Raw genomic sequence first — 72,089 nt, 5'->3', positions numbered from 1 at the left:
AAAACAAAAGAGGGGGACTTGTTGGCAGCAGGTCCACCCTGGCCCCTGGAGCCCTACCTCCACTAGTTTGTTCTGCATGCCAGTGTGGCCAGCTCACAAGGCCATGGCGAACTTGCGGTTTTTCTGTTCCTGCTTGTCCGTCTGAGACATATGTGTCCCACGGGAATGCCTTGACCTTTTCTGGTCTGATGGACTTATTGTTAAGGGAGGTTTCGGTACCTGACAATAATAGATGTTGAAACTAAATTTCTCCCCCCTCCCTCCTGCTTTTGGGTAGTTTTCCACTTCTGCTGCTTGGGGTATAAAAAAAGGTGTGTTAGCAATAAAGATTATTGACTCCTGGATGAAGAACCTTGGTGTCCTGTGTGTCTTTTAACCTCGCCGTCACTCGCCGGATTCGGCTCCCTTGGCCGGACGCGGCAATATATATGTCATGTATATCTCTCTATTTAAAGATAAATAAATAGATATGACTTTTCAAATGTATTTTGAAGGAAGAGTAATTTGGTGATGCCATGAACTTTACTTTCCCTTAAATGATTTTGTTTCTGTTTCTTAAATCAAAGAACCATCCTTATTAAAGAATGGTCATAAAAATTAAGAAATTTAATATTGGTACATTAGTATCTAAACATCATTCTATAAAAAATGGTTACTGATTATCACGATGAGGTCATTGACAGCTTGAATCTTTTCCTGGTCTAGGGTTTAATCTATAATCATCCTTGGAATTTAGTTGTCATGTCCCTTTTTGTATTTTACTAGTTAGAGAAATTCCTTTGCTTTGTTTTTGTTCTTTGATCTTAACTTTTCTATTTAATTAAATTATTTTACCTTGACACTTCATTTGACACCCTTAGGGCCAGAAGCAGTGCAAGAAGTCACTTAAAAGTAGTTATTTCTTTTTTTTCCCAAAGATTCCAAGGATTTTTTTCAAATTAAATTATTTATTTATTCTAATTTGTTATACATGATGGCAGAATGCAATTCATTTTATATTACACAAATAGAGCACAATTTTTCAAGCCACTGATTGTACACAAAGTATTTTAAAGAGCTAGATATCATTACCATAAATATATCTATGAAGACACGAATGGTGTGAAAATAATTTTTGTACAATGACTTGATATTAACTGTTTTGAAGAGTATATTATTTTTCTTTTGAGAAGAATATTCCTTAATTTGGAGTTGTCTGTGTTTTCCTCATAGTTTGTCCTTCTCAATGCCATACATCAGGAAGCAAATATGAGTTCATCCAAATATTGTCCATACTAGCATTGGTCATTTAGGTTTGGACATGTCTCTGTAATATCAATAAGAAGCTTTAAATGGGGTGGATTCAAATTAAAAGTTTTCTTCTCAGAGAAGGAAACAATGAACAATGTGAGAAGAGAGCCTATAGATTGGGAGAAAATCTTTACCACATGCACCTTCAATAAAACATTAATCTCTAGGATATATAAAGAACTCAAAAAACTTAACACCAAAAACAAATAATCCAATCAATAAATGGGCTAAGGAACTGAGCAGACACTTCACAGAAGAATACAATCAAACTACAAATATATGAAAAAGTGCTCAACATCTCTAGCAATTAGAGAAATTCAAATCAAAACTACACTACAACCCAATCATAATAGCAATCATCAAGAACACAGGCAACAATAAATGTTGGTGAGGATGTTGGAAAAAAGGTACACTCATACATTTCTGGTGGGACAGCAAATTTGTGCAACCACTATGTAAATCAGTAAGGATATTCCTCAGAAAACTCTGAATGAATCCACCATTTGACCCAGCTCTCCTACTCCTTGGTTTATACTCAAAGGACTTAAAATCAGCATACTGTGCAGCCACATTAATGTTTATAGCAGCTCAATTTACCATAGCTAAACTATGTAACCAACCTAGGTGGTTGGATACAGAAAATGTTTATATATATATATATATATATATATATATATATATATATATATATATATATATATAATTTCCCAATGGAATATTACTCAGCTTTAAAGAAGAATGAAATTATGACATTTGCCAGTAAATGGGTGGGGTTGGAGCATATCATGCTAAGTGGAATAAGCCAATCCCCCAAAACCAAAGCCAAATGTGTTCTCTAATATGCAGATAATAATTCACAACAAGTGGGTGGGACATTAGAGAAGACTACAGTTACCTTAGATTAGGTAGAGGGAGGTGAAGGAACAAAAGGGGAGGTGATGTGGGGATAGGAAGGATAGTTGAATAAAACAGACATTAATATATATATATATATATATGAATGACTGCATGACCAAGGTTATTCTACAACATGTACACTCAGATAAATGAAATTATATCCCATCTATGAATGATATATCAAAGTGCATAAATGCATTATGCTGTTGTGTATAATTAAAACAAATAGAAAAATTTTTAAAAAAGAAGCTTTGATCATTCATTCTCACCAAATTTCTGGCCACAACTTTTAGCATCAATTAACAAATGTCAAATTCAGCTATTTTTTATAATCATTAATTATCATTCTATTATAAGGAAAAGCTTTCCCTTCCCCTCCATTAATTTTTTTATTCATTTATTTTCTTGTATGAGGAAAGACTGTTTGATTCTTACTTTATTTAATTTTTATAATCTGTTACTCTCTTTACATATTTTATTGTGTAATTATCCCAGATTTTTTCTTGCGGAAATCCTTTCAGGATGGCTTCACTGTCTTTTTTGCTATATCCTTTTGATTTTTCCCAACACTAACTCAGTATTTGGAAAAATATGATCAGAGTTCATTTTGAACTTTTCCTCCCCCAGCTTTGTAATCCAGAATTTCTTCAAAGTGCTTTGGCCCTGTTTTGTTTTCAGTGATATGTATGGAAGGAGATTTGGTTCCTAAGTTATGGTCACAACTATGGGGCTTGCTGTGGCTTCTAGACCTTTTTATATGAAAGGACTTTACTATATTACACACACATGTTACCAATAGCCTTTTTATTTTTGTTTTAACTTATGTCCATAATTGCATGCTAATATTTTCAATTTTGATCCAATAAAAATGTTACATTATTGCCAGGCACAGTGGCACACACTTGTTATCCCAGAGGCTCAGGAGGCTGAGACAAGGAGGATCGCAAGTTCAAAGCCAGCCTTAGCAAAAAAAAAAAAAAAAGAGACGCAAAACAACTCAGTGAGAATCTTGTCTCTAAATAAAATATAAAAATATAGGACTGGGGATGTAGCTCAGTGGTCGAGTGCCCCAGAGTTCAATCCCCAGTACCCACCCCCTCAAAAAAATTTACATTCTAGGTATTGTTATTTTCATATTTGTACCTCTTCAATTGTGAGTAACTGGCTTGCTTTATTCTGAATGTACTTATTCATTTGTTGATACTTAGAATATTCAAATGTCACCTGGGTGTGGTGATTCATGCTTGTAATCCTAGCAGTTAGGGAGGCTAAGGCTGGAGGACTACAAAGTCAAAGCCAGCCTCAGCAATTTAGTGAGTTCCAAGCAATTCATTGAGCCCTGTCTCAAAATAAAAAGTAAAAAGCTCCTTAGGTGTTAAGTTTTAGTTTATGTAACCCATATCATTATGAAAAACAAGCAAGAGGCAATAAATATTTGCAATTCATTTTCGTGTAGATGAATTTGACATACAGTGAAATGCACAAATCTTAAATTTATAATTCGTTTTAAAGTTAGAGTTTTAAGGTGAATTATACCCCTGTAGGCCACATTCATGTCAAAATACAACATATTTTTTATCACTGAGAAAGGTCACTTATATACGCTTTGTGATTCATTTCCTCTAAAAGTAACCACTATTTTGATTTATTTCATAAATTATTTTTGTCTATATATATTATTAAGTAAATGGAATCAAATGACATGTATTCATCTATGTCCAACTTCTGTCATTAAGTTTAGTGACTGAAATTCACTGGTGAAGTTGGATGTATCATTAGTTCATTCTCTTTATCCCAGAATAATATTTCATGCATGAACATACCACTATTTGTTTATTGTATCCCCTGTTGATAGACATTTATGTTTACTGACTACTAGTGAGTTAAATTATCATGAATATTTTATAAAATTTTTATGAAGAACTATATATTTTTAAAAATTTTCCTGTGTAAATCTCTACAAACATGATCATTGGGCTGTAATCAGATACATCTTAAAGTTTGTAAGAAACTACCTTTCCCCATAGTGGTTGTATTATTTTATACCATCAGAAGTAATCAGGGACATCCTGGTTCAATCTTTCTAGTGTACGTTTAGTGATACCTTGTGATTTTAATTTGAATTTCTCTGAAAATCAGTAATATTGAGAACTTTTTCATGTGCACATGCATATTTTTTATACATTCCTTTGTGAGGTATCTGCTCAGTTCTTTTGTCTATTTTTCATTGGATTAGTTTTTCCAAGTTGTAGGAGTACGTTATATTCAGGATGCAAGGGGTTTTTTTATGATATAAAACTATCCAATATTCACTTCAAGTCTTTGCCTTGCTTGTGATTGATGGTTTTTGATGAGAGGAACTTTTTCATTTTGAAAGATCTCTTTTATCAATTTTTTTCAGTTATTGCTTTCTGTGTTCTGTCTGGAAAACATTTGTTAGCCAAAGATTATAAAAATATTGCTCCAATGTGTTCCTTTAAAATATTTGTAGCTTTGACACTTGTATTTGAAAGTATGATCCATCTAAAATTAATTTTATGTGAGATATGAGATGGGATAAGGGCTTTATTTATCTTCTCTTTTTCATATACAGATATTTAGTTGTTCCACTGCCTTTTGAAAACAATTTATTTTCATAATTCATTGGATTTAAAACTTTTGCAAAGAATCAGATTGCCATACATGTGTGGATGTATGTCAGGATTATTATTTTGCTTAAATCACCAATCTGACACTTGTTATGCCACTATGACATTGCTTTGATTATTGTTGCTCTAAATTATGTAGAGAAATCATGAATTATGAGTATTCAATCTTTTTTAATATTCTGTTCCATTGTTTTTGTCTATTCTAACTTCTTTGAATTTCCATTTATACTTTTTAATTAATTTTTATTTATATATGACAGTAGAATTCATTATAATTCTTATTACATTTATAGAGCACAATTTTTCATATCTTTGGTTGTATACAAAGTATATTAAGACCAATTTGTGTCTTTATACATGTACTTTGCATAATAATGTCCATCATATTCCACCATCATTTCTAACCTTTTACCCCCTTCCTTCCCCTCCCACCTCTCTCTCCTATCTAGAGTTTGTCTATTCCTCCCACACTCCCACTCCTTGCCCCACTATGAATCAGCCTCCTTATATCAGAGAAAACATTTGGCATTGATTTTTTGGGGGATTGGCTAACTTCACTTAGCATTATATTCTCTAACTCCACTTATTTACCTGTAAATGCCATGATTTTATTCGATTTTATTGCTAAGTAATATTCCATTGTGTATATATGCCACATTTTTAATCCATTCATCTATTGAAGGGCATCTAAGTTGGTTCCACAATTTAGCTATTGTGAATTGTGCTGCTATAAACATTGATGTGGCTGCGTCCCTATAGTATGCTGTTTTTAAGTCCTTTGGGTATAGGCTGAGGTGAGGGATAACTGTGTCAAATGGTGGTTCCATTCCCATCCATTTACATTTTTAAATGAACTATTAATTGTTTTTGCAAAAGCCTACTATGATTATGACTGATTATATTGAATCTGTGGATTTTGGGGGGCAAACTCTTATATTAGTAATATTGAGTGTTGCAATCCAAAAAGAAATGTATATACACATATGTGTTCATATATATACATATATGTGTATATATCTTTAGTAATTTATTTAATCTTTATTTTATTTTGGCAAAATTTTTACAATGTAGAGATCTTGAACATACTTTTAATTTGTATTATATTTTAACACTATTATAAATGGAATTGCTTTTATGTTAACATTGAATTGTTTGCTGGCATATACAAGAGAAATTCTCTCTCTCTCTTCTACCTGTTTATCCAAAAGCATGGCATATATTTACAAAGAGAAAACATCCCTCCTTCCCTCTACCACGAAGAACAAAGTTGAGACCTGGAAATGGCTTTAGACCCTTATGGGTCTGGAGATGGCATCTCAGGAATCTATGTGACAAACTTCACTAACTAGAATTTGTCTACCATTTATTTGTCTTTTCATAATTTGCCACCCCTGAAGACTCAAAGTCCTTGTATTTAACTCATCACCTCTCTAAAACTGTACACCGCTGGTTATAGATACTAGGTAAATCTGCATTCGAAGTTACCTCTTTGAGGGTCTCAGTAAATTGCTGAATCTGTCCTTGAATTTTTGATCCTTCTGCCTCAGCCACCCAAGTTGCTGGGATTACAGATGTGTGCCACTGTGTCTGACTCAACTATATGTACTTTAAAGGTTCTTGTCAGTGCATATATATATAATTTCAGGGTTTGTGCGTCATCCATTTAGTCTGACCACTTTATCTTTATGAAATGTCATCCATTAATGTGAAAATGCGCCTGGCATTAATATTTATTTTTTCTAACATTTACATAAGCAAGTCACCTTTCTTATGTTTAATACTTACATAGTATATCTCTTTCTGTGTTTTTGCTTTCAACTGAAATCACATTTCTATTTAAACTTTATCTCTCATAGAAAATATAGTGTTAATTTGGTGTCAACATACCTTATATATAATCAGAGATATGATAATGATAAATTATTGTATAATGGTGTATTAAGAATTTTAATGCAAAATAAATAAATTTTAAAAATAATTAATAATTGAAAAAAAGAAAATATAGTGTTGAATCTTGGTTTGTGCAAATGATTGGTGATTGTCTCCTTTCTAATTTGGATGTTTAATCCATTTACATTTAATTAAATATAAACAAATGTAATCTGGTGTATACACCAGTATAGTTCCCTATTTTTATTTGCCTCATATGATCTTTGATGTGGTTGACTTTTGGGGGGTTTTCTTTTGCATTCATTCCTATTTTTGTGTTATTTCTTTCTTTTTTTTTAATTTTTTATTGTGGGTTGTTCAAAACATTACAAATTTCTTGACATATCATATTCCACACTTTGATTCAAGTGGGTTATGAACTCCCACCTTCACCCCATACACAGATTGCAGAATCACATCAGTTACACATCCATTGATTTACATATTTAAAACCTTTTTATTTTAATTTTAACTGATACATAAAAACATAAAATTTATATATTAATAAAGTAACATGATATTTTCAGATATGTACAGTATATTATTAATCACAGTCACCATAATGTGAAGAAATTCTTTCTGTCAAGTGTAATTTATAACCTTGTACTTGGTAACGTTGATCAAGCTTTCCCCATTGCTCCTTCACCCCTGTTTTCCTTGACTCTGGTAACCATACATCACTCAACATCTATGATATCAATATTTTTAGATTTTATATATGATTGAGATCATTGGTACTTGTCTGTGTCTGATTTATTTCACATAATATGGTTATATTCAGTTCCTCCAATGTTGTCACAAGTAACAAGATTTCATCATTTTTTTGACAAAATAGCATTTTGTTTTGTATACATACCACATTTTATTTATCCATTCATTGGTTGATAAATTGTTTGCATTTATTGGCTATGATGAATATCCTTGCAATGAATATAGGTATGCAGATGCCTCTTCAACATATTGATTTCATTTCTTTTGGCTCTATGCCAATGAATTGAGATACTGGAAAATAAGGTAATTCTGTTTTCAACTTTTTCAGGAACAATCCTATTGTTTTCCATAATGGTTGTTATGGTTTGGATCTTTACTGTCCCCTAAAGTCTCAAGTGTTTAGAGGTGGGGTTTTGGGGAAGTGATTGGAGCACAAGGGCTCAGAACTCATCAGTGAATTACTTCATTCATGGCTGAAAGAATTATTTGAAGGTAGAGTGTAGGGTGTAAGTAGACCACTAATGTATGGCTTCAAAGAATTTGTTTTCTAGCCACCCTACCCTCTCCCTTTGCTCCCTGGCTGCCATGCCTTGAACAGTTTTTCTCTGTCATTCACTTCTGCATCACTGTAGGCCAAACCAATGGTGTTAGCCAGCCATGGATTAAAACTTCTGAAACCATAAGCCAAAATCAAGTCTTTCCCTATCCAGGTCATTTGTGTCAGGAATTTTGGTGACAGAAATGGCAATCTGACTAACACAATGGCTATACTAATTCCATTCTCACCAGCAGTGTGCAAAGTCTTATTTTTTTCCACATTCTTGTCAGCAGTTGTTGTCTTTAGATTTTTTTTTTTTTGATAGTAGCAACACTGCTGGGATAAGTTTACATGTCAATGTGTTTCTAATTACTGCATGTTAATTAAAAAGAATGAAGAGTTTCATTGTGGCATATGCATTCGTGCATATAACAAATGCTGATTATTTTCATGCTCCATTACTCCCCTTTAGCCTCATCTCTCCACTCCTTCTCATCCCTGTCCTCTTCTTTAATGGTCTCCCTTCTACTTTCAGGTCATCTCATTTTTCCCCCTGGATTTAACTTATGAGAATAAAGCATGTGACATCTGCCTATTGAGTATTGTTTTTGGTTAACATGATGATTTCCAGTGCCATCCATTTTCCTGCAAAAAGACATGATTTTGTTCTTTATGGGCAAATAATAAGCATTTTCTGATTCTATTACATTGTTGTTGTGAATTGTGTCATGAAAAATATGGGCATTCAGAGATCTAAGTAGTATGATGACTACATTTCTTTTGGATAATTACCAAGGAATGGTATAGCCTGATTATATGGTACTTCTACTTTTTGTTTTCTGAGGAACCTCTGTAATGATTTCCATAAAGGCTATACTAATATGTGCTCCTACTAACAGTGTATAATAGTTTCCTTTTCCCTGTATCCTCACCAGCATTTATTGTTATTTGTATTCTTCATGATTGCCATTCTGAATGGAGTGAGATGAAACCTCATTGTAGTTTGTTTGTTTTTACTTTTTAATGTTTTACTTATTTATGTTTTATTCATTTATTTATTTATTACTGGGGATTGAACCCACAGGGTTAACCATGGAGCCAGACTCCAAGTCTTTTTTATTCTTTATTTTGAGATAGGGCCTCATCAAGTTGCCGAGACTGGCTTTGAATTTGTGGTCCTCCTGACTCAGCCTCCCAGGATACTAGCATTACAGGAGTGCATGGCCACACCTAGCAACTTTTGTTTTTATTAGTGCATTATGATTATACATAACATTGTTATTCCTTTTAACATTATTATACACACATAAGAAATAATTTGCTCTACTTCAGTCCCGAGTACTTACTTGTCTTTCCCTTTCCCTCCTTCCTCAACCTTTCTATACTCTACCAGCCTTCTTTCTACTTATAGCTTTTCTTTTTAAATTAGCATTTATATATACACACATATGTGTATATATATATATATATATATATATGAAAGATGAAATCCACTGAGGTATATTCATATATGTACATAGCACAATGTGCTCAATTTAATTCCACTGTTTCTCTCTTTTCCCATCACTCTTTCTTCCCCATCAATCCCCTTCCTCTACTCCACTCATGTCCCTTCTAATTCCATTTAATCCTCCTCACATTTGTTTTTGTAATTTTATACTAGCTTCCTCATATGAGAGAAAACATTCAACCCTTGACTTTCTGAGTCTGCCTTATTTCACTTAATATCATATTCTTCAGTTTACCCATTTACCAGAAAATTCCATAGTTTCATTCTTTTCTATGGCTGAGTAAAACTTAATTGGGTATTTATACCACTTTTTCTTCATCCATTTATCTGTTGGAAAGCAGTTGGGCTGGTTCCATGTCTTGGCTATTGTGAATTATGCTATTATAAAAAAGATGTGGCTGTATTTATGCAAGATTTTAACTCTTGCATAAAAATAGAGGGGTGGAATAGCTGGGTCATGGTGGTTCCATTTCCAGTTTTTTGAGAAATTCTCATATTGCTTTCAAAGTTGCAGTCTCACCAACAATATATGAGTGTATTCTTTTCCCCATATCCACACCTGTATCTATTATTATTTATATTTTTGTTAATTTCCATTCTCACTGGAGTGAGATGCAATCTCAATGTAGGTTTTTTGTTTGTTTGTTAGTTTGGGTACCAGGGATTTAACTCAGGGGCATTTGGCCACTGAGGCACATCCCCAGCTCTATTTTGCATTTTATTTAGAGGCAGTAGCTCACTGAGTTGTTTAATGCCTCTTTTTTTGCTGAAGCTGGCTTTGAACTTGCAAACCTCCTGTCTCAGCCTATGGAACTGCTGGGATTACAAGCATGCACCACCGTGCCTGGCTTCAATGCAGTTTTGATTTGCGTTTCCCTGATTGCTAGGGATGCTGAACACTTTTTAGTGTATTTGTTGGCCATTTGTGTTTATTATTTTGAGAAATGTATGTTTAGGTCTTTCTTCAATTATTGTTGGGTCTTTTTCTTGGGGGGATAAGTATTTTGTGTTCTTTATATATTCAGAATATTAATCCCTTTTCAGAGGAGTAAATGACAAAGAGTTTTCTTCCATTCAGTAGACTCTTTCTTCCCATCATTTGTTGTGCTAATGTTTTTTAAATGCACATCATCCCACTTATTGATTCTTGGTTTTATTTCTTGAGTTTTAGAGGTCTTGTTAAGTATCTGTGCCAGTGTGTTGGAGTATTGACCCTATGTTTTCTTCAAGCAGTTGCAAAATTTCTGTCTAAGTCTATCCTCTACTCTAATTTGACTTATCTGCAGGGTGAGAGACAGGGATCTAATTTTTTTTGAAAGCATATTTTTAAATTTTTTATTTTATTTATTTATTTTTGCATTACAATTCTTAATACACCATTATACCATATATCATATCTCTGATTATATATAAGGTATGTTGACACCAAATTCACATCTTCATACATGTATTTTGTATAATGATGAGGGTCTCCTTTCACCATCCATGCTATTCCCCTTCTCTTTCCCTTTCCCTTCCACCCCTATTCCCTATCTAGAGGTAATCTTCTTCCTCCCTTGTTCTCCCTCTCAACCCCATTTTGAGTCACCCCCCCTTATATCAGAGAAGACATTTGGCATTTGTTTTGTTGGGATTGGCTAACTTCACTTAGCATAATCTTCTCTAATGCCATCCATTTCCCTGCAAATGCCATGATCTTATTCTTTTTATTGCTGAGTAATATTCCATTGTGTATAAACCACATTTTTTTAATCCATTCATCCACTGAAGGACATCTAGGTTGGCTCCACAGTTTAGCTATTGTGAATTGTGCTGCTATAAACATTGATGGGATCTAAAATTTGAAAGAGCTAGAAAGACCCCATGAAATCATTCTGTCGAATCATTAGCTGTGTTTTAATGTGTTTTAGCTTTTTATGATGAAGTCAATACCTAGTATACATCAAATGTCACAGAACAAGGTAGTGCCAAATTTAGAATGGAAATCAGGTCATTTGATGCCAAGTACATGCAGTTTTGGAGTCTGCCAACTTATCTTTGAATTGTACCACATTGCATTTACAGTAACACTTACCTGATCCTTCAGAATCTGCTTACATCTATCTCTGGTAACATTTTGCTATACAGAATTCTTGCGGTGCATTGTTTTTCATTTTGAAATATATTCCTAGTTTTCTAACTTAATCTCTTTCCCTTCCATTCTTCCTTCACTTATTTCTTTCTGTCCTCCCTTCTGTTTTTTTTTTCAAAGTGAGATTTTATTATGCTGCTAGCTTATCACCAAAGAATGATGGCAAAATAGTAAAGTCCATCATGCTGAACATTGTGATTTCTGGTATTTGAATATACATATGAGAACTCTTCATCAGAGCCATGCCTTGAAATTAAAACATGACTCCTAATGAAACACAAATTTAAAACTTTAGAATAGCTATATTCGTGATGAATGATGCATATTGATTACACTTTGGATTTACTTATTTTGTGGGTAGAGAGATAGAAAACCATCTATATAAATAAATTATCAGATGAATGAGACAGATTTTAAGCACTTGTCTGAGTGTTAATGCTTAATAAGACGGATGTTTCTTCTGATTTGATAAGACATGTAGACACAAGAAAGTTTTTGTTTGTTTAACAAGGTCATGATGATGCTGTTTGACCAATTCCAGATGTGTTCATACAGCTTGATTGAAGTTCTAAAGTCACAAACTGTACAAAACATTTTAGACCAAATGAGTTATAACAATTTCCAAGTGTCCTGTTCCAAAAATCTGCCAGGTGTCTGGAAAGTGAACAATATTGTTAAGAACAAAAAAAGAAAAAGAAAAAAAGAAAGAAAAAAAAAGAAAATTACAAAGTAAAAACTTTGCCTCAGGTAATTTCAGGAATAAAGAAAATCAGTATTGATGTAACTGACCCAGTATTTTAAGGGGCTGTTAAATAGAATCAGATCCATATGCACACTTACCTAAAAAGTACATGGCACAGTGAGATACAGAAAAATACATTTTCCAGAATTGAGACTGTAACCAAAGAGGAAGAACACGAAAATTTAGAGTAGCAATTGGCAGACTTTTTTGCATAGATTCAGATACATATATTTTAGGTGCTGCAGTCTATTTGGGAAAAATAAGAATTCTAAAATTGTGTGGAAACATTCACAGAAAATATGTAAGCAAGTGCACATGCCTGTATTTCAATAAAACTATTCACAAAAACACTCAGTGGGACATATTAGCTCAAAGCACTGATGTAGATAATAACATAAAGACCAGAGAACTGAAAGTCAGACAATAACATCCCACCCATGGTTCTCTTCACTTACCCCCACCTTTGGTGAAAAATGATATCTCCCTCCTTGGCTAACTGTAATATAATCAATAGAGGTCAGGGTACTACTATACAGATAAAATGAGAGGACAGATGCTCTGGTAAATGGAACACACACGTTTAAAAACTACCCCATCACAAACTCCACTTACATGAAAGTAAATGAAAAGAAAATGTAAGTTCACAAGTTCAAAAGTGATAAGACAGAAGATGCTGGAGACTAGACACATCAACAAAATTTTTGAATTTGGAAAGCTGAGATGTGGACGGCAGATGCTTTATTAGAGTTAAGAAAGCTGAGAATTATGTATCTACAGGAGCAAATCTAACAGGCTAACTTGCCACTTCAAGATTTCAGACAGAGTTGAGAATTGATGACAACCCATCCCAAGGCCAAGGAACTTGCATAATCCTAAACATAGGAAAAATAGTGCGTGGGGCATTTGAACTGCTGGAAACCATGTGAGCCAGCAGAGGTTCAATTTCCTAACCTTCCCTCATGTCAACTATTGGGAGATTTCGTTTCTATGTAGGTTTATTCAATAGGATTTGAATTTAAGGTTACTAGAGAGACCGAAAAATGGGCATTTGATTTTACTGCATACAAAAATGCCTTAAGTAAAATCTATGTTCTGAATGGTGATCACCTCTCATTCCTGTTCTTGAAATTCACTAGAATGCTGATGACATTCAGACTTATAAACCTGATAGAAATTGACTATTCCAAGAGGAAAGAAAAAAAAATAAAACTTAAACATGTTGATATAATAAGGCCACATATTCAGCTCATCTCCATTTGAACAAACACAAATCATACATAAAGCTACCACACATACTTTTTTGTCTAACTTTAAAAATGAACAATCAAAATTACCAAATATTTGAAAATCAACTCTATGCTGGATGATTGACACCAAAACAAATAAACAGACCCCAGAAACTTGGAGGAACAAAGGTCACATGAAGAATAGGTGAAAGAAATCTATAATTGTATCATCAGATAGTTAAAATGAGATACTTTATTCATTAAATAGGAGACAGTGCTATAATTAAAAAGTAATGTTCAGAGGACAAAAGGAATATGGGGAATTAGAAACATAGGAGCAGAAATTTAAAAATTCAACATAATGACTAAAGCAAAAATTTCCAATAATACTAGAGCTACAATTTTCAAACTTTTAATGCACCCAAATAACTTGAAAAATTTGATTAAATGCAATATTTTTGGTAATGATTTTAATACTTCTGATTCTGACTTTGATTATATATTTCTGTGAATGGATCTGGTATTGTGTATTGTTAACAAGCTCACAGATGATGCTGATGTTGCCAGTCTCAGACATTCTGGGGAAAAAAAGCTGTAGTGGATAAAGTCAACAAAGAGATAGAAAATTGAGCAAACAAGAACCTGGAGTATTGATTTAGGGTATTCCATAACTATGCAAGAGTAAATACTGACAAAAAGAGATAAAAATTAAAAAAATTGAACAAAGGAAGAAACTTTAAAATATGAAGCAAAAGAAAAAATTTTCATAACATGAATTTCAAGAGGAAAGGCTACTAAGTGTCCAGGAAAAATAAGTAGAAAATGATTTACACCAAGGCAAGTGATAAATAAATTTCAGAGTGTTATGGAAGGATAAAAAGAAGATCATAAGACTTTCTATAATGTGGTCATTATTTCCTTCTCCAGTTCTCCAGCCCCTGATCTCTCTCTCTCTCTCTCTCTCTCTCTCTCTCTCTCTCTCTCTCTCTCTCCTTCCCCCCCCCTTTCACATACACACACACACACACACACACACACACCTCACAGAAAATTTCAAAAATCACTTAGCCAAGGAGTAGACATACCAGTCATATTTCCCTATCTAAAACCCTGTACCAAGCCTGGTTTACAATCCAGTATGTGAGAGAAATGAATAACTTTCCATATAAGCATGCCATGCAAATCTTTTGAAGTAAAGAATTTAAACACCTTCTTTTTTTTCTTGTATGAATATGTACCACCCAATGTAGGATGTAAATATCCTGGAAGCCAAAAATCAGAGCATCTAATAAAATAGAAATATAAAAAGAAATTCTAGATGGTAGTGGAAATAAAGTCAAGGTTGACAGCAGTTCAATAGATTTAGAAATTAACCAGAACAGACTGAATCAAAGAATACATGGTTCTAGGAAAGCTGTTTCTGTGACTGAAGACAGCCACAGAGCTAAGTGGGTACAGAGAGAGTCTCTGCTTGTTATGGTTTAGATGTTAGGTTTCCCCCAAAAGCTCATGTGTGAGACAATGCAAGCAGGTTCCAAGGAGAAATGATTGGGTTGTAGGAGTCTTTACCCAATCAGTGATTTACTCCTCTGATAGGGATTAAGTTCAGTTACTGAGTGGTAAATGAAGTGGTTGGATGTGGCTGGAGGAAGTGGGCATTGGGGTGTGGCTGTGGGTATATATTTGAATCTGTCCAGAGGACTTTCTCTCGGCTTCTTGATTAACATGATATGAGCTGCTTGCCTCTGCCACACATTCCAGCCATGATGGTCTGCCTTACCTTGAGCCCTGAGAAATGGAGTCAGCCTTCTATGAACAGAGACCTCTAAAACTGTGAGCCCTCAAATAAACGTTTCCTCCTCTATAGTTGTTCTGATCAGACCCTTTAGTCACAGCAGGAAAAAAGGTGAATAAAATACTGCTGGACTAACAGACCCCAGAAAATGAAAGAGGAATTTCTGGCTTTTGTTTATTTTGATTTTTCATTTAATTAATACATAAAAATCATGCATTTTTGTGGGGTGTCATGTGATGTTTCAATAGACATTCACATTGCATATTATTCAAATAAGAGTAAGCATAGATATGACCTCAAACATTTATTATTTCTTTGTGGTGAAAACATTAAAAATTCATTCTCCTAGCTTTTTTGAAATATCAAGTACATTTGAAGGACAGGTAGAGAAATCCCTGATGATAAGGTGTCCACAGAAGTCATTTACTAGACAAGATTGGGTAATTCAAAAACTAAAATGAGACTGTTATTAAGACTAAATATGACTCAAGGACTTTCTTGGATCTTTGCCTGACAGATCCCAAAGAAGCCATGAGACCTGCCCTAGCCCTCTATAGCACATGGGGAAAAAATCCAGTTAATTCCTATATCCTACACCACATTCTTGTTCAATATAAAAACTATAGTAGAATTTTAATATTCTAAGAATTCTTGCAAAGATCTGTATACTCCTAACACATGTATCACTAGGGAGAAGCTAGAAGAACCATGGATGAGTAAACAGGAGAAAATGTGATGACATTTCATTTGATGTCAGATTTTAGGACTGCTGCGCCTTTCTAAAAGAGTGAAATCTTTCTATTCTCTATACCTTTGAAAAGCACTGAAGTCAAGGAGATAGCAAGTAGAAGATGTGTGTGTATTATATATATGTATAAATATATACATATATGTATATATATATATAAATATATATTTTTCTTGTTTCTTTTTTTATTTATATATGACAGCAGAATGCATTAAAATTCTTATACATATAGAGCACAATTTTTCATATATCTGGTTGTATACACAATATATTCACACCAATTAGTGTCTTCATGCCTGTACTTTGGATAATCATGATCATCACATTCCACCATCATTAATAACCCCATGCCCTCTCCGTTCCCCTCCAACCCCTCTGCCCTATCTAGAGTTCATCTATTCCTCACATTCTCCTACTCCATATCCCACTATGAATATAAGGAGGCTGCTCCTTATATCAAAGAAAACATTCATATATATATATATATATATATATATATATATAGAGAGAGAGAGAGAGAGAGAGAGAGAGAGACATAGAGACAGAGAGAATGACAGAGACAAACAGACAGAGAGCACTACTGAGCTTATGGCATAGCACATTCTTAGGACCACCATAACCATTCCCCAACCCCATATCTTTTAATGACATTTTCTGTCTTAATAGATAAGGAATCAAAATAGACCTGAATAATTGGTATTATGGTATTTACCCATAATAAAGCAAGACTTTCAAAAAAGGCCACATGAGAATTAAAATTACTTAAATATTCATTCACATACTCAACAAAAATATATTGAGTATCTACAGTATGCTAGGCATTATGCCAAACATAGTAGGATATGGATTAGTGTGTATATATAACAGTTGTAAAACTGAGATTTTGTTGTTAATACCAGCAATCTTGACATAAGTTGAAATATAGAAGAATATGAAGGATTCATATTTAAAAACCAAAATAATAGATGAAATCAAATAAGTGAAACACAATTATATAAGTGCTGTTTTTAAATGTTAATATTAAACATACATATTCCCTTCTGTCCTCTAGAGGGGCAGAAGAAAGTCCTGCAAGGAGACCCACTCTCTCTGCCTTGGGGACACATGAATCCTTCTTCATGAGAAGATGATTCCACCATCTTCAGTTGTAAGCCTCTTCTTTTGCTGTATTCTCCTCCTTAGGAAAGTTCTGCCTCATGGAGATGCAGTCATTTGATCTTTGCTATGAGATTATGTAAACCTAAATGAAATATTTTGAAAACCTTTTAAGATTTCTTTCCAGTGGATAGCTGAGAAAAAGATTTAAAATTGCCTTCAGTCCTGCCCATAGCCAAAACAAGTTTCATTGCTAGTTTCTGTGGCCATTCTTTACATGTTGATGACTATACCCCTCTGTACATCTGAATCACCCTTTGAATGTATTCCCTCTTCTTTATCGTTATGCTAAAATATTACTCAAACTGCCATCTTAGGTGGATAACCATAATAGTATTCTAATTAGTCTCTTACTGCTAGTCTCTCTATACTACATTCTCTTTTAAATTTTATTTTCTTCTTTTATTTATTTCTAATTGATTCATAAAAAATATTCATATTTATGGGGTGTGATGTGATGTCTTCAATAAATTGTGTGATATTCAAATCAAGCTATCTTCTCAAATGCTTATTTGTTTGTGGAGAAAACTTCTAAAATGATAAAGTAGATTCTGATTGTCATGCTCTTGCTAAAAATGTTGGCAGTGTCTTGAATGAACATATGTTTTCAGGCATTCTTCCTAGCTCCAGGATCAAGATATCAGCTCTGTCTAATCCTTCACCTCTCGCTTCACTATATCATCTGTTGAAACAACCATGAACTACCCAGTGTTTACCAAACATACTGAACTTTCCTCGTCATTTCTGATGGGCTTCTCTCTTTTTACAATTTCCTTAATTCTACTTGGACTGACTGTATTTTCTCAGATTGCTACACAATCTTATATATTCTTCTGCAGTTGAACTTGGAACTCCCTCATCAAATGGGAGAGTTTCTTTTGCCATCTTCTTGAACATGAAGTTGTGACAAACGAAATACGACAGAAATGACATTCTGCCAATTTCAGGTACAGATGTTGGTCTGGCAACATCTGCTTTCTACTTTTTGGTGGGCAGTTACTATTTAAGAAGTCTAGTTGTCCTGGGATCACAATACTGTGAAATGGTGGTAGAAGATGTAAGAGCTATTGTGAGAAGAGAGAAAAAGTGGAGGAGAAGGGGAAAGGGATAGAGAAAGAAGAGAAGAGAGAGAAATGGGGGAAAGATCAACCAAAATGGATGAACCAAATATCTATGAAGTGGGTCCTTCTGGCCCAGGCACTTTAGCTTCTATCCTTTGTATAGATCAGAGACATCCATCCAGTTGAGCCCCTTTTAAATTCCTGACTCACAAGGTCATGAGAAAAACAGAAAACCAAGCTTTAGGATAGTGTTCTATATAATATTAGAACATCTATCCACCTTCGGTTTTTGCCAAATATGCATTCACCAAAGTCATCAATAATCACATAAACTGGATGTAAACTATCTTTTTTGAAGTAAATTATTCTTCTGTCTAAACATCTATTTGGAATGTTTCACTGTTTACTTATCTTTTCATAAACATTATCCTGGGGTGGTTTTTATCTCCCGATTATGGGTTCTCTTCCCGTTGCTGAGTCCCCAGCAACAGGGCTCAACTCCTCAATATTGGTTTACCCTCAGGATTTACTCTTGGTGACCCACCAATTTGCCTCCTTGTTACCATAGCTCAAAACATGTGAAATCAACTCATCAGATGATACAACCAAGAAACATTTCTACATTCAAAATTAGAAAATTGCCTCTCAGTTTCTATTTTAAAGATATTCCAGAACATTGACATTTGTTTTGAATTAACTTTGTCCCTGGCATCCTTGTTTTTAATAACATAGATCATTTAAATAAAAACATTTTCTCCTAGTTCCATTCAATCAAAGTATTTTCTTTGCAACAGAGAAGCATCATCCACAAATATTTATTTCCTCCTGCGTTGACACATGCCAGAAATAAAAACAAAACAAACAAGTTGTACATTCCAATGTCCATTTATAAGCTATAAAGAATTGCTTATCAATTTAAACAGACCAATAACAAAGGAAGAAATAGAAGAAGCCATCAAAAGACTACCAACCAAAAAAAGCCCTGGACCAGATGGGTATACAGCGGAGTTTTACAAAACCTTCAAAGAAGAATTAATACCAATACTTTTCAAGCTATTTCAAGAAACAGAAAAAGAAGGAGCTCTTCCAAATTCATTCTATGAGGCCAACATCACCCTGATCCCGAAACCAGACAAAGACACTTCAAAGAAAGAAAACTACAGACCAATATCTCTAATGAACATAGATGCAAAAATTCTCAATAAAATCCTGGCGAATCAAATACAAAAGCATATCAAAAAAATTGTGCACCATGATCAAGTAGGATTCATCCCTGGGATGCAAGGTTGGTTCAATATACGGAAATCAATAAATATTATTCACCACATCAATAGACTTAAAGATAAGAACCATATGATCGTCTCGATAGATGCAGAAAAAGCATTCGACAAAGTACAGCATCCTTTATGTTCAAAACACTAGAAAAACTGGGGATAACAGGAACTTACCTCAACATTGTAAAAGCTATATATGCTAAGCCTCAGGCTAGCATCATTCTAAATGGAGAAAAACTGAAGGCATTCCCGCTAAAAACTGGAACAAGACAGGGATGCCCTCTCTCACCACTTCTATTTAATTTAGTCCTTGAAATACTAGCCAGAGCAATTAGACAGACAAAAGAAATTAAAGGCATAAAAATAGGAAAAGAAGAACTTAAAATATCACTATTTGCGGACGATATGATCCTATACTTAGAAGACCCAAAAGGGTCTACAAAGAAACTACTAGAACTAATAAATGAATTCAGCAAAGTGGCAGGATATAAAATCAACACACATAAATCAAAGGCATTCCTGTATATCAGTAACAAAACTTCTGAAATGGAAATGAGGAAAACCACCCCATTCACAATATCCTCAAAAAAAATAAAATACTTGGGAATCAACCTAACAAAAGAGGTGAAAGATTTATACAATGAAAACTACAAAACCCTAAAGAGAGAGATAGAAGAAGATCTTAGAAGATGGAAAAATGTACCCTGTTCATGGATAGGCAGAACCAACATCATCAAAATGGCGATATTACCCAAAGTTCTCTACAGGTTCAATGCAATGCCAATCAAAATCCCAACGGCATTTCTGGTAGAAATAGATAAAGCTATCATGAAATTCATATGGAAAAACAAAAGACCCAGAATAGCAAAAGCAATGCTAAGCAGGAAGTGTGAATCGGGAGGTAGAGCGATACCAGATTTCAAACTGTACTACAGAGCAATAGTAACAAAAACAGCATGGTACTGGTACCAAAACAGGCAGGTGGACCAATGGTACAGAATAGAGGACACAGAGACCAATCCACAAAATTACAACTTTCTTATATTTGATAAAGGCGCTAAAAGCATGCAATGGAGAAAGGATAGCGTCTTCAACAAATGGTGCTGGGAAAACTGGAAATCCATATGCAACAAAATGAAGCTGAACCCCTTTATCTCGCCATGCACAAAAGTGAATCCAAAATGGATCAAGGAGCTAGATATCAAATCAGAGACTCTGCACCTGATAGAAGAAAAAGTTGGCTCCGATCTACACATTGTGGGGTCGGGCTCCAAATTCCTTAATAGGACGCCCATAGCACAAAAGTTAATAACTAGAATCAACAAATGGGACTTACTCAAACTAAAAAGTTTTTTCTCAGCAAGAGAAACAATAAGAGAGGTAAATAGGGAACCTACACCCTGGGAACAAATCTTTACTCCTCACACTTCAGATAGAGCCCTAATATCCAGAATATACAAAGAACTCAAATAATTAAACAACAAGATAACAAACAACCCTATCAACAAATGGGTGAAGGACCTGAACAGACACTTCTCAGAGGAGGACATACAATGTATCAATAAGTACATGAAAAAATGCTCACCATCTCTAGCAGTCAGAGAAATGCAAATCAAAACCACCCTAAGATACCATCTCACTCCAGTAAGATTGGCAGCCATTATGAAGTCAAGCAACAATAAGTGCTGGCGAGGATGTGGGGAAAAGGGTACACTTGTACATTGCTGGTGGGACTGCAAACTGGTGCGGCCAATATGGAAAGCAGTATGGAGATTCCTAGGAAAGCTGGGAATGGAACCACCATTTGACCCAGCTATCGCCCTTCTCGGTCTATTCCCTGAGGACCTTAAAAGAGCATACTATAGGGATACTGCCACATCAATGGTCATGGCAGCACAATTCACAATAGCTAGACTTTGGAATCAACCCAGATGCCCTTCAATAGATGAATGGATTAAAAAACTGTGACATTTATACACAATGGAGTATTACGCAGCACTAAAAAATGACAAAATCATGGAATTTGCAGTTAAATGGATGGCATTAGAGCAGATTATGCTAAGTGAAGCTAGCCAATCCTTAAAAAACAAATGCCAAATGTCTTCTTTGATATAAAGAGAGCAACTAAGATCAGAACAGGGAAGAAGAGCATGAGGAAAAGATTAACATTAAACAGAGACGAGTGGGGGGAGAGAAAGGGAGAGAGAAGGGAAACTATGGAAATGGAAGGAGACCCTCATTGTTACACAAAATTACATATAAGAGTTTGTGAGGGGAAAGGGGAAAAAAAACAAGGGAGAGAACTAAACAACAGCAGATGGGGTAGAGAGGGAAGATGAGAGGGAAGGGGAGGGGGGATAGTAGGGGACAGGAAAGGTAGCAGAATACAACAGTCATTAATATAGTATTATGTAAAAATGTGGATGTGTAACCAATGTGATTCTGCAACTTGTATTTGGGGTAAAAAATGGGAGTTCATAACCCACTTGAATCAAATGTATGGAAGATGATATATCATGAGCTTTGTAATGTTTTGAACAACCAATTAAAAAAAATAAATAAATAAAAAAGAATTGCTTATATGTGACTATTAGATTTTACATCTCTGACTTTACATCTGAATTTGTAGTTTCAGACTGTGTTTAAAAGAGACTCATTATGGGCTTCCTGGAGGAAAAGTAGATGCTGTATCTTCCCTATGTACTCTCTCTCAACTTTCAACATCACTTTTGTTAGGGTTGATTAAAAGTAGAACTCTGGATCAAGACCACTCAGAATCCAATCTTTTCTTTGCCCTTCAGGAGACTGAAGAACTTGGATAAGATGTTCCATTTTTTTTCATATATATTATGAGCTCACAGATTATGAAACATTAAGTTTATTCATCCAGTACAATATTGAAATTCTATAAATATCTGTAAAAGGAGTGAATTTATTAATCGTTTAAGACCCTATCTTAATGATATCACCTTCACCACAACTTCCTTCCTATCTCTATAAATTATTCCATTTCTTTCCTGATCATGGGACTTAGTTGATCTCTCTTTTATTATTATATTGCGTATTGTTACAATTACACACATTTGTCTTGTTTACATAATACAGCAGAAGCTCTTTGAGAACTGGGATTATGATATATTCATATTTGCATTCTTCACAAAATCTAACATAAATCCTTATACATATTAGGTACTGAATGAACATTTATTAAACACATTAATTAATTTAGATCCATGCCATATTGTTTTCTGCTTAATATAATTGCTTCCAATCAATACATTCTGATTTATTTACATTTTTATCTCATTAATCCTCTACGAAGTACTTTTTTAAGTTATTTTTTTTGGTTTTCTTAATTTTATGTCATTTTAATTTTATATTTATTCCCCAATGCATATTAACTTTTTGCAACAAAAGCTGTTTTTTCACATATATCTACATTTGATATAAAGCAACATTATCCCTTATTAAAGCATGACAGTGAATAAAGTCAATTCAACTCCAGCAAACAGCTTAGACTTATTATTCTTCTTGAGTGTTACATTCACATATATCTCTAAGTAAACACCAAGTGTAATGACACATACTTTCCTTAAAAGTGTCCTTAATTATGTTAAATATAATATTCTATGTTTTCAACTTAGTTTTGTTTTTAGCATCAAATTTTTCTGCCACCTCAGAGACCTACTTCTGTATGTTTACTGTTTGCTTGGATTCAGTTGCAGACTGTTCTTTGCAGCTGTTTCTCATTGACTGAAAGCTGGAATGGAAAGGTCTTCCTTAGTCCCAAATGATGGTGTTTGGATTGTGGCATCCCTCACAAAACGAGGTGAATGTATAGGCATGAAATGTGGAGTGAATGTTCTTGGTAGTAATAATAAAAAATTTTAAGGACTCTTGATAACTTCATAGACACAGTGTCAAATTTATCTTTGGAAAAAAAGACATTTTATCATACTTTCACTTGTTAGTTTGCTCAAAAAGATGAACTTACCAAATATAAAGTATACATTGATCTAGAGTCTGTTATACAAGGATACATGAGATATAGGGACAAACTCTTTTAAGACACAAACATTTTGTTACAAGACACAAAACTTTTACTTATTTATATAATTTTAAAAGGCATCTGACATAATTATCTAGTTTATCTTTCCATCTCTCTATCCCTCCCTCCCTCCCTCATCCATCCATCTAGCTTGCTAGTTAGCTGTCTAGCTCTGATCTATCCGTGTATGCTAGGAAATTCCTCAGAATTGTGTTATTAGATGGTGGCAGTGCTGGATAAAACTCAGGAACTTAGCTGTGTTAGTTGTTCTCTATTTATGACCCCAAATTTCCCCTCTGGATCTTCATCTGTGATAGATATAGTTCTATAATAAATGGAAGTCTAGTTACTGCTTATGATGTTACTGGTAAGTAAAAACATTTAACAATTTCATCTCATAACCTTAGAATTTTAGACAAGTTGGTCTAAGAATCTGATCTGTTCTGTGTAGACACTTTCTTTTCTTTCAAAAAAGATTATACATATAGAGCATATATCCACTAAATTGATACAATTAAACAACTTTTTAAAAATTAAAAATAGGCACTTATTAGAATTCCAGGCAAAGGTGCTATCAACATTTTTCCTATAGATAACCTTGTGCAATAGCAGGGAAAGAATCAATGCAGCAGGCTAGTTTCTATCAGTTCTTGCTTATCATTGTAACCATGGTAATGACCCTTGTCAAACTGAGAACTGTACTACTGGAATACTCACACAGTTACTTGTTATTCTATATACCTAGATGCAGTGGGTCAAAAATGAAGGAGGTCATCAACAGGTTGAAAGTAAACATGAAGATTCATGAAATGTGTCTGGTGCCAGGTTGGGGGTCCACACCGTGTTGGTCATGAGGTAGATATCTGACCAGCAGTCTTTAAGGACCTTCCTAGTCAAGGATATCAAATTCACAGTGAAAAGGAAAGGGAAGGATAAGAAAGCCTATGTGTGGATGATGAGCCTTTTCCTTTGGTATTCTTGCCCTAGGCACATTGCCATAATGAATCTCATCCATGAGAATAACTATTGGGCCATGTGAATCCTTCTAGCGAATCACTGAAGTCATAGGTTGGACTGCCAGACAGCAATATTTCTTTTCACATATGCATTGTTTAATGTTTCATTTTGTTTTCATGATTGGACATTTTCAATATTTTTCATTATTAGGATATCAAATTTTGTAGTGATTTTTACCTTTTTAAATTTTTATTAGTGTATATTTTATATAGAATAATGTATATTTCATTGTGCATATTTGTATATGCATATAACATATTTCAACAATTTTCTACCCAATCACTATGCTTACTCTACATTCCTGCCTCCTGCTAACTAACCCCTTCTTCTCCAATAGTCTTGCTCTACTTTTATGTCATTTTCCCCCTAGATTCTACATATGAGAGCAAACAGGATACTTGTCCCACATTCATCTTTTTAAAATATTTGTTTATTCTTTCCCCTAATGAATCCATCTCTTATGCTATGATAGTATTTTTTATGATTGAAAGTCCTTTAATACAGACACATTTTACTAAAGTCACATTGTGTCTGTGGTTCTCTATGGAGAAATCATTGATTAGAATATTAATTAATTAATACAGATGTTGTACCTTTCCTCAGGGTACGTGGAGTAGTGATGAGATGGATTTGGCGTCCCTCTCTCAATGGAGAGTTGAATCCTATCTCTGTCTTTTTCCAGCTATGTTATCTGGAGAAGCAATCTAGAAAAAAGTATCACACACTTCCTAAAGTTGTTTTGAAAATTAAATTAGATCATTTATAAAACATTGCCCAAAGTACACTATAAAGATGGTCTCATCAAGACAAAAATGTTCATTAGGCCAGTTGTTTTTGCACATTAACCTTGCATCCATAAACATTACTAAATCCACTTATTAAGTGTAAATGATGTTTTTAAGTGCCTTAGGATTTTTACATAAGGCAACTTCTACCAACATGCCAAACAGAAGTTATAAAAATAGGAATCCATGATTTGTGATCTCATTTATAAAGAATTCAGTATTTTACCATTTAATACAATGTTAGCTACAGGTTTTTCATAGCTTCCCTTTATCAGATTGGAGACGTTCCCATCTATTCCTAGTTTGTGAAAAGTTCTACTCCAAAATGAAGTATTGAATCTTGTCAATTGCTTTTGATACCTTTATGAGGATGATCTATGTTTTTTTCTTTATTCTGTTAATATAGTGAATTACATTGATTAAATTTTGAGTGTCAAAGTGCTTCTCATTATTGAGATAAAGGCTACTAGGAATGATGAATTGCCTTTTTCCTATTAAGTTTCTGCACTTAACATAGATGCTTTTCTTTGATATAACTATTTTACAAGTATATTTATTACTGATAATTATATGTTGATTTCAAAACATAAAGTGTTAAGTCACTCTCATGTGATCTCTTACATTTTCACATCTTACCTTTTGCTGCATAAAGCCCACTGATGTCTTCTTGGATAGGACGTAGTGTAGTTTCTGTGAGGCAGCTTAAGAGCTTTCTACACACTTTCTACACACATAGAAAACTTCACTTAGAAATTGTTTATGTTGACTTCAAGAGGTTAAATCCATTTTAAGTGTATTGCAGGACAAATTATAGGGTCTGACTTCATTAAAATATCTAAGGCTAAGCAATAACACATGGCAGTGCAAAACTTTAAGAATGGTGTTTGCATTTTTTGTTGAGATTATGGGTTATTTGTGTGCTTCACATTGTTCATTAATGATACAGTTTCTTATCATCTAACTGAGCATATACACTTCACTTACATATTTTAATTATCTTCTTTGCAAGCCAAATATCCTTAACTACTTAATAAAAAAAATACCAAAACATTAGTTTTCACCAAAAAAATAAGACAATGTCAGGATGTCCCCATAAACTGTTTCTTTGGTTCCATTAACAAAAATTGGATGAACTTTTTCTCAAAAATATATTGAACTTACATTATGCACAAAGCACTGGGTAAAAACCTCTAAGATAATAAATAATAAAATACACATGCAGCACATCTGAAGACATTTTTTGTTTAAAATTTAGTGAATTTTATTTTGTTAAGCAATTTTAAGTTCATACTAAAATTCAGTGAAAGATACAAGACTTTCCACACAACCATGATCTGTACACTTAGCCTCCCTCGTTATTAAACATCTCCCAGTAGAGTTGAAAATTTGTGCAATCAATAAATTTGCATTGACAAATTATTATTATCCAGAGTTCATAGTTAATATTAGGGTTCTTTTTTTGTGTTGTACATTCTATAATTTGGACTAATGGATCAAGGCATGAATTTACCATTACAGTTTCATACAATATAGTTTTACTTCATGAAAGATGTTTTTAACACACTGATACTAAATTATAACTTTCTGAAGATTAAAGATATAAATCAAGAAGATATAAAATATATACATGTAAAATTTTTTTTCCTGTTCTTTAACAAATGAGGTAATAAGCAGGATGTTTGTGATGGTTTAGATATGAGATGTAACCCAAAACTCATGTGTAAGATAACGTAAGAACGTTTAGAGGTGAAATGATAGGATAATGAGAGCTTTAATCTAATCAGTGCATTAATCCACTAATATGGATTAACTAGATGGTAATTGTAGGTGAGTCAGGAGTGGCTCAAAGAGGTGGGTCTTTGAGAGTCTGCTTTGGGGCTCTCTCTGCCAACTTCCATTGTGCTTTCCCCAGGAAGTTCTGCTCACCTTGGGCCCAGAGCAATGAAGTCAGCCATCTATGGACTGGAATTTCTGAACCTGTGAGCCTTGAATAAATTTTCCCAATTATGTTGTTTTTTCAGGTATTTTGGTCACAGTGATGAAAAAGCTAACTAAAAACAGGGTTTAACTGGTTCCAAGAGCATTTGGGAAGTAAATGAAGGCAACATGTTAAAATCACTGGGTTAAAGACAAGACCTATAAAACTCCAAAGAAGAAATAAAATTTGGGTTCCATCTGTCCCACCAAATAGAAACTATTCACATGATCTAAAAAAATCCACAAGTTAAAACCACAGGTTAAAATGCAGCATTCTGTTTTTTTGGTTTTTTTTCAATTAAAATAGAATTCTTCTTTCTTAAATCTGAGACACTCAGTTAATAGTGAGTTTAACCATGTGTGTTTCCCTAGACAATGCTTTGCTCTCATAAAACATTGAAAAAATGTGATGTCCATATTTTTCCTCATATCCATGGTTTTGGTAACTTTTCTAACAAACATAACAACAATGCATAAATATTATACATGCCATTATATCCCATAAACATATTTACAGTGAAGTTTTATGGAATATTTGAATTGGAAAAACTTTCAAAGTTGGCCTTATAGATAGTCAGATATAATTGGTAAAAGGAATGTAAATGGAGAAGAGATCAGAAGAAGAGAAAGTGCAGAGTTAAAGACACAAAAGTGGAAAAGCATGGTTATGCGTAATAATAACAAGGACTCCAGTTTCCTTAGCATGGAGGAGTCATGGAAGAGAATAGCAGTTATAAAGGTGGAGAAGACCCCTTGAGACTGACTGGATTGTGCCAGTCTCACTGGATTGCGCCAGTCTGGGTTGTGTTTCCATAGTAGGCAATGGCAATCCTTAAAGATTTTAGAGTCTAGATAGGACAGACTTCAGATTTGTTCTTTCAGACAATTTAACTCACAATCTCTTTTCTAAGATATTTTTCTAGGGACTGAGAAACCAAATTTACAAATTTCAATGGCTAGACCATAAATCAAAATAAAATGCTGATACACAATTTGCAGCAACAATTTATCTATACACCTACCCAGGAAACAAGTTGGCCACAAGTCGGATTTGTAGGAAATCAGACTATGATGTCTACTAATGGATTCAGAAAGTTAAACAATAGTGCCTATAACAATTGACCCCAAATGGACAGGCCTTTACTAATACTTGACACTTTTCCTAATTTTTGGCCCATTTACAATTTTAGGACCAACCAGTGAAAGTCAAATATGTCCCTCTAACCAATCACATAGAATGTTCTAGTTAGTCTACCTACAGCTTCCCCATTCTGGAAGGCTCCTTTCAGAGTACACCTGATAGCTTCCTTTTGCTCAACTCTAAAATTTCCCCTCTCCTCTACTTACCTTTGAATTTGACAAAATGCATGTGATGAAGGCTCATTTTTTTTTTGCTATTACAAACTGAATAAATAGCCTTTATTACTTCTTATTGAGATGGTCTTTATTTATTTCCACCAAAGCACTACCCCTAAAATTAAGGATCCTTTTAAAAATAAAATCTTTATTGAGACATTGCACATCTCCATTGATATGAGTTGGATCTCTCCATAGTGTATCAGGCGCTATATTAGGCATGAGGATGCAATAATAAACATACACACTGTTGCCCTCAGAAAGTCTTCAGTTGTGTAGAAGAGGAAAAAAGTAAACATATATTATAGTGCTTGCAAAAAAAAAAACCCACCAAAAAAAGCCTCAGACAAAATTTTCATAGTCAGTTTTTTTTTTTAAAGAGAGAGTGAGAGAGGAGAGAGACGAGAGAGAGAGAGAGAGAGAGAGAGAGAGAGAGAATTTTAATATTTATTTTTTAGTTTTCGGCTGACACAACATCTTTGTTTGTATGTGGTGCTGAGGATCGAACCCGGGCCGCAGGCATGCTAGGCGAGCGCGCTACCGCTTGAGCCACATCCCCAGCCCCTCATGGTCAGTTTTTTCATAAATTTACAATGAAGGAATCATCTACCATTACTTTTATTTCAGCAGTAATTCAAGAGTGTTGTTAAGAGAGTTAGTTTTATAGAGGACCAAGAAGAAACAGAGACGGTCTCTAATTGGTAAACATTCAGTTGTAGTAGAATATGAAAATAGAGATTTATTCTGGATTAGCTGACAGTTCTTGGTTGGGGGAATGGGACAAACTGGCATTTTGGAGACCTATGTAAGAGGAAGTATTGTTCATTGTTGGGGACTAAGGGCTTGTTGTGGCTAGTCATTTCCTGGAACAATTCTGACTTGATGGGATGCTTTTGTGCAGTTTGTCATAATGGTTCCTAATGGATTGGGGTCAGGAGGGCTGCTATGGCAGGTCATTTCTCACCAGTGTGCTTAGTGCTTATGTTTTATATGGGTTTTAGAGAAATTCGACTTGAGAGATGAGATAAATTTGGTACTGTTGATTGGAATTACAAAAGGCTGAAGTTTCAGAAATAGCAACTTCCCATGTCTAAAAGTCAGATTAGTTTTCCTGCATTAAAAACATTTGATGTGTAAATATGTATGTAATACACACACACACACACACACACACACACACACACACACTATTCTTTCAAAGAATCAACTAATACATACTGGGCTACAAATAAGCAGTCTGTGACCTGAAATTTTGTTTTCTTTATATTGAGTATTGCTAAAAATATTGAATTTTCATGAAATTAGCATGGACATGCATATTCCAGTTTTCTGTAGTCACTACCACTGGCACTTTATTACAACAGTGTGTTTCACACATCCCTATTACCAGTTCACCTTTGTGTGTTGGGAAATATAATCAAAACAAGCCAGAGAGAGAGAGAGAGAGAGAGAGAGAGAGAGAGAGAGAGAGAGAGAGAGAGAGAAAGGCATAAAACCTCTCAATAAAGAAATTCTCTTCACAAAGGCAATGAAGAGAATGTTCTCATTACTGTATGAACATTAAAACAGAATGTGATACATATCATGGGTAATTTGGTAAGAGAATGAAGAACAGCCCATCACATATAAGTTTGCAAGAGAAGCCATAGCTAACCCTTAAGTAAGAGAACTTGACAGTACCTTTGTCATGTATCCTACAGTTACTTATGATTGGGGTGAACATCTACCTTAGCTTATTGACTTTATTCAAAGGAAAAACAAAATTCCTGACACCTTTATGACAGGAGGTAGTTTTGAAAATTGAAACAACATCCCACCAAAGTTAGAGTCCTTGATATTTGAATTTTAAGAGGATGACTCCCATGTCCTTAAGTAAGACATTCCTAGGTCATAAATCTCACGAAGTCCCACTTAGTCTTCAAAAGAATTGATACACTTTTTAAGCAGAGGAGAAACTATTTACCATGATAAGTTTTTGTTTGCTTAAGTAAATGCTCTAAGAAAAATGAGGGTTGGAAAAGCTTCTTCCTTTATTTTCAACACAGAAATTTTCTTTATTTTTAATTTTATTTTTTCTTACACAAGTTCCACCTAAGATGTTCAACTTTTCTCCTAGTAGAATAGGTTAAGAAAACAGTTAAAAACTATTTTTTTCTTGGTTTGAGGGTGTAGCTCAGTGGTGGAACACTTGTTTAGCATGTTTAAGGCCCTGGGTTCAATTTGCAGTACTGCAAAAAGAAAAAAATAATTAAAAAAAAAGAAAGAGTATTCTTTAGCAATGGACTGACATTTGTGCACTGACTTTAGGACTTTGATGTAAGGGAATTGGAGAACTTTTTTTAAATGCTTATGAGAGGGCTGGGGCTGTGCAATAGCAGAGCACTTGCCTAGCACATTTTAGGCACTGGGTTCATTCCTCAGCACCACCTAAAAGTAAACAAAATAAAGGCATGCTGCCCATCTACAACAACAAAATAGAAATTTAAAAAAATGATTATTTGATACAGATTCTAAAGATCTCAGATTCAGTCCAAATACCTTCTTCTTTATCAAACTCTCCATTAAATGCTATGCCTTTATCCCTCCACTAGCAACACCTCCTCAGATGGAGGATAGGATATCCAAAAGATATAAGGAAGAAACACTGTGGAAAAGGATGTGGAGAGGCAGGATGCAGAGTTGGCTAAAGGGAGGCCATACAGAATGAATTCTTAAAAGATCATGTTATGAGCATATACAAATATACCCCAGGGAATTTCACCTTTATATATAAATTAAAAAAGAACCAAATATAAATAAATAGACAATAGAGAGGCAAAAGGAAATCTAGCAGAGTAGAGGAAGGAGAAAGAGTGGGGGAGAGGAAAAAAAGGAGGGGAATAGGGGAAAAGGGAGGGAAGAGGGATTGTGAATTGAAATCGAATTCCATGCATATATGAATTTGTTGGGATGAAACAAACTACTATGTACAACACTCTAAAAAAATAAATAAAAGAACTTCCTCAGGCTGTGCAATGTATGTGATGGAGTAATAGCCCTATGTGGCAGCTTTGGGGTTCACCTAATGAGCTTGAGTTTCCCTTAAGCTACTTGTTCTTGTAATATAATTAATACTTTCTAATTATGCCTGAAGCCACCTTTTTCACTTTGGGAAACAGGAAGCCTTCCCTGTTCCATAACTCAATGAATGTCATGGCACCAGGAATTCAGAGCACCCGCTATGTGTACCAGACCCATAGAAAATTCATGTCTAAGGTGTCATGTGGCCCAAATGTATTAAATCAGGCATAATTTTAAAAAGTAAAAATGTCATAATTATTATATTTGACATACAAATAAAAGAGGAAAACTAAAACTACTAATAGTTGACTATTACATTTGAAATATATTTGTTTTATTCAGTGCAAGTCTCTGGCTTCTAATAATCAGCCTTTCCATTTATTTTTTTCTTTACAGCACCAAACTAGACCCCTAAGGCATGGATATCCTAAGGCATGCATAACTATATTCAACTTTGGTGCTTCAGGCAATAAGTAGCAGAATTACTAACAATTATAATGATTAAAGTGTTCACTTAGAAAGGGTGACACCTACTTAGCATAAGTGACATAATTTGTTCAGTTGTTTAAATCATACAATGTAGTTTTAGAATGATCATAACCTACACTGAGTAATTTTCAAAATTAATATGATGATTAGCTAAAATATACTTACAGATATTTATGGTAAAGAGATATTGCTTTAAGTTGTTCTTTCAGGAAAAAAATATTTTATTCTTTAGATACATTTTGTCGTGTGCTTGTATCATTAAAATGTTCGGAAAAAACTCAGAGTCATTCACTTGCTTGTATTATTTGTTGTGATTATTTATTTCAGAATTTAATGGAATAAGAAAATCATTCTGTAAGGCATGCTCAGTCTGTAGTAAAATAACAATAACAATTCTTATTGATTTTAGTTGGGCAAAAGCCTATGGTTTAATGAAAACATGATGTAAGCCCTGTAGGCTATGATTCCTTTTGGCCAGCTATGGCCATTGCCTCTTTTTTCTATTCTCAGTGCCAATCTCCTGCGACTACTGCTCCACCCACACAAGACAAAAGAAGCAGTATATGGCACTGTTCTCTTTCACGCCATTCCTTCCTACAGTTCTTTAGCTAGGGAACAATTGTCACCACCTCTCCCTCTAAATGGCCATCACTTGACCTCTACAGACCTTTCTGCACTATTTTCTTCCCACCGAAATCTAGAGACTTCAATTGTCTATTGACTAAATATCCTTTAGGTTTCCTGCCTACTTGTCTTTTGTTTTGGTTTTGGCACTTCTTCCTGGAAGGCTGCCATACATTCTTCATCTAGTTCCTTTTCTCACTATACAACACTAACCTGTCAAGACTTAGGCAAATGCTATGCAGTACAAGATATGTTTAACTCCACAGCCAAAAATGATCATCGCTAAATCCAAACACACTCACAATATCATTTCTAAATGCTTACCACATGCCAGGAAATATTGTGGGTTACAGAAACCACTGGTGAATAAGGTCAGGTCTTAGCCTGCATGGAACACAGAATTTCTACTACTAGTATTCGTAGACTAGTAGCTAGTAGAAGTACTTGGGAGGCTGAGGCAGAAGGACTGCAAGTTCAAAGCCAGCCTCGGAAACTTAGCGAGGCCATAAGCAACTTAGCAAGACTGTAGTTCAAAATTTAAAAGAAGAAAATAAAATGGGCTGGATGTAGCTTAGTAGTTAAGTGCCCCTGGGTACAATCCCTGGTAACCCCAGCCCCCCCAAAAAAGTCTTTTTTTGTCTCCCCTCCAACTGTACAGTTAACTCTCTGAAGGTGAGGGCAGGGTGGTATTCCTCTTTGAATCCTTACAATGGTTGGCTTTGCATCTGGATGTAGTAGATAGATGATCAATAAAATGATCTTACTATGTGAAAAGTACATGTTCTGTTTCAGTTAGGAGTCTCCAGAAGGGTAGATGTTCTATGATTTACCACTTAATAGTTTTCTCCCTTATATGATCCTTTCTCTAGCTTGTATTATCTGAGGCTTATATGTAATTGTTAAATAGAGAGGAGAGTTTCAGGTTGAGGGGAAGGTGGAAATCCAATATTTAAGAGGAATGGGTCTCTCATGGCAACTAAAATAAATGAGTTGAAATACAAATATGAACATTCAATTTTCTTATTTACAACTATTTATAGATAATAATTTTTTAGGATAAAACCTAAACCCATTAATATAGCTTACCAGAATTGCATAAAATAGATTGCTGAATTTTTCAATTTCATCCCTCCTATTCCATTTGCTTGGTTAATTCCTACTTTAGCTTTAGTGGTTCTGTTTTCTGTCATAAATCACACCAGTTTTCAATTTGGGAACTAGCCTTCCTCCAAACTCAGCCTCATGGTCTGTGAGAAATAACACTGGATTGCCTGAAGTCCAATTGTTAAGAAAAGTTCAGTCCTTGTCCCCAATGCCAATTTAATAAGAAAGACATGGTTTTGAAAAAATGGAAAAGGGAGGTTTATTGCTTTGCTAGCAATGGAGAAGCACAGGGAATTCCTTTCCTGGAGGCTTTGATTCTACCCATAAGGGAGGACAGAGGGCTTTTAAAGAAGCTCTTCAAAGGCTGCATTCCAGGTGTGCCCTGAGAGGGGCCTCCAGTGCACCCTGTAGGTGTGTTGAAATTCACTTGTTAATTTGGGAGATTGTCACTTCCTAGATATTCTGGTAACATCTCCTCCCTATGGTGGGTGTGTGCAGAAGGACAGATATCTTGGCCTAGGATATGAAAAAAAAAAATGATAATCTTGGTTCCCTCCCCCAGGCTGGGGAGTGGGAGAGGGTAAAGAGGAAAAGAAAAACATGTCCCTTTTAAAATAAGTTGAAGTGAACCACTGCTACAAAATTGCATATCTAATCTTCTGTCCCCAGGGATTATTTCAAGGACAACACACACAGTACACAGGTTAACTGAATCAACACATTTCCCCATTCTGCAAGGCATGGATAGGACCTAAACTGGTCTGAAAAAGGTAAGCCTCCTAAATTTTCCAGTGTATAATGCCCTTGTATTTTCAATGTGAAATTACTTCAGTCAGAGGCATTGCTGGAGCTAGGGGTTGGATGTGGGGGTTAGAGGGAGAGTTTAGAAGGAAGTGACATTGTTTGAAGCCTGATTAATGAATGTTCTGAGAAAGCAAAGACAGGAGATGGATCCAATGATTCTACTTACATCCAAGATTCAATACCACTCACCCTTGACACTTTTGTCAGTGGTTTAGACTTTCTCAATCATACTGCCAAAGTAAATTAAAAAAAAACACATAAGCCAACAGTTTTTTCAATATAACATCTTTATTGAAAATATATTAATGTAATATACAAGGTACTAATTTAAAGTGTATAAGCCCATTATTTTTAGTACATGTAAAATATTTTGTAATCATAATCACATTTGGAATATTTTCATCACCTCACAAAGTGACTTGTATGTACTAATAGACACTCTTCATTTCTGCCTAAACTTCCAGTTCTGTTTCAATAGTTTGTCTATCCTGTACAATTCTATCAATAGAATGATACAATAGGTGGTGGTTTGTTGACTTTCTTTTTTCTCTTAGCATTATGTTTTCAACACTCATCCATGTTATACTGTGTATCAATGTTTCATTCCTTCCTATGACTGAGTAAAATACTGTTATGTGGATAGACTATATTTTATTTGTCCATAGACATTTGGATTGCTCCTAATGTTTGACTATTATGAAAAACTCTATAATGAACTACCAAGTATAAGCTTTCTTTTAAAAATGTTTAAAGTTCTCTTGGGTGAAATTTTTGGATTATAATAGTCTCTGTTAAAATTTTTGAGAAGCCATCAAACTGTTTTCCAAAGTGATTGTACCATTCCAATTGTATCACATTTCTTTGACTTCTTTCCAAGAATTCCTATTATCTGCCTTTGTTATGATAGTCATCCTATTTGGTATAAAGCATTATCTCATAATGATGGCCATTAGTATTCCCTGATGAATAATGATATTTACCATCTTTTCATCTGATTATAACATTCATATAACTTTTTAGAGAAAACATCTATTCAGATTTTTGACCTCCCCCCCTTTAGTTATTAGACTTAATTTTTAGGTTTCCCAAAAAATTGAATTGAAAGTATTGAGAATTCCCACCTAGACCTGATCCCATACATGCCTAGTCTCCTCCCACTATCAATAGTCCCTACTAGAGTGTTACATTTATTACAAATGATGAAACTACATTGACATATCATTATCCTCCAGAGTGTGTAGTTTATATTACTACACACTCTTTGTGTGTTTTACATTCTTTGTGTTTGAACAAATGTACAATGATATTCATAATGGAACACCCAGTAATTTCACTACCCTAAACATCTTCTGTGCTTTGCTTATTCATCCCTACCTCCCCTAACTACTGGCTACCATTGTTCTTTTTGTCAACTCCATAGATTTAATTTTTTCAAAGTATCATAAAGTTGGAATTTATATAATATGTAAACTTTCCCTATGGCTTTTGTCAGTTAGTAATATACATTTAGGCTTTTTGCATGTCTTTTTTTTTGCTGAGGCACCACACTTCTTTTGAGCATTGGATAATATTGTATTGTCTTTTCCCTTTATTTTTAACTTTTTCTATTCCTTTTACTTCTCTTTTTTGTACCTGGATGCTTTTTATGTTGTTATCTTGCCTAACTGTCCTGGTTAGAATCTCCACTATGAGGTTAAACACAGTAATCGACAACAAAGACATTTGTCTTATTCCTGTTCTTAGGTGGATAGCATTTAGTCTTTCAAAAATATTTTATTATCTCTGTGTAGTTGTTAGCTGTCTTTTATCAAGTTGTGGAAGCAGATTCTATTCCTAACAGACGTGAATGTGTTAGGATTTCTCTCCTTTTTTCCAGTCATCTTTTAACATCATACTTAGGTTCTGCTCTTCATTGTCCAGAAGTTCTAACTCTGCAGAACCTTGAAACTATTCATATTGCTTTTCACCACCCATAACATGTGTAAATTACTGATTGTTGATATTTGTTAAGTCCATAAGTACACTAAAATAGAATCAGAACAAATTTTCTTCTTCTTATTTCTGTTGTACTCCCTGGTTTCAAGGTACCAGCAACAATAATTCAGAATAATATTAGCATTTCAGCCACAGTCACTTTATAACAGCATTGCCTTTGGCAATTCACAACCTCTGTGGGCTCAGTGTTTTAATCTTGGGAATTAAATGGCTGTCTATATGATCAACATCCCCTGTAGCTAAAATTCTATGAATTGTTAAATATAGTGTCAGGCTTATTTAAAGGAAAACAAAATAAAACAAAACAAAAAGCTTATTCCACTCCTAGAGAACAAAAGCATGTTTTAAGTTTCAAGTGCTCAGCTCAATTTTTTGTCATGCATTTCACAACTCATTTATAAACATCTCATCTAATAATTGAATTCTGCAGTGATAAGGTGAACAAAAATGAAACCTAAAAACAATTTTGGAGTATTTTCCAGCATAATATGGGTTGATCAAGTTTTTTCTCACACAAATTTGGGAGTAGTCAGTCTCTTCTACTCATGTCATAGCTCCTTTTGTGCTGCTATAACAGAATCCCTCAGAGTGGTTATTAAAATGAACAGAATTGTGTTGGCTCATTATTCTGGAAGCTAGAAAGTCCAAGGGAAACTGGTGACGGCCTTTATCCTGTGTGATATCATGGTATTAGGCATAATGTCAGAAGGTCAAGGAGAGAGGGGCTGAACTCATCTTTTTATAGGAAACTCATTCTTCAAGTAGCTGCATTAATCCATTTACAAGGACAGTTCCCTCATGGTCTGATCACCAACACCCAACACGACCGCCTTCAGGATCAAGTTTCTAGCACATGGATTTGGGGGACACATTCAAATTATAGCAGCTTTTCTATTCTAGGAGTTTGAAGGGTGCTCATACTTTCAATGTACCTGTTAGGGAAACTCATTAATAAGTAAATAGAAACAAACAAACAAAAATATATATTTTCAGAAATTTAGAGAAATGAGATTATTTGACTCTGAAGAGTTGAAGAGAATACTCTCTGGGATTTTCAAAAATTTTAATTATCCAGTCAGAATGTCTCATGAGCTTGCCTTTGGTAGTATGAGGAGCTACCTAATTCATTTCTTCCTAGTATAATTTCACTTGAATTGTTTTCTATCATAGCCAGTTTTGGTACAATGCAGCACATGCATTCCTAACAATCATTGCACTACAATGAAATTATTTTTTTATTAAAATAAAAAATGCAGAGTTGACGTTAAATGTGAAACCAGGAGCAAAACTCTCAAAAACGTAATCACACAAAGAAAATATAGGAACATGGAAATGGTAGCTCAGTTTTATGCAAGATAAAAAATTTTACAAAGTAAATACTGCAATAAATGTTGTACTTTTACTTGGGGAAGTGGTAGAACTAATGTTTGTGTGAGTAGGTATCAGATGGATTTCAGATTATGAGCCATTGTGTAGTGGTATAATAGTTAGCAGACTTGTAATCTTTGGTAGACTTAAAACCTCAAGAATGCTTTCACTTCCCCTTTGTGACAATAATTTTTGGGACCATCATAGCTGTTTCACCAAAATTAAAAATTTGATGTGGTATATAGTCTTCAATTAACTTATATATCACTACTGTAAATCCCACTACTAATTCCCAGTTTTTGCTTATGACTTGGCTCAACAGATGGAGGCTTTGGAAATTTCAGTGATATTTGAAGTCATTTAACCAGCTACTACTAGCATGAATAGGAGATGTTTCTACAGAATTTGGCAATCTGTCTTTAAGATCTTAGTTTACAAATAGTGTTTTATAAATCTTGTGAGAGAATGTATACTTGATGTTTCTACTTTTGTTCTTCAGACCATAAACTCAACAGTCTTTCCATTACTTCTTGTTTTCAATGACTGTGCAGTATTTGGAGCTGTTCCAATCATAGATGTTTCTTTTATTTTCAGAGTATTTCCTCTAATGATCCCCAATTGTAGATTCCATCATGCCCAGAGCTTGGCAACCCACACGTTCTCCTGGTTATTTCAACTTCAAGAATACTAATTATCTAATTGAAGCTATTGAGGAGTTTTGGAAATAAAATATTAAAATAAGTAATCCTTCTGAAGACTGAAACATCTTGTCATGGTTAAGAACCCAGACTCTAGAGGAAATACTTTATGTATCTGAATTATTTTACTATGTAACATTAGGAAAATTATAATAAATTATTATTGTTATTATCTAAGGTAATCATTGACTCTTTGACTGTATTAAAAGAAGAAAATTCATAGTCTAGATGTCCCTATTTTTCTTATAGTAACTGAAAATTATTTGGGACAGATCATCTTTAGTCAATACATAATAAATCAACCAAATGCAAACAAAGAAATTCTTATTTATTCTAAAACTTATTCGCTTTTATGTCTACCTTTGAGTTCTTCACAAGGACTACAGCATCCAGAATTAAATAGAAATAACTAATGATAAAAACCAGTACAAAATTAAATAAAATAGACAGTCTCCTGACTGTGAAATACATGAGGTCTTGGTAAACTTTGTACATAATGGTAGTGATATTAAATATTTAAACCCAGTGGGCCTAACCACCTCTGTTGCAAATGCTTATATCTGCTATTATAGCTCAAAAGTAGCTAAAGACAATGCAAAAACAAATGTCCCTGTTTGTGTTCTAATAAACTTTATCCATAAAAACATATTTGAGCCAGATTTAGCCAATTGGCATAATTTGATGAATATCTGGAAAAATCATTTGAAAAATCACTTAGATATGAAATACACTTTAGAATACATGAATCACAGTTCCATTCTGTACCAAATAGAAAAAAAGAGCTTAATCTCAATAGATTCACATTCAATATTAGCAGATTAACTACATCAGGTTAGTAATCTAGCAGAAACTGTGCTATAGTCATTCTTACAACCACTAAAAATGAGATTTTAACTATACTGAACCTGAACATTACCTCCAATAGTTACTACTATAATTGGTCTGGGCATGAGTTTTAAGCATCTATATGTTTAAAAAATCTACAAGTTATTCAGAGATATATACAGAGTTAATAACCATGTCTTTAATTATTAAGTCAGATTTGCTTTAGAAACTTCCGTACTATTTTCCAAAATGACTGCACTAGTTACATTTCCAACAGGAGGGTACAGAGTTCCCTTTTATATACATATTATTTAACACATATTATATTTTGTATTTTTGCCATTCTAACAGGTGTGAGGCAATATCTCATTGTTTTAATGTGCATTTCCTTGAGGTGAAATATTTTTCTTATGCCTATTGGCTATTTGCATAATTATTTTGAGAAAGTTATATTGAGGTCCTTTCCCCTATTTAAAATCTAGCAATTAATGATTTTTCTCTTGCTGTTGAATTATTTGAGTTCCTTATATATTTTGGATATTAATCCATTATCACATACACACAGGGCAAATATATTTTCCTGCTTCATAGGCTGTCTCTTCACTCTTGATTCATTCCTTGCTGTTCAGGAGCTTTTTAGTATGATGTAATCCCACTTGTCAGTTTTTTGTTTTGTTGCTTATACTTTTGGATCATATCCATCTGTGAAGTCATTGTCCAAAACAATGTGATGGCATTTTCCTCTATGCCATCTTCTAGTAGTTTTGTAGTTTCAGACTTTACATTGAAGCTTTTAATCCATTTGGAGTTGATTTTTGTATACAGTATGAAGTATGAGTCTATTTTCACTCTTCTGCATATGAATATCCAGATTTCCCAGCACCATTTATTATAGAAATGGTTCTTTCCTCCTTGTAAGTTCTTGCCCCTTTTGTTGAATAGAAATTTGCCACAAGTGGGTGAATTTATTTCTGGGCATTTATTCTAGTCCAGTGATCTGTCTATATGTCCATTTTAATGTCAGTCGAATGCTTTTTTTAATTACTAAAGTTTTGTCATACATTTTGAAATCAGGCAGTAAGAATCTTTGGCCTTCTTGATTATTTTTTAGTTTTTAATAGGACAGTTTCCACAGATTTAAACCATAGAGTCCTCAGTCCATACTCCTAATCAAGATCTGTATTCAGGAATGGCTCCTTAGATTTTCTGAAAATAACTTCTGATCCCTGAAGACATTCTACCCAATAAAAGTATTTTTGGATGCTTGAGACTTGAGCCATGCTGTACTAATCTGATCATATAAATTTATCTTAACTATGTGATTTAAGGTGATGACTATTTTTTCTGTTAAGAGTACCTAGAAACTGCATAGTTGAGATCCTCATACAGGTGCATCCTGCCTACATGACAGTCCCCCCATAAATGCTTTGGACACCAAGGTCCTAGGAAGCTTCTCTGGCTGACACCATTTTTCATGTTGTTGTTACATATCTGGTGGAAACATAAGGAATGTCTCTGTGTGACTACTGGTATGAGACACCTGTAAGTTTATAACTGATTTCTCCTGGATTTAAGCCCATGTGCCTTTTCCATTTTCTGATATTAATCTGCATCATTTCACCATCACAATCTATAACGCAGTATAACATCTTATCTGAATCTTCTGAGTCAGTCTGGCAAATTATCAAGTCTGAGTGTTACCTTGGGGACCCTCAACAAAAATCAAATAGTAAGAATCATTGTCGATACATTCAGGGCTTCAGTTCCAGTTGAAATAAATACTAAAGTACTGAAGTTACTAGAAAGCATATATAATTTCACCCTGGATGCTTTTTTGAGGTGTCAGAAGATAAGTACTAGAATAAATATGATCATAACAGGATCATCATATCTGAATCCAATTTTCTGAAGAATCTATGTCAGAAACAACAGATGAGTGAACTTTATATCATATTCTAGAAAAATCTGTAACATATAATGGAGAAACAATGAGCCTATTATGAGTAGGAGTTATATAGAGTAGGTATCTTCACAACTATGGAATATAATACATAGAAGGTGCTCAAGAATTGTTTATAAAACTGAACTGAATTTCAAAATCCTAAATAATAAGAGATCATGACTAGAAATCAGCATATGCAGAATCAATATGGAAAGATAAACCATTGACCTTTTAATGTGATGCTATCTAAAAAATACCTAGTCAAGCAAGGAAGGTCACAGATACAACTTTCCTGCATTTCAGGGAAAGTGTCAATAATCTCCCATAACTTATTTATTTACTAGTTGGTGAAATGTAGGCAACACAACAGAAAAATTAAGTAGTGTGAGAGTTAGATTGGAGCAGAGGCAGATGATGGAAGGATGGTTTCCCCTAGAATGATCACAGAGGCTTCTGTCCTAAGCCTTGTCCTCTCTAATGTTTTTGTCAGTGACTTGGATACAGGGAAAAATGTGTACATGTAAAATTTTCAGATAACAAAAAGCTGAGAGAAATAGCTACTATGCTGTATAATAAGCAATGTATGAGAGAGATCTTGACAGCAATTTGTGTGAAAAGTACTTCAGGATTTTAGTTGACTGCCAACTCAAAATAAATCAGCCATTACTGCCAAGAAACTTGAATGCATGATAAATGATAAATGTGGTGTGTGTGTGTGTGTGTGTGTGTGTGCAGTGTACATTTCACTCATGTTGATTAGAAACTACTCTTACAAAATCAGTAGAGCTAATAGAATTTGCTGCTCAAGTTGTCCTAGGATCCTTGGTTTTCCTCTCACAGTCAGCTATTCTTTGTTTTATGATTATTCTAAATTGCTTTATCAATACATAAAATTAAATTGCCAGATGGTATTAGGGTTCATCTCAACAGGTACATACTAACTTGTTTTAAACAATCTGCTTCAGCAAAAATTGTATGTTAGTTGTTGTTTTGAGATTAGAAAAAAGAAGGCCTGTGACAAGGCCACCTGAAATAGAGGTGGGAAAGAAGAAAGATTACCCAACACATCTCACAAAAAAAGTTTAAAAGCCTCTGAGATAAGGGGAGGAAGACAGCTCACAAAGACCACAAAATTAATAAGTACAGAGATTTGGGAGGAATAGGGGAAAGTGAGTGAGTTCTATTCATACAAAATTATCTGAGTGGCTAATACATATTTGGCATCAGGATGTTATATGAAATAATTGATTTTTTAGGGTTGACAATACAAGGAGTAAAGACAGTAATGGAGCAAGAAAAGACATTCTGGTAAGTGACTATATTTTGTGATGCCCACTGCCTTACTGTGAGGCTCTGGTGTCCTCTTCCTGTCATCTATCCGTGTAGTAAATGATGACATTGCCCTTGGGTGAATCAAGGGTATTGCACAGCGCATAGCCTGCCTTGCTGCAAGGTAAGCATGTGAGAATGTAATTGCCTTTGCTGGTAAGTACTTCGATGGGGACTGTGGGTGAACACTCTAATAAGCTGATGGTGTAGACAAGGAGGAAGGAGGGGTGTGGATACTTCAGCAAAAACAGGGGGTTGATTATTTCATACTCAGCTAAAAGGATAATGATTTTTGTGTCTAAAAAGAAGGAATATGTAAGGAAAATTCACACAAACTGATCAGGGCTTAACTCCTGGTAAGGTCAAATAAACATGAGTGAATTGAAGCCATCAAGTATCAAATCAGTGTTCTGCTATGGGACAGCAAACCGTAGGTCCCAAATGCTGCTTGGAAGGGAGAATAAGGTTTATAGGATTTAAATTATTCTTTAATTTTACATATAATTGTATAAAGTGTATATGTTATTATGTAAACATAATGAATTATATTTAAAATATGAACTTCTGCTGTATAGCTCCTCGAGGAGGTGCTCTAATTGTTGTTTCCAGTTGTGTTGTGTGAAAGTTAAATATTTTTCATCATTCATTTACCCATACATAATTATCTGAGTGTCTAATACATATTTAGAATTAGGATATAAAATATAAATATAAAATTATTTACTTCTTAGAGTTGACAATATAATGAGAAGAGAAAAGGAAGCATAATTTCAAGAGATACTATTTCCTTCAATGATTTGGCTCATAATGGAGAGAATAATGTGCCCATCTGGGAAAGGGACAGAGAACTCAAAATTGTTGGCTATTTTGTTATAAAGTTTAATTAGATTGTAATAGTATCATATCACCATTTAACAAGGTAGCTCTAATAACCAGAATTATTTACATTACATTGTAGCACATTTGCCTTTCAGAAGATAGGGGAAATGGGATTGTGAAGGCAACTTTATGTAAAGCTTAGTTGAAAAAAATTCTTAGTGAAGCTTTACATAATTAAATGTGACCTGCAAAGATTCATTTCAACATTGTCTTAGGCCAGATCCCTGGAAAAACACTCTGAGCTGGTGATATGCAGGGGCAGGATCATTGATGATCACATTGAGGAATGGTGCCTATAAGTGGCTAAGGAAAGGATAGAGTAGAGAAAGAAGGACAACTGCAGTCCAGGTTCCACAGAAGCCTCAGGAAGTTCCACGTGGGCCTGTGGGGCTACAGTGGCCCTTTAGATTTGCACTAATTTAAAGGAAAGGGATCAAGATTTGCCCCAGCCCCACATGGCTGCCCCTCAGAATATATCATATCATTGAGCATTTTCAGGAGAGGGATCCATATGTGAGTAATAAAGAGCCTGTAGCTGGGAGGACAAGTGTCAGGAGTAAAGAAGGGAAACTATGGCCTGGCACCACAGTTTCTATTGCAAACATCTGGATGAATCTGCTTCACTACATTATCATTCAACTGTCCCCAGAATTGGCCTGCTCTTCATCCTTACAGTGGCATATCTCCTCAACCTGGCCTCTCAAAATTCTCCTGAGAAACTCAAGCATAGAGTTGGTAATTGAAAAGAATTTGGAGGCAGTTTAGATGATGGATTGCAAGGGGAAAAGGTAGAGATTCTGAAAAGAAGAACATTGGTCATAGAAAACAGAACGGCAGAGCCAGCATCTGTAAAGTTAGTGTGCCAGAGGGGATTGGAAGGAGAAACCTGCTTATATTTTTTAGACTAACCTTCAGAGGTGCAGCAAATTACAGAAATAGAATTAAAATTGATTCAGCCTATGGGGTCTGCCTCTATTCCACTTAAATAATACTGATGCGCCAGGAGCAAGTATAATGAGAATTCATAATTTTACAGCTCAAATGAAAGCTATGAAATTCATCAGAATGATAAACCTGCAAGAAGTGAGAAAGAGTCTATTTTTATTTTTTAAAAAACTCCATGATGCAATTCCAAAAAGAAAGCAAAATTTTATTAGAGGCCAGGAAATAGAGAAGTGAGACTTGTGGGGACAGTACTATTTCCCAGAGAAATGACAAATAATTTCTTAAAAATGAAATATCACCTACAATGTTCCCTAGGAAATGACTTAATTCATGCAAACCTAATAAATAAGTTATGAGATTGATAACTTTAGTTTGTAAATGTGTATGAATGGCTTTTATATTTTATCCATTAGGATGTATTTCAATTGTCAAAAAACATTAAATTAGCAGCCCTTGGTAGATGATACTAGGATCCTTTCAAAACATTGTCTTAATTCTTCTTATAATCATACTCATGAGAGGCGACTGCCATCCTCTTTTCAAGTACAATTTTTTCCTATCACTAAGCAGCAATTGCTTTTTAATACTATGTATCAGTTTGCTAAGGTTTGAATAGCAAAGTACGGACAAATGCGTATCTTAAATAACAAATTTTTTCTCTCATAATTTTGGTGGCCAAATTTCCAAGATCAAGGAGGCAATAGGGTTGCTTCTTCTGAGGACACTCATCTTGACTTATGGATGGTCATTTTTTCCATATATCCTCACAGGGTTTTTCCTCTGTACCTGAAGTGTCTAAAACTTCCTTTATGAAAGGGTAACAGTTATATTGGATTAGGTAACAGACATCATTTAAACTACCTCCTTAAAGATCCTATTTTCAAATGTAGTTTAATTCTGAGATGCTGGATATTAGAATCTAAACATGTGAATTTTAGGGTGGGGGCACAATTTAGCCCATAACACAATAGTAGTAGAATAAAATTTTACTTTACCACAGCAGAAGAGTGTTTTTCTACTACCAAATTACATATTATTCCAGTCCAGCAGAAGCTTCAAATGAAACAAGATAATTTTAAACTTAATATAGTCTACTAATGAGCTGGCCGCACAGAAATGAGTGGAGTTCCCACCCTGCAGAGGCTTTTGTTCCCCTGGTAGGAGATGGAAAAGAGGAAAGCTTTATAAAATCACACCTCATTCTGCATATTTATTAGAATCAATGGAGGATGTGCAGAATGTAACAGATGAATAGGAGGCCTGACCTTGCTGTCATTTTTGTCAGAATACACTAAGCCTTTTTAGTTTCTCGTCTAGCGGTAGCTATGGATACACTTCTCTGAAAGCATTGGCCAGAGCAGTCTGTGCATCCAAATGTTCTCCACCTTATCACTACAAAATATAGATGACTAGACACTATGCTTTTTATCTATGAGGGCCCTCAAATACATTACAAATGTTTTAAAGATAAAAAATTAAGCACAGACATTGACAGTAAACTCAACATGTAATTTCAGTTTTAGCAGTTTCTTAATGATATGATAATGGAAGAACCACAAGTATTTAAGTATTTGAAAAGTGGATCTCCAGTATTTTAGCTTAGCATTCATTATTTCTGCCCCCCAAATACTATTAAGAAGGAAAGAACAGATGGAATAATTTCCATGTCCCTCCACATGGCAGTGATGAAAACATTATTTGAATAATGCTGTAAGGAATAAGCCTCTATCTCAGTCATTAATCCAGTGTAAATAGAAGAAAAACTTAGTAGGTTTAAGAAACTTTTAAAATCTCACTGTTTAATAAACTTTCGCAGATGTACCTAAGTATAGAGGATAGCATAATGATCTTCTACATATTCACTAGAGACCCAACAATTACTCTATCATGGAAACCAATTTTTCCCCAAAACTACACTCACACCTATTATCTAAGTGAATCACAAACATTAAACATTTTAGAAATAAATATTTGAGTATGTATCTCTAAAACATAATGAATTTTAAGAAACATTATATAATAATATTAACATTCCCACATTTTATGATATTTCTGGTCATTTTATATTTTCCAGAGTATCATATATGATAACTATAAATTTGATATGTGATTATATATTTATAGGTCAAATAATAATGCTACATATTACGAATTTGACAATTCACATTTAATACATTTATTGCAACTTCATGAAATGCTGCTTTTTAAAATGACACTTACACTTCCTTCTATCTTTAAAATTTTTTGTTTGTTTGTTTTGTTGTTGTTGAAGAAACTAAGTGATTGGTCATCTCTTATATAGAGACTGGTTTGCGCTAATTGGCACTAATACAGAAAACAGTTGCCTCAGCTACCTGTTGCTATGATTGCTTCCCTGAAGAAGAACAGCAGAAGGAAGGATGCGGAGGATGTGTCCCATGACATTAGAGGTCTGCATGGAACTCCCAAGGAGAGTGCCTGTTACCCAGTTAAGAGACAAAGGTTAAATCCAGTTTCTGAGAGTTAGCATACTGATATTGGACAAATTTTGGATATTTCTGAATCTCAGTTTTCACATCATAGTTAAAATACTGAAAACAGAAGATTCTTTCTTTTTTAGGAAAAGTTGTGAAAAAAGCCTGAGAACAAAAACCATTTCCTTTAAGGTGATAACAAAAAGAATGACAGCTGATGTTGCAACATATGTATAAAACAAGTTATCTTCAAAGGAGAAGGCAGAGGGAGTGTTTAATAATGTTAAAGATTTGTCTGGAATACTAAAGAAACAGCTGTGAAAAAGAAATGAACAAACAAAATAAATAACTTTGATATGCAGCAGTTCACTCAAGGTCAGATCTCAGCTTCACCATTTTCTCTCTTTATAGCTTTTGGAAGTTACATCGGCTGATTCTTAATTTTCCTTCTTTCAAGTGATTATAAACATGTCTACCTCATAGAGACTTTGTAACAAATAAAGGAGAAATGAATCAGGCACAATAAAAACAAATTGTTTAATAAATGTCATAGCTACCACACATTGTCACAAATGATTAGAGGGAAGAGAGTATGCTAAGGATATACGAATAAATGGACAGGAATTTATTTCAACTTTCCACCATGTGTATGTGTGCATTATGTGAGATTGGAGTGCCCAGAGTCACAATAAATCCAATCTTTGAAATAATTTACTTGAATGATCCTTTAAATATTGTTCTCACAAATATTTTATAAGTAACTAAACCAAGTTGCAAGCTTTGTTCTGTTTTGTTTTACTTTTCATGAAGAATAGGGAAGACATAATGAGAAAGGAGTAAGAAAGAAGAATACACAGGGGTGTGAACTCTATTGATGGTTATTCATCTCCTTGGCTGACATGGGCAAATATATGCTTGTTTGCTGTATTATCATTCATACCTGTTTATATCTGCAGAACACTTAATAATGATTATTAAAATTATAATGCAATTGTAGTAATCTAACTCTCAGAAATGGCCAGACCTTAGCACATTTGTTGTATGTTGTATTTTCAAGTCATTTGATGATGTATGGGACTGTGTCTGTGTTAATGATAAGTGATATTATGGCTATTGATTACAAACATCTTTACTTCCTGTTTCTCTACTCTTTATCTGTTTAATATCCTTTTTCCCATGTACCCGAGCACTTCTCTTCCTTTAAGGATATTAAATATCCTTTTCAGTTATTAATGTTATATTGGTTGTAATAATTTAGGGAATGGGGTCAACAGTCTGGATCCTGCATATCACAGCTCCTAGATGGCAGCAACCATTTGACTGAAGTTAACCAGGGAGGATTTTTAGACTATTAGAAGCTAAGGTAATTTTTTTTGGTTAAATTCCAAATACATTCTGCTTGGTTGAACTTGCCTTAAAAAGAAAAATTGCCCACAGAGAAATTTATTCATTTTATAGTGCCTAATCTATAATATTAATAAATGGTAATAGACATATTTATTTACAAAGTAGTCCCACTTTGAAAAACAAGAGGAAGAAAGTAAGAAGGGGAGTGATTCCATCAAAACAAGAAAGGTCAGTACACTAGATGAAGGGAACTGAGGGGGGTGGGAGAAGAGGTGGGATATGGAATTTAGAGTGTGATGAATCTGACCTAACTTTCCTAAGTTCACGTATGCATATAACACAGTGAATCTCATGTATGTCCACAAGACACTAACTAGAACAAACAAGCAAACAAATGAACAAAAGTACTTAAAGTAAATAATAAAAAGATCAGTAGAGGCAAGGGAACAGGGGAAGGGAGACTGGCAGGGAAGGGGATATACTGGGGATTCAATTAGAGCAAATTATATTCCATGTTTTTACAATTATGTCAAAATGAATTCAACTAAAAAAAAGCCAATAGAAATCTAAAAAAAAAGTAGTCCCACTTTATCTGAGTAGAATATATTTCAATACTTACACTGCTTGAAACAACAAACAATATTGAGCCCAATACAGGGTATACTATGTTTTTTTCCTATGTGTATATAACTATGGTAAATTAAAATTTTATAAATTAGGGACAGTAAGAAATTAACAACAAAAACTAATAGTAAAGTAGAATAATTACAACAGTATGCTGTAAAAAAGTGTTTTAAAACTTATGAATTATTTGCTTCTGAAATATTGCACAGTATTTTGGGATCACAGTTGACTGCAGAAAGTGAAGCTGAAGTTAAAGGATTCAATATTTATCTCACCTCACTGAGTTTTCTTGTTTCTTTTTTTTTCATAATGATTAAGGCAAGCTCTGGTACAAATTATCAAAGGTATGTTGATTTCAACAAAAGGCAGAAATATGCCTAAGATTTTTTTATGGTCCTTGACCTTTATTGTATTTTTAGGTATTAGACTTCAGGCTTACTCTGGCTGTCATTTTTCCTTTGAGATATGTTTATACTCATTAGGAGGAACTGCTGTATTGTAGAACATTTCAGAAATATTTCTTATGAGAAAGAAATTTTATATCAAGTAATTTTACATTTTCTGAGAACATTTAATTATTTTCTTATATACCATTTAGAATACACTCCAGGTACTCTGGTAACAGAATTTAACCCTTATTTTGAGTCCCAATTATTCATACCATGTGGATTAAATTATGTGAAATTGAAGACTCTTCCAGAATGAGATGCAGCCAGTCTGTACATCCCTTCCAACCATATGATTGGCACAAAGATGGGCATTTGGCCCAAGGTAATCCAATCAGAACCAAGGAGCTGGAGGTTGTGAGAACTCCCTTGAAACTGCAAAAATCGCTCATTTGAGAGAAGAGAGCCTCTTTGAGAATAAAACACACACAAAAAAAAATGGAGGAAAGATGAAGGGAAAGGAGAATAACTAAATTCTTTTGATACTGTTTGAGACATTGATAAAACAAGTCTGTACCTAGTATATTTCCTTTGTCCTAAAATCATGTTTGGTTTGTATTTCCTGGATTCATCAATAAGTGAGTCCTACCTGACACAATTTGACCGTCAATGTTTAAATTGTAGGTATTATAGGAAGAATTTGCTGAAATGTTTTTAAGTTTCTGGAAGTTTGTTTTTTATGTAAATGTGCAGTTAGCTTTCTGAAATCGTATGGATTCTGAAATCAGTTTATTATTTATCTGATGTTTGCTAAAGCTAAAAGAGTAGTATCTGTATTCATGTCAAATAGTCACAAGCTTTTTTTTATTGGTTGTTCAAAACATTACAAAGCTCATGACATATCATCTTTCATACATATGACTCAAGTGGGTTATGAACTCCCATTTTTACCCCAAATACAAATTGCAGAATCACATCGGTTACACATTCACATTTTTACATAATGCCATATTAGTGACTGTTGTATTCTGCTACCTTTCCTATCCCCTACTATCCCCCCTCTCCTCCCCTCCCATCTTCCCTATCTACCTCATCTGCTGTTGTTCAATTCTCTCCCTTGTTTCCAACCCCCTTTCCCCTCACAAACTCTTATATGTAATTTTGTGTAACATTGAGGGTCTCCTACCATTTCCATACAATTTCCCTCCTCTCTCCCTTTCTCTCCCCCCACTCGTCTCTGTTTAATGTTAATCTTTTCCTCATGCTCTTCCTCCCTGTTCTGTTCTTAGTTGCTCTCTTTATATCAAAGAAGACATTTGGCATTTGTTTTTTAAGGATTAGCTAGCTTCATTTATCATAATCTGCTCTAATGCCATCCATTTAACTGCAAATTCCATGATTTTGTCATTTTTTAGTGCTGCGTAATACTCCATTGTGTATAAATGCCACATTTTTTTTATTCATTCATTTATTGAAGGGCATCTAGGTTGGTTCACAGTCTAGCTATTGTGAATTGTGCTGCTATGATCATTGATGTGGCAGTATCCCTATAGTATGCTCATTTAAGATCCTCAGGGAATAGTCCGAGAAGGGCCATAGCTGGGTCATATGGTGGATCCGTTCCCAGCTTTCCCAGGAATCTCCATACTGCTTTCCAAATTGGCCACACCAATTTGAAGTCCCACCAGCAATGTACAAGTGTACCCTTTTCCCCACATCCTCGCCAGCACTTATGGTTGTTTGACTTCATAATGGCTGCCAATCTTACTGGAGTAAGATGGTATCTTAAGGTGATTTTGATTTGCATTTCTCTGACTGCTAGAGATGGTGAGCATTTTTTCATGTACTTGTTGATAGATTGTATGTCCTCCTCTGAGAAGTTTCTGTTCAGGTCCTTAGTCCATTTGTTTATTGGGTTATTTGTTATCTTATTGTTTAATTTTTTGAGTTCTTTGTATATTCTGGATATTAGGGCTCTATCTGAAGTGTGAGGAGTAAAGATTTGTTCCCAGGATGTAGGCTCTCTATTTACCTCTCTTATTGTTTCTCTTGCTGAGAAAAAACTTTTTAGTTTGAGTAAGTCCCATTTGTTGATTCTAGTTATTAACTCTTGTGCTATGGGCGTCCTATTGAGGAATTTGGAGCCTGGCCCCACAGTATGTATATCGTAGCCAACTTTTTCTTCTATCAGACGGCGTGTCTCTGATTTGATATCAAGCTCCTTGATCCATTTTGAGTTAACTTTTGTGCATGGTGAGAGAAAGGGATTCAGTTTCATTTTGTTGCATATGGATTTCCAGTTTTCCCAGCACCATTTGTTGAAGATGCTATCCTTCCTCCATTGCATGCTTTTAGCCCCTTTATCAAATATAAGATAGTTATAATTTTGTGGATTGGTCTCTGTGTCCTCTATTCTGTACCATTGGTCCACACGCCTGTTTTGGTACCAGTACCATGCTGTTTTTGTTACTATTGCTCTGTAGTATAGTTTGAAGTCTGGTATCGCTATACCGCCTGATTCACACTTCCTGCTTAGCATTGTTTTTGCTATTCTGGGTCTTTTATTTTTCCATATGAATTTCATGATTGCTTTCTCTATTTCTACAAGAAATGCCGTTGGGATTTTGATTGGCATTGCATTAAACCTATAGAGAACTTTTGGTAATATCGCCATTTTGATGATGTTAGTTCTGCCTATCCATGAACAGGGTATATTTTTCCATCTTCTAAGATCTTCTTCTATTTCTCTCTTTAGGGTTCTGTAGTTTTCATTGTATAAGTCTTTCACCTCTTTTGTTAGGTTGATTCCCAAGTATTTTATTTTTTTTGAAGATATTTTGAATGGAGTGGTTGTCCTCATTTCCATTTCAGAGGATTTGTCGCTGATATACAGGAATGCCTTTGATTTATGCGTGTTGATTTTATATCCTGCCACTTTGCTGAATTCATTTATTAGCTCTAATAGTTTCTTTGTAGAGCCTTTTGGGTCTGCTAGGTATAGAATCATATCAATCTGCAAATAGTGATAATTTAAGGTCTTCTTTTCATATTTTGATGCCTTTAATTTCTTTTGTCTAATTGCTCTGGCCAGTGTTTCAAGAACTATGTTGCACAGAAGTGGTGAGAGAGGGCATCCCTGTCTTCTTCCAGATTTTAGAGGGAATGCCTTCAATTTTTCTCCATTTAGGATGATGCTAGCCTGAGGTTTAGCATATATAGCTTTTACAATGTTGAGGTAAGTTCCTGTTATCTCTAGTTTTTCTAGTGTTTTGAACATAAAGGGATGCTGTACTTTGTCGAATGCTTTTTCTGCATCTATCGAGATGATCATATGGTTCTTAGCTTTAAGTCTATTGATGTGGTGAATAGCATTTATTGATTTCCGTATATTGAACCAGCCTTGCATCCCAGGGATGAATCCTACTTGATCATGGTGCACAATTTTTTTGATATGCTTTTGTATTTGATTCGCCAGGATTTTATTGAGAATTTTTGCATCCAAGTTCATTAGAGATATTGGTCTGTAGTTTTCTTTCTTAGAAGTGTTTTTGTCTGGTTTCGGGATCAGGGTGATGTTGTCCTCATAGAATGAATTTGGAAGAGCTCCTTCTTTTTCTGTTTCTTGAAATAGCTTGAAAAGTATTGGTATTAATTCTTTGAAGGTTTTGTAAAAACTCCGCTGTATACCCATCCAGTCCAGGGATTTTCTTGGTTGGTAGTCTTTTGATGGCTTCTTCTATTTCTTCCTTTGTTATTGGTCTGTTTAAATTGTGTGTGTCTTCCTGACTCAATCTGGGAAGATCGTATGACTTAAGAAATTTATCGATGTCTTCACTGTCTTCTATTTTATTAGAATATAGTGTTTCAAAATACTTTCTAATTATCTTCTGTATTTCTATAGTGTCTGTTTTGATATTGCCATTTTCATCCCGTATGTTAGTAATTTGAGTTCTCTCTCTTCTTCTCTTCATTAGCATGGCTAAGGGCCTGTTGATCTTATTTATTTCAAAGAAACAACTTTTAGTTTTATCAATTTTTTCAGTGGTTTTTTTTTGTTTCAATTTCGTTGATTTCTGCTCTGATTTTTAATTATTTCTTGTCTTCTACTACATTTGCTGTTGTTTTGCTCTTAATTTTCTAGGGTTTTGAGGTGTAGTGTGAGTTCATTTATTTGTTGTTTTTTTCTTTTTTTTGAGGAAAGAACTCCAGGAAATGAATTTCCCTCTTAAAACTGCTTTCATTGTGTCCCATAGATTCCTGTATGTTGTGTCTGTATTGTCATTTATCTCTAAGAATTTTTTTATCTCCTCCTTTATGTCTTCTGTAACCCATTGATCATTCAGTAACATATTGTTCATTTTCCAGGTGATGCAGGATTTTTCCTTCCTTCTTTTATCATTGATTTCCAGTTTCATTCCATTATGATCAGATATGGTGCATGGTATTACCTCCACACCTTTATATTTACTAAGAGTTGCCCTATGGCATAATATATGGTCTATCTTTGAATAGGATCCATGTGCTGCTGAGAAGAACGTGTATCCACTTGATGATGGTTGATATATTCTATATATGTCAGTTAAGTCTAGGTTATTGATTGTGTTATTGAGTTCTACAGTTTCTTTATTCAGCTTTTGTCTAGAGGATCTGTCTAACGGCAAGAGCGGTGTGTTGAAGTCACCCATAATCATTGTGTTGTGGTCTATTTGACTCTTGAACTTGAGGAGAGTTTGTTTTATGAATGTTGCAGCACCATTGTTTGGTGCATACAAATTGATAATTGTTATGTCTTGTTGGTGGATGGTTCCTTTTTAACAGTATATAGTGTCCTTCTTTATCCCTTTTGATTAACTTAGGTTTGAAGTTGATTTTATTCGATATGAGTATGGCCACTCCTGCTTGCTTCCGAGGGCCATGTGAGTGGTATGATTTTTCCCAACCTTTCACCTTCAGCCTGTGTATGTCTTTTCCTATCATATGAGTCTCCTGAAGGCAGCATATTGTTGGATTTGTTTTTTTGATCCAGGTTACTAGCCTATGTCTCTTGATTGGTGAATTTAGGCCATTAACATTTAATGTTACAATGAAAATATGGTTTGTACTTCCAGTCATGTTTATTTATTTATTTATTTATTTATTTTAGTTTGGCTAGTTTTCACTCTTTGGTTATTTTTCTCCTCCTTTACTGAGATACCGCCCACTGTTAGTTTTGGGGGCTATTTTTCAATTCCTCTTCTTGTAGTATTTTGCTCAAAATGCTTTGTAGTGCTGGTTTTCTGGCTGTGAATTCTTTTAGCTTTTGTTTATCATGAAATATTTTAATTTCATTGTCAAATCTGAAGCTTAATTTTGCTGGATACAGTATTCTTGGTTGGAATCCATTATTTTTCAGCGTTTGAAATACATTGTTCCAGGATCTTCTTGCTTTCAGAGTCTGTGATGAAAAATCAGTCGTTAATCTAATTGGTTTACCCCTGAATGTAATCTGTCTCCTTTCTCTCGTAGCTTTTAATATTCTCTCCTTGTTCTGTATGTTGGCTATCTTCATAATTATATGTCTTGGAGTTGGTCTATTACGGTTTTGAATATTTGGGGTCCTGTAGGCTTCCAGGATTTGGCAATCCATTCCATCTTTCATCTCTGGGAAGTTTTCTAGAATTATTTCATTTAATAGGTTGTCCATTCCTTTGGTTTGAACCTCTATGCCTTCTTCTATCCCGATGACTCAAGTTTGTTTTTTTTATGACATCCCATATCTCTTGAATAGATTGCTTGTGAGATTTAAGCATCCTTTCTGTGTTGACTATATTCTTTTCAAGTTGATAAACTTTGTCTTCATTATCTGATGTTCTGACTTCTACTTGATCTAGTCTATTTGTAATATTCTCGTTTGAGTTTTTAATTTGGTTTATAGTTTCCTGAATTTCTAGGATTACTGTTTTTTTTTTTTAAGATCTCTATCTCCTGGTAAAGCTCGTTCTTTGCCATTTGAATTTGTTTGTTTAATTCGTTTTCAAAATATACTTTCATTGCTTGGACTTGCTGTCTCATGTCTTCTCTAATATTCCGTTCCATCTGAGTTAGGTATGCCTTGAGTTCTTTCCCTATCCATGTTTCTGATTCTTCTAGGTCCTCCTGTAGATTTAAGTTGTCCTGTATTGTAATCCTTTTTTTCCTTGTTTTTTCCTTGTTTTATCATGTTGTTCACGTTACTTTCCAGCTCTGTTTGATTGCTGTGTTTCTGCTCTCTCCTATAAATTTGTTTTGGTTTTGTATATCTCTGTTGTCTCTCCTTTGTGGTGGTAGACTATGCCTGCTAAAATGGATTCCGCTGGGAAGGAATTCAGTCAGCTGAACTCCGGTGACGTCACCTGTCTGCTATGGCAGGCCCCAGGCTCCTTGCCAGGGTGTCTGACGGGAGGGGTGGGACTGTTCTGTCTCTGGTTGGTTTCAGCTCCCGGTTGGCTACTTCTTGAAGGCCTGGCTATAGACCTCTTCCTAGAGTCTCTGCACCGTACCTGCTGGGCCACACCTCTGGGTCTAGCCGCGCAGTCGCCGGCAGGCGGGCAGTCTCCAGCTGCCCAGTCGCGGGGGCCACAGGAGGGCGGTCTCTAGCCACCCAGTCATGCGGGCGGTCGCTGGCGGGCAGGCGGTCTTTAGCCACCCAGTTGGGCGGGCAGCAGGCAGGCGGTCGCCAGCAGGCGGGCGGTCTCCAGCTGCCCAGTCGCGCGGGCAGTGGGCGGGTGGTCGGTCGCCCGCAGGTGGGCGGTCTCTAGCCGCCCAGTTGCGAGGGCCTGGCCTCTCGTCCCCTGTCTTCTCCTGCTAGCCCTGGCTTCTCCTGCTAGCCCGGCCTTCCCCTGTGTGATGTCTCTCGGCAGTTCAAACTGTACTCTGGGCCTTCAGTTTGCTGGGTGTGGAGGGTGGCTATTGGGAACTGGCACCCTATTGTTTTGATTTTTTCCACTTGCCCCTCCCCCAGCGCTGGCATGACAGGTTTCGTTTTCGCTGCTGATGGGAGGGGGAGTTGGAGGTCAGGTGTCTCTACGTTTCCCTGCGTCTCTATGCAGGCTCGTTCTGATAATCCCTCCCCCGGAAAGCCTGGGAGAGATTTTATGCGAGATGGGCTGAGTAACACACACCTGTTTTATTGTTGCAATCTGTTGGAGACTGGTGGTGGTGAAGTCAGCTCTCCAAGATGGTGGCCGCTGGCTTCCTTGGTGGACATTACGTTGTGGACCACTTCCTTCCCCGTCTCAAACCCCGAACTTATCCCGGAGCTCAGTGAGGGCACAGCCAGCAGGACTCCACAGAATCCGTAGCACCGTTTCTCTCTGCTTGCTGGTCGCTTCTCGGTGGCGCCCTGCTGTCTGAGCCGTGGGGCAGGCTGCGTGATGGGTGGCGGATCAGTCAGCCTGGATCTCCGGTCGCACAGTTGGCTCGTGTTTGAGACTCAATAACGGGTCTTCGGTGATGTAAATCCTTCCTCTAGGTTTTGGTGCACCCCAATTTTGCTGTAAATTCCTAACAAGATAGCTTTTTGTCGTTCTAACTCATTATTCACCTGCACAGTAACGAGGTACACGGGGTGTGATGCACTCTATTCGCGGCCATCTTGGAATCTTTCTAGTCACAAGCTTGTAGACAAAATTTTAAAACTATGTATATAATTATTCCCCTACCACCCACCCAGCATGATTTACTCTTTTTCTACTATGTACACTCCACAAAAATATTCTAGGCAACATTTTTAAGTCCTCAGAGTTCAGAAATGCCATATTCACAGTATTTGAGTTAGACCGAAGAATCTTGTGGTTTATGGATAGTTTCCTTTTTTGTTCCTCATGGAAGCATCAGGGTCAGATCCATGACACTCTTATTTTCAGCTTGCTGGCAAAAGAACTAATTCCATGATGACAGCTTTCTCTCTGTCTCTGACCTCTAAAACTGAGCATTTCTCATGAATGACACCCTAGGAAACAAGGCTTGACATATTTGCTTGTTTGTTTGAAATCAAGAGAGAAGAAAAAGTTAAAAAGCACTTTAGGGATGCATGGGGTTTTCACTTGGATTTATTGCAGAAAAATGTATTTATTTTCTAATAAATAATTCACTTCCTGATTTGGATTTTAGGCAGAGAGATCCATTTATGTTTCAAGAGGTATAAGCGAGAGTGATGATTGAGAGCTTAATATAGATGTAATCTCCAGCTTGCACTGATTAGTTCTCCATGGATTTTTGCCATGGATTAATGCACAGCTGCAAAATTTGTGCAGTAATCCTCAACTATGCTACGGTATTTGGTGGCAGGCTTTATTTGAGAGCCATTGTCCTTAAAATAATAAGAACATAACATGCCACAGTCCTCAGTTTATATCTTCATATTGATAGATAAATAAAGGCCAGAGCCTAAAGTTGTAAGGAAGCCAACATGAAGATAAAATCTGACAGTAAGATACATTAAGTGTAAGTGAATTGGGCTATAATCCAGTTAAGTCAGGGTGGCTTTGAGGCATGATGGGATATAAGCTGCACCTTCAATGCAGGGTTGGATTGTATGTATGAGAAGTATGTATTTCTAATAAAATAGAAGTGACATGAACAACATAAGCAAGGCATGCTTGGAAGAAGTAAGATATAAAGATTGAACAGAAATGTGAAGATATATAATGACTGGGAGTCAAAGGGCTGTGGACGTAATTTTTTAAACAGTAAATAATTTTTTATGATTTGTATACATTTACAGGTAGCTATTGAGGAAAAAAAATCAAATTGTCACTCATTGGGCTGGGGTTGTGGCCCAGTGGTAGAGCACTTGCCAAGCACGTATGAGGCACTGGGTTTGGGCCTCAGCACCACATAAAAATTAATAAATAAAATAAAGGTATTGTGTCCATGTATAACTAAAAATATTTTTTTAAAAGTGGCATGCATTGTTTTTGCCGCCAGAAAACATAATTAGCGAACATTTGTGGAAGCTCTTTTCATCAATAGCCAATTAAAAACTGACAAAATGGAGTAAAAAAAAAAGTCAATGTGCCATACTCTGGTTTTGTGGAAATTTAAGTTTTTGAATCATCTGCTATTACTGCAAAAGAAACCATAGTTTTCTCACCCCCCTCAACTGATTATTGCATAGAGTCATTACATACAAAGACCAGACACTACTCTAGGTCTGAGAAATGAAGAGAGATCAGTCAAGCAAAGGACAATACTCAAGTGCTACATGAGATACAGTGTGAAGCTGACAGACACTGTGGTGCAAATTAAAAGATATGTCATTGTGTCTGTGGAGCTAAGACATGGGACTACAAATGAGTGCTCAAGTGTCAAGGTTCAATGCCTTTACAAAGCCACAAAAAGTGTTTTCCTATGTGAAAGAAGGATATTTAAGTGCTGATCACAAGAATGAACTCCAAATATCACAATGCAGAATGTTAAAATTATTGTACTGAGTTATTTCCCCCAATTAAATTTTCTAATATGCCTTGCTGTGCTATAGTTAATCTAAAATTTGAGCTAATTAATCAAGTTTATCATAAAGGAAAAAAACTTGATTTCTGGACATATTTTAAAGTTCTTTTTAAATTAAAATGTTTGTTGACTTGTCTGTATTAAAAAATCTTCTGCTAGTTATTGGAGATATGCAAATAAAAGCTGATTTGTCTAGTGAGGTGAAAATTCTAGAATATAAGTTTATTTCATAAGCAAGATACCTAAAGGAGAAACTGAGTTGGGGAAGGGTGGAACGAGAAGGAAGCAGTAGAAATGCTTAGGGTTCATGGGTGCTCAGTATAAATGGGGGGTTGGTTGAGAGGATGAATCATTCTTAACTTCTGTTTGGTAACTATTTGATGAAATGACCTAGATCAATATTGATAATGAACTCATAAGCTGGGACTAGTTAAAGGGTACAGGGAAAAATCACAGAGCTTTATATAGTATAAAAAACATGGATGCTAAAATCAGTCAGAATTGTGTAGAAATATTTATTCATGTACCAGGCATTCTTAGATAAATAGTGTAGGAAGCAATCCTTCCCATATGTCTCTTACATTTCAGTGGGGGATTCAGGCAGTAAATAAATAATTATAGTACCAGGTGATGAAATATTTTATGAAAAAATGAAGTAGAGTGAGGGGATGAAAAGTATTGAAGATATTTTAGATATTTTGTCATTGAAGAGTCCTTGACAATTGTTGGTAAGAGAGTTGCCCAGATAGAAGCAAGAGCAAACCCACATTGCTGATGTTGCTGGAGGGGATTGTATTTTCAAGGCCCCTCAAAATGGCCTGGATACAACATTAGGTGTTCAATAAAATTACAGTGAAACAAACCCAATAAATGTTAAATATCTCTAAACATTTAAAAAATGATTGTCTTCTAGATCCAAAATGCTAAAAAAAAAGTGCATGCCAAATGTTAAAGCCAGAAAATTAATTAATTAATTAATTAAAATATTCAAATAGGAGTAGGTCAAACAACCTTGATTTTACATGAGATCTGTAATCCCAGATTTCCACTGGCTTTGAGAGGCTGAGGCAGGAAGATCACAAGTTCAAGGCTAGCCTCAGCAAGTTAGTGAGATCTTGTCTCAAGATTAAAAAAAAAAAAAAAGTGGTTGAGGATGTGGCTCAGTGGTTTTGTGTCCCTGAGTTAAATCCCTGGTAACAAACAAACAACAAAAAAAGTGTGTGTGTGTGTGTGTGTGTGTGTGTGTGTGTGTTTTCACAAGAGAAATGCAGCTGCTGAGAGGCAAAATCATTGGCAGTGTCAGGCTGTAACTACAAGCAGGAATCTTCAACCCTAGATAGTAAAGTTTACTATTTTTACCATGGACTCTACTGGTACATAAGTAAAGGTCTCAGAAATTTTTTTTGATATAGCATCTGGATTAGTATTGAATACAATAAGCTTCATGATTTATGTACCTTTTTCTAAATAATATAATAATTTAGAACCTTTCTGTTATTTTCTCCATAAAATATCATATATATTTTATAGAGGGCAAGAAAAGTCCATTTTTATATAGTGAAGTGAACTTACACTTCAGAGATCCAATATGAATAGCATTAAAAAAAATTAAAATCTGGGGAAATTGTATCCCAATTTTGGAAGGAACTTTATATTTTAAAAAAATTGCTCACTATTCTACCATTATCTCTCCAGGAACATTTAAGATGACTAAGCTGAACTTTTGCTTACTTTTTGAGCTTTTGAAATATGAGTCATTTTGCCATTTTCTGTTCTCTCAGTCTTTATTTGGATTTTGTGAATTTGCTACAAGGCATCTTTACTCAGCAGGGCTTTTCAGATCAATTGCTTCTGCTAGACATCTATTATAATTGTCTTGCTCCCCAATGTCTACACCTGGGCTGGGACATTGGTGCTGATACACCACTGTGACTCATGTAAACCTCTTGCTTGCCATTCTTCTAAGTCTGCTCTTTTAGAAAAAGTCAATGTATGTCTCTGCCCACATAATATTAATAGTAAATGATATGGCATTAAAAAGTATTTGTCTGCAATTAATCAATACATTTTTATTGATGAAAATATATCTGTTTATACAAACAAGTTTTGTTATGAAAAATTCTAAATATTTTTAAAGAAAAGCAAGTGATTAATTATGATGGATTGTTTGGCTAGCCCACAACAAGAAGACTAACTCATAATGTAGTTCCACTATCAGACTAATAATGTCATCCTCAAATTTCAATTTGGGGAAAGGGGGAATTTGGTGAAGGAAAAAAAAAAGCACATAAGAAAAAGGAGGAGATATTTCTAAGAGTTTGTGTTCTTCCTCATTTATAGCTTTAAAGATGTCAGTATAATTTCCAAAGTAGTGAAATTTATAATTTTTACATCATTTTTACTCTTCTTCCTGGAAGCCTTTCATCCATGTGTCAGATGTTTCACTGTCTGTGATAGATGAAAGATGAGCCCCAATCATTTTTACACTCCTTGCATTAACAGGTAAGGTCTAATCCCCACCCCCATTCTTGCATCTGGTCAAGGATTATGATTGTGTGACCAATAGAATGATGTGAAAGTAGTGCCATGCTGGTTTCCAGACCTAGATTAAGAGACTTAAGGGATTCTGTCACCTTTGCCTTGAATAATCACTCTGGAAACCACCTACTACTCTCTGAAGAAGTCCAACCAGCCCTGTGAGGAAAGCAGCTGAGGTGTCTGGCAGTCCCAGCTGAGCTTCCAGCTAACAGCCAGTGCCAACTTGATAGCCATGAGTGAAACCACTTGGAAAAAAGTGTACTCCAGCTCCAGCTGAAATGATGCATAGTGAACAGTATTCAATTTCTCTGACTAACCCCTGCGCAAATGGCATGTTAATGAGGAAAATGAATGATTTTGTGACCAAGAAATTTGGGAAGGTATTTTATGCACTACAACAACGTGCTTTCATAAACATCTATGACAAGTCAAGCTTGCTGTGTCTGTAAGAATGTTTTATACTGATCTGCACCAAGGAAGTGCCCTCTCCACAAAGCCATTTGCCACAGGGCACTTGCGTGGTTCAGACCACCATAGAACACTCTTACAAACAAATTGAATCAAGTAATTTACAGTAAGGGTTGAGTAATTAATATATATTTAAGCCACTAAGAAAAAAATTTAGGTGAAAAATTTTAAAGATTTATTGTAATCAATACATAAAATCAAAATTATTGGCTACCATATAATATTTGACACATGCACACTTGTTTAAATCAAGTTTAGTATATCTATATCCTCAAACACTTATAGTTTCATGTTCAAAAATTTCAAAATCCTTTCTTCAGGATTTTTGAGATATATAGCATGATATATTTATGTGTAGTTAACCTTCATACTATAGTATGCCAGAATTTCTTGTTCCTATTAAACTCATGGGAAAATTTAATTGAAAAAAATTACAACTTATAAAATAAAATAAATGGGAAAATATTAGATACTATGAGGAAAGTGAGTCCTGCAGAGTGTACAGAATATACTCAATATCCTTTCATTGTAGCTTGGTCTTCTAAACTTCAGAGATTAAATGAAACGTACACACATTGTATTGTTAGTTACTAAGAAAGATCACCATATACAGTGCATTGTGTTATATTTTAAAGTAACCCACTGGCTACTCCTTTGACTAGGTAGTATATTCCATTAATGTAGGAATGAGGTCTACCCCATCTTAGAGTCTTCTCCCACACCAAGTACAGAATATTCTGTGCACTGTAGGTATTCAGTGAGTACCTATCATGTAAAATCATAAGAAAAAATTTGTATACATATTTGCTATTATTGGACATGAAAATATGCTCAAATATTTAAGGAGGCATTAACATAATCAAATTAAAGACATATTTCTTTCCTCTATGACTAAAATATCAAGTATAATGTTGACCATACCAATTGATTTTCAAATAATATGATTCTCTTACATTCCTTAAATAACTAAATATTTATGGCTGAGGTTATGGCTCAATGGTAGAGTGCCTGCCTTGCAAGTGCGAGGCCCTGGGTTCGATCCTCAGCACAACATAAAAATACATAAACAAAGTAAAGGTATTGTGTCCAACTACAACTACAAAAAATAAATATTAAAAATTTTTTAAAAATAACTCAATATTTTATGATTCTTTCCATACCTTTCTTGTGTCAATTTGCTCATACTTTATTCAATAGTTTTGCATCTATGTTCATGACATTGGCCTGTGATCCTTTTTTTTTTTTTTAAATGTAGTTTTCTGGTCAAGTTTTGTTAACAAGACTCGACTGTTCTCATAAAAAAAAAATGAGAAGGGTTCTATCCTTTGCTAATTTCTGATATAATGATCACCCTGTGACAATCACCATTTTAAAAGCCTTGTGTTTCAATTACTCCCGTAGGAAAAGTTTAAATAATGAACTGAATTCCTTAAGTAGTAATTGGAAATATTCATTATTAAAATTGTAAAGAAAAAAATTTTCACAGATGATATTATTATATTTGTAGAAACATCTAAAATAATCTGTAAATCAATATTAGAAATAATCATTTGATTTAGAAGCTTGCAGCATAAAAGTTCAAAACAAAGAACTATGCAAAGAGAGAAAATAAAATTTAACAATAAAAGAACCTGTTTCAAAAAAAAAAACATCAAGGCAGACTGAAGGTGGTCCCCACATGTTGGAATCAGAATGCAGAGGCTTTGTTTGTGGGTCACCAGACTGAGCTCTGAACACAGAACAAGGTAACCCCAGCACCCCTCACCAAATCATAGATGGAATCTATCTTGAAAAACCTTACTCACCATCTATTGGTGGGCGTGGCTACCAGCAAGGTTCTGCAGCTGATCAGAGAGATTTTGGAAGCATACAAGAGCAATATAAATATATAGGGGAAAACATTAACACAACAGTCTCACAAAGCTGGAAAGAAACGTGAGCAGTATGAAAAGACAAGGAAAGAAAGGACTACAAGCGATGCAGGACAATTCAACATTAGAAGAGGTAACATCTGCCGCAGAAGGAATGTCAGATAAAGATTTCAGGATATACATGATTCAGATGATCTGGAGTCTCAAGGAAGACTTTAGACAGCAAATGCAGATAATGAAAGAACACTTTGACAACAAATTATATAAACAAATCCAAGAAGCAAAAGATCAACTCTACAGGGAGATAGAGGTTATACAAAAAAAAACAGAAATCCTGGAAATGAAGGAAATAATAAACCAAATAAAAACTCAAACGAGAGTATCACCAGCAGAATAGAACACTTAGAAGATAGAACATCAGACAATGAAGACAAAGTATATCATCTCAAAAAGAGTGTAGACAGCACAGCGAGACTGATACAAAACCACCAGCAGAACATCCAAAAAATATGGGATAGCATAAAGAGACCAAATTTAAGAGTTATTGGGATACAGGAAGGTATAGAGGTCCAAACCAAAGGAATGAGCAATCTGTTCAAGGAAATAATATTAGAAATAATATTAGACATGAAGAATGAAACAGAAATCCAAATCCTAGAAGCCTACAGGATGCCAAAGACACAAGAGATCCACACCAAGACACATTATAATGAAGATGCCCAACATACAGAACAAGGAGAGAATTTTAAAAACCACAAGAGAAAGGAAGCAGATTATATTTAAGGGTAAACCAATTAGGTTAACGACTGATCTTTCAACACAGACTCTGAAAGCTAGAAGATCCTGGAACAACATATTTCAAACACTGAAAGATAATGGGTTCCAACCAAGAACCTTGTATCTAGCTAAATTAAGCTTCAGGTTTGAAGATGAAATAAAAACTTCCACGATTAACAAAAGTTAAAAGAATTTGCAGCTAGAAAACCAGCGCTTTAAAACATCCTTGGCAAAACATTACATGAAAAGGAAATGAAAAATAACAATGAAAACCAACAGTGGGAGGTAGTACAGTAAAGGAAAAAGTAATCAAAGAGGGAAAACAAATCAAGTTAAATAACAAAAATAAACAAAAAATATGGCTGGAAGTACAAACCATATCTCAATAGAAACCCTAAATGTTAATGGCTTAAACTCACCAATCAAAAGACATAGGCTAGTAGACTGGATTTAAAGAAAAGATCCAACAATATGCTGCCTACAAGAGACTCATCTGATAGGAAAAGATATACACAGACTGAAGGTGAAAGGTTGGGAAAAATCATACCACTCACATGGACCTCGGAAGCAAGCAGGGGTGTCCATACTCATATCAAATAAAATAGACATCAATCCAAAGTTAATCAAAAGGGATAAAGAAGGACACTACATACTGCTCAAGGTAACCATACACCATCAAGACATAACAATCATTAATATATATTCCCCAACAATGGTGCAGCTATGTTCATCAAACAAACCCTTCTCAAGTTCAAGAGTCAAATAGACCACAACACAATAATCATGGGTAATTTTAACACACCTCTCTTACCACTGGACAGATCTTCCAAACAAAAGTTGAACGAAGAAACTATAGAACTCAATAACACGATTAATAACTTAGATTTAATTGACATATATAGAATATATCAACCAATATCAAGCAGATACACTTTTTTCCCAGAAACACATGGATCCTTCTAAAAAATAGACCGTACATTATGTCACAGGACAACTGTTAGCAAATACAAAGGAGTAGAGATACTACCATGCATTTTATCCAATCATAATGGAATGAAATTGGAAATCAACAATAAAATAAGGAAGAAAAATTCCTGCATCACATGGAGAATGAACAATATGCTATTGAATGAGCAATGGGTTGCAGAAGACATCAAGAAGGAAATTAAAAAATTCTTAGAACTAAGTGAAAACTCAGACACAATATGGAAATCTCTGGAACACTAGGAAAGCAGTACTAAGAGGAAAATTCATTGCATGTAGTTCATTCCTTAAAAGAAGAAAAAGCCAACAAATAAATGACCTCACACTACATCTCAAAGCCCTAGAAAAAGAAGAACAAATCAACAGCAAATGCAGTAGAAGGCAAGAAATAATTAAAATCAGAGCTGAAATCAATGAAATTGAAACAAAAGAAACAATTGAAAAAATTGACAAAACTAAAAGTTGGTTCTTTGAAAAAAATAAATAAGATTGACAGACCCTTAGCCATGCTAATGAAGAGAAGAAGAAAGAGAATCCAAATTACTAGCATACGGGATGAAAAAGGCAACATCACAACAGACACTACAGAAATACAGAAGATAATTAGAAATTATTTTGAAACCTTATACTCTAATAAAACAGAAGATAGTGAAGGCATTGCTAAATTCCTTAAGTCACATGATCTGCCCAGATTGAGTCAGGAAGATATATACAACTTAAACAGACCAATATCAAGCAAGGAAATAGAAGAAGCCATCAAAAGATTACCAAGCAAGAAAAGCCCAGGAACAGATGGATATACAGCTGAGTTTTACGAGACCTTTAAAGAAGAACTAATACCAATACTCTTCAACCTATTTCAGGAAATAGAAAAAGAGGGAGTACTTCCAAATTCATTCTATGAGGCCAATGTCACCCTGATTCCAAAACCAGACAAAGACACCTCAAAGAAAGGAAACTTCAGACCAATATCTCTAATGAACATATATTCAAAAATCCTCAATAAAATTTTGGCAAATTGGATACAAAAACATATCAAAAAGATTATGCACCATGATCAAGTGGGATTTATCCCCAGGATGCAAGGTTGGTTCAACATATGGAAATCAATAAATGTAATTTATCACATCAATAAACTTAAATTAAGAACCATATGATAATTTCAATAGATGCGGAAAAAGCATTTAACAAAATACAGCACCCCTTTATGTTCAAAACACTAGAAAAACTAGGGATAACAGGAAATTACCTCAACATTGTGAAATCTATCTACGCTAAGCCTCAGGCCAGCATCATTCTAAACAGAGCAAAACTGAAGGCATTCCCTCTAAATTCTAGAACAAGACAGGGATGCCCTCTCTCTCTCCACTTCTATTCAACATAGTTCTTGAAACACTGGCCAGAGCAATTAGACAGACAAAAGAAATTAAAGGCATAAAAATAGGAAAAGAAGAACTTAAACTAGCACTATTTGCTGATGGTATGATTCTATACCTAGAAGACTGAAAAAACTCTACCAAGAAACTTCTAGAACTAGTAAACAAATTCAGTAAAGTGGCAGGATATAAAATTAACACCCATAAATCAAAGGCATTCCTGTATATTGGTGACAAATCTTCTGAAAAGGAAATGAGGAAAACTACCCCATTCACAGTATCCTTAAAAAAAAACAAAAAACCAAACTTGGGAATCAACTAATAAAAGAGGTGAAAGATCTTTACAATGAAAATGATAGAACTCTAAAGAGAGAAATAGAAGAAGACCTTAGAAGATGGAAAGATCTACCTTGCTCATGGATAGACAGAATTAATATTATTAAAATGACCATACTACCAAAAGCACTATACAGGTTCAATGCAATTCCGATTGAAATCCCAATGGCATTCCTCATAGAAATAGAAAAAGCAATCATGAAATTCATCTGGAAAAATAACAGACCCAGAATTGCTAAAGGAATTCTAAGCAGGAAGACTGGAACAGGTGGTATTGCTATACCAGACCTTAAACTATACTACACAGTAATAGTAACAAAAACAGATTATTACTGGCACCAAAACAGACTAGTAGACCAATGGTACAGAATAGAGGACACATAGACTAACCCACAAAATTAAAACTACCTTATATTAGACAAAGGTGCCAAAATCATGCACTGGAGAAAGGATAGCATCTTCAACATATGGTGCTGGAAAACTGGAAATCCATATGCAACAAAATGAAATTGAATCCCTATCTCTCACAAGGCACAAAAGTTAACTCAAATGGATCAAAGATCTAGGGATTAAACCAGAGACTCTGTGTCTAATAGAAGTAAAAATAGGCCCTAATCTCCATCACGTGAGGCTAGGCCCCAACTTCCTTAATAAGATGCCTGTAGCACAAGAATTAAAACCAACTATCAACACATGGGAAGGATTCAAACTAAAAAGTTTTTTCTCAGCAAAAGAAATATTATGTGAGGTGAATAGGGAGCCTACATCCTGGGAACAAATTTTTACCCCTCATACATCAGATAGAGCTCCAATCTCTAGGGTATATAAAGAGCTAAACAAGATAAGCATCGAAAAAAAAACAAATAATCCAATCAATAAATGGGCCAAGGACCTGAACAGACACTTCTCAGAAGAGGATATACAATCAATCAACAAATATATGAAAAAATGCTCATCATCTCTAGCAATCAGAGAAATGCAAATTAAAACTACTCTAAGATACCATCTCACTCCAGTAAGAGTGGCAGCCATTATGAAAACAAACAATAACAACAACAACAGTAAAAAGTGCTGGCAAGGATGCGGGGGGGGGGGGAAGGCACACTCAGACATTGCTGGTGGGATTGCAAATTGGTGCAGACAATTTGGAAAGCAGTATGGAGATTCCTTGGAAAACTGGGAATGGAACCACCATTTGATCCTCTTCTTGGACTATACCCAAGGGACCTAAAAACAGCATATTACAGGGACACAGACACATCAATATTTATAGCAGCACAATTCACAATAGCTAAACTGTGAAGTTAGCCAATCCCCAAAAAACAAATGCCGAATTTCTTCTCTGATATAAGAGTGGTGTCTCAAAATGGGGTTGGGAGAGAGAGCAAGGGAGGAAGATTACCTATAGATAGGGAATAGGGGTGGGAGGGAAAGGGAGGGAGAAGAGGGATAGCATAAATGGTGAAAGTAGACCCTCATCATTATACAAAATACATGTATGAAGATGTGAAAAAAATTTTTTTTTTAAATCAAAGAAAAAAAATCATCAAAGTATGAAATATCTAGTAAGAATTTTATTATATATTTTAAGACCTCTAAACAGAAAATTATATTTTTGATAATGTTTAGAGGTCCTTGATAATTAGAAGTATCTTGAAAGATATTTGAGTGGCCTATATTTAAAAGATTTCAATCCTCCTATAGTCTGCCTACAAGCTTAATGCAATTCCAATAAAAATTCTAGCAGCTATATTTCTGTGTTTAGCCACAATCCAATTCTAAAGTTTGTAGAGATGTGTGAAGTTTGTAAAGATGACTTTTAAATTATTTTCTGATGGTATCATTATACTGAAATAACAGATCAGTAATTTGTAAAATAGCTACTTTAAGTACAGATGAATAAACAATGGAAAAAATCAATAGTGCAGAAAAAGATCTAATATTCAAAGGGATACCTAGTTTATGAGAAAATGGAAATAAGAATTAAATATTCATATTTTTAAAAATAGTAAACTTGGCTTTTACTTATACTGCTAAAATATTATTTCAAAAGAATTTACAGATATTCATGTAAAAGGAAAAAAAGAGTAAAGCTTTTTGAAACAATATGAGACTATTGACATGCACTGGATTTAGGAAGGGAAATTTTTACAAAGAGAACACAGCACATCATCTATCAATTTAATTTGCTAAATTCTCTGTAAAATCTAGAGTGAAAAGGCAATACATGGAGTGAACTAGATGATTCTAACACATACAATTAACAAAAGGCTTGTGTCCTGAATATAGAAAAAGCTTCTAAAAATCAATAAGGAAAATAGACAAAAACAACAAGAAGAAGATACTAGAACAAGCACACTGAAAAACAACATACCTCCATAGAAAATAAGTATACCAAGATGCTCTGTGTCCTCAGTAATCAGGAGAATGTTCATACAAACCAAAACATGATACAAGCAAAAAAACCCAACAAGTGATTAAAATTAAATAGTCTTAACAATGGGCAGGGTCCAGGTCAGCAAACAGCCTTATGCTCTGCTGCTCCAAGATGGAATTGGCAGAGGGGCTTTAAAAACTCTTTAACCAGTGTTTACAAAAGCTGTAGTATATTTATTGTATTCCAACAGTTCTGCTATATGCTGGATGTAGACTGAGAAAAAGATGATTGATGATGAATGGGTAAACAGACAGACTTGTGATGATTGAGTTATAAAGGAAATGGCAGTGTTCATAGCAGTGTTTCGTATAATAGTCCACTTTGAAAACAACCCAAATATCCTTCAACAGTGATGTGGCTCATTTTCAAATGAAAAACTATATATAAATGTAAGTTATACTATGATAAACACAACATGGAAATCACCAGACATAGTGCTGAGTAAAAGAAAACAAATACAAACATTTGTACTATTTGATTCCATTAACATTTAAAAACAAAAACAATGATATATGTCAATGTAAGTCATATCCTGAGCTGGTTACCTTTAAAGCTAAAGGTAAAGACTTGTAAGGGAAGCAAAGAAGTTTTTCACACCTTTAAAGAACAGCTCATTTCAATGCTATTCAAGTTGCTACCATGCATACAAAAGGAGAGTGACTTTTAAAGTATTCTGTGAAGGTGTCATTACACAAATATAAAGCCCCAGAAAGATTTCACGCACACACACAGAGTATCTATCCTACTTCTGAATATCAAAGCTAAATATGAAATAAAGTATTAGCATCAAACCCCAGAAACACTTAAAATAGTAAAATATATGACACACTGAAATTTATTCCAGAAAGTCCAAGGTGGTTCAAAATTAGAACACAAAAATGATAGTTATTGAATATAAATAAATGGAAATAAAAGTGTATTTCTTAGTAATAAATAATATGATATCTATTCTGACCTAAGTGAATTAATATATAACATCAGTCTCAACAAAAAATTGTTAACAAGTTTTAGTGAAACAGACAAGTTTATCTATTTAATTCTACTTGCAATGTTTTAGTACAGTCAGCTGCTGCATTGAAATCACGATAGGTCTTTTAAATTCCTTTGGTGTTATTAGACTGCTAGGTCAAGGCAAGTTCATTAACAGAGTTTATCTAATGTTTTCTTAGGATTTGGCCATGTCTACAATGTTCTCATGAATATGAGTAAAACAGGTGAGCCAATCCCCAGCCCTTTTCTGAAATTTTTTTACATAGACACCAGGTCTCATTCAGTTGACTGGGGCCTCGCTAAATTGCCAAGCTGGCTTTGAACTCCTGTGTCAGCCTCCCTAGTCACTGGGATTATAGTTGTGTACCACTGTGCCCATGTAGCAGCACATTTATGTCAATATTTCTGCAAAATAATTAATTAATGTATCCTTGTTTCAAAAAAAAAATAGATTGCTGGTTGGTTAGGCAACAGTGATGTGGCTCATTTTCAAATGAAAAACTATATATAAAGGTAAGTTATACTATGATAAACACAACATGGAAATCACTTCTATAGGCCATACTGTTGAAGCTTTTTAAATTTTGATTTCTCTCATCTATTTATTCTATGAGTGCTTCTTGAGAACTTACCATAGGTGAGACTCTACTCCTCTACTGGGGATGTTCATAGGAGGCACTGTTTCAATCTGCAAAACCAAAGTGTAAACCTTCCAAAATTGTAGTTCTCCTACTTCTCTGGACTTTGAGTACACTGTGTGAGTGTGTGTGTGTGTGTGCTTGTTGTATTTTCTCCAGTACATTGAAGCAACAAACATAGCTTCTCTTCTCAATGAGAACGTTGAATTTTCTTTTCTATTAAAGAAATTAAAAGCTGATATAAAATGTGTTGTGATGTTTTCTTAGGATGCTAAAGTTAAAAAGAAAAACAGAAAACAAAACTATTAAAATATTCACAATTATATCAACTTAGAGCTTTGACAAATGTTACATTCTTAGCCAAAATAATTTGTGGAGTAGTGGAGAAAATATATGACATCCATTCATCTTTTCTTATATTTCTCAGGCTGATAGTGGACTAATAGAATTTTGCTTTCAAACGTCACCTAAGCAAACTTATATTCTGATATGT

The sequence above is a fragment of the Marmota monax genome, unplaced genomic scaffold, assembly GCF_021218885.2.
Source record: "Marmota monax isolate L192 unplaced genomic scaffold, Marmota_monax_Labrador192_F-V1.1 WCK01_AAM20220418_F8-fsc00045, whole genome shotgun sequence".
In the NCBI taxonomy this organism is placed as follows: domain Eukaryota; kingdom Metazoa; phylum Chordata; class Mammalia; order Rodentia; family Sciuridae; genus Marmota; species Marmota monax.
The sequence above is the reverse complement of the archived record's forward strand: the minus strand, read 5'-3'. Positions refer to the sequence as shown.